The sequence below is a fragment of the Pieris napi genome, chromosome 12 (genome assembly GCF_905475465.1).
Source record: "Pieris napi chromosome 12, ilPieNapi1.2, whole genome shotgun sequence".
NCBI classification, from domain to species: Eukaryota; Metazoa; Arthropoda; class Insecta; order Lepidoptera; family Pieridae; genus Pieris; species Pieris napi.
The window spans coordinates 12,920,005-12,991,630 of NC_062245.1; the positions used below are offsets into that span (position 1 = coordinate 12,920,005).

General features: G+C 45.2%; 1 protein-coding gene across 5 annotated transcripts; it reads right to left on the reverse strand.

Annotated features, from left to right (window-relative positions):
• Positions 1-610: 610 nt before the first annotated feature.
• Positions 611-11,381, reverse strand: LOC125054799 (G-protein coupled receptor dmsr-1-like). 5 transcript variants are annotated; one of them, XR_007117771.1, is made up of 6 exons: positions 11,209-11,381; positions 5,718-6,577; positions 5,220-5,403; positions 2,884-3,050; positions 1,078-1,157; positions 611-1,010 (listed from the first exon to the last, which is right to left on the reverse strand). XR_007117771.1 is itself a non-coding variant. In XM_047656904.1 (5 exons), the coding sequence occupies exons 2-5, from the start codon at positions 6,477-6,479 to the stop codon at positions 1,146-1,148; spliced, it is 1,125 nt and encodes a 374-aa protein (XP_047512860.1). In that variant the 5' UTR covers positions 6,480-6,577; positions 11,209-11,381; the 3' UTR covers positions 611-1,145. The 5 variants fall into 5 exon arrangements, 1 of the variants encoding a protein (XP_047512860.1); XR_007117769.1 differs by adding an exon at positions 1,649-1,723 and having other exon boundaries at positions 611-1,157; XR_007117770.1 differs by adding an exon at positions 1,649-1,723 and having other exon boundaries at positions 611-1,157; positions 11,149-11,381.
• Positions 11,382-71,626: the final 60,245 nt, after the last annotated feature.

A 71,626-nucleotide genomic window follows, 5' to 3' on the forward strand; every position in this document is an offset into this window, starting at 1 on the left:
TAATACGTGATACGGGTTTGGCTAATTACATTAACATTTCGTTAAAATTAATTAATGACACAAGACGGCTGCGACCGCCATTTAACTGATTCATTGTGACTTGGGACTCACTAAGAGATTTAAGTAATGTACATTGGTGATGTTATGCAAATGAAAAGTTACTTAGGGGAACAGGGGTCATGCGTTTAACACTAGTTCCCTCGTCTTCCTGAATTTGTTAATCAGTTAATATAGTTATTCAACAGGTTTTATCACTCCGCACATAATTTAAAAAGGTGGAAACGGTGCTGACAACTATCCAATTATTTCTAGATATTTCCCACGGGATGACCGCCACCCCAATATTATCGGCTTTGTCGGATAATTTAGGAAAAGCTTTATGTATTTCTTGTGGTAATCAATGATATCAAAATACGAGCTATCTTTACTTTATCAAAACTTTCAAGTTTCACAATACCGTTTCGGCATAACCGCTGGGCCCGGCGATTGCTTATGTCACGGTGGTCACGTTTCTATAAAGGGTATATTTTAGACGCATAAGATATCACGGTTTCCACTCATAAATCTTTAAAGTTTAAGTTCTATAATATACCTATAAATAAAACATTACTTTTATAAAATTTTAATTTATTGTATTGTACCACCTTAAAATATATTAAACAATTTGTTATAACTCTATCGATACAAAAATGCGTATGCGTATAAATAATAGCGTAAGTAATTTACAAACGTTAACTCTGGAAATATTTACGGCTATGGTTATACAATTGATACAACAAAATAGAACATTTATTTATTCCAATTGACCTCTCTCTGATTAAATATTACAATTGAAATGTATACACAAAACTTATCGTAAATATAATAGATTTGGACCCTACTTAATATTGTTACCACTTCTACTTTTCTATTACTAAATTTCAGTTTAAGCGTCATGGCTCAGGAGACGCAAGAACTAGACTCTCGTACAATCTGCCTTAAGCATTCTTGCGATCTCGACACGCATTCAACTAAAATTATAAACACTTATATAATTGATAAATGTCTATTAGACGCGTAATTTAAATTCACTCTTACCCTAGTTACGCAGAAAAATGCTTAATTGCGAAATAGAGAAATGTGCCAAGTGACCCGTCACGAAATTGCTACGTGAACACCTGAAAAGAAAAATAAAAATATTACAGATACGCAACATTTTATTATAATAATTTAATTTCTCCAAAGAGAACCGAGAGGTTTGAAAATATTTTAAACAATTTCTTTTGTTAAATGCGATGCTTATCAATCGATTTAATTAACTTTTTTCTTTCAAAGGAAATAAGCATCAGTTTCATTTGCACTGTTTTGCAAGCTGAGTGGAGTGCGGCGATGATTAGTAAAGTGGAGAGACACGGCCGTCATTTGTCTTTTATTTAATTGCTCTCTGAAGCTTATTGTAAAGGGTTTTGCGTTACGCAAAGCGCGATCAAGTGACTGACTTAAATTGGTTTTCATTCTTTCTTATTTATTTGCTTGTTAATTAAAAACCCTTTTGAAGTATCAAAGTATCTAATTATATACGTACACAGATTTACATATTTTTAAGAACGTCTGTATAAATCGGAGCGAAACCCGCCTGAATCAACAAATTAATATTTCTAAAACAAACCTGTACAACTTATACAGTACTCTCCTCCACCACCCTGCCGAGGGCGGGGATTTGTCGCTAAAGAGGTCCGGTTACCTACAACAAATGGCATATTTTTCACAATTCTGACTTTTAAAATATGTGTTATGCAACGAATATGTACTCGTATTCACGTTATTTTAAATATGTATTACAAAATCTTTTTCCAACATTTCCCATATGATTATTTTACACTCGATTAGACCAAACCTTGGCTGTTTACGTGAAATAGCTTTAAATATCCCAAATTTTTCAAGCAGGGATTGTGAGGTCCAGCCATAAAGGCTGCCTAAAAGGGTAAACTGTGAAAGTTGACTAAATGTTCGGAAAGGGAGGATCGCGTTGCTTTTGTCTGAAAGACCGAATCCCTGATTCCTGTATAAGGAGTTGCTCAGGAGACAAAGGAGTTCATCACCAATGGAGCTTAATGTCAGATTATAGTTCGTCCACTATAAGGGCAATTTCAAAAGCAGTAAATACGTCGACTGTATTTAGAATGCAACAAACACTGTTTTTGTAGTATGTGTGTGTAATGTGTATGTGTACTTCGGTATAAAGTAAATATTATATTTCCGCATTTAATTTGAATCTACGGGTGGAATATTCATAAAACGCCCAAAAAGCCTTTTTGAACAGACGTTTCCTCTTGAAAATCAATTATTTTCAAAGATATTCAAGAAACGTAGGTAGGTACTCAATATTTATAATTTTGGAAACATATCGTGGGTTAGTTAAGCCGCGAGTTAACTGATCTTATAATGGATTAATTTGAAAATAACTACAACAGAAAACAATTAAATTCTAGCTAATTGAAATAAGTTGATATGGGTTTTGTATCAAAGACGCGCACTCCATCATTTCGTTTTATTCGCCCGACGTAGCCACTTGAGCTCGCTGTTATAACTCCTCTTACAGTTTAATCTTACAAGATGAAGAATGCTAAAACACGACAGTAGACAGTTACTTAATTGAGTATTTATCACTAAAGCTTTATATAAATAAAGTCATAACAAAATACAACAATCGCGAATTATTTAATGAACTTTTTTTGAAAATTATTTGTAACCTTGTAATAAACATATCTATATTTCTTAAAAAATCTAAAATTCATGTGTTCTCATTCGCATCTCCAAGTCTTAATGCAATGATTACTTCTAGGGTTTCGGTGATGCGCCAAGTTAACCACTAAACTACATAAATATATAAAAAGTGTATACCTGTGTAGTTGCTTCTTGTTTAACAGCTAGCTTCGGGGAGTCTGCAGCGGTTGACAATATACGTCGCACGAGTCTTGCGAAGGTACACCTGAACTGGCGACTCATGCTGCAGTACAGAACAAAGTTCACAGATGATGTGAACAGTGCGAGGACGTCCATTAGATCACCTAATTAAGAAAAATATTCGTCAGTGAAATAAGCATACACTGAACAAATAAGTTGGTTTAAATTATTTGTATTTGTAATCCTGACGAAATAGAATTTCTATTACAATTAATGTCGACTATTTATTTTTAATTCATAAAGGCTTGGGCACGAAGTCGATTAATATATTATGTTAAACGGTTGTCTTTAAGGTAGGAATTACAAAATGTAAGTATAAAATTACACCTACGGCAGAGGTATATGAGAAAAACAATCCATTCCGCGTGAACAAAAAGTGAACGGTAATACAGTCGAGTTGAAAATTCGCGCAATCCTCTAAAAAAATGCAGAAAATTCTCGACTAAATTAATTGAATTTATTGGCGGAACTTTCACCCGCTTTCAGAGCGTTTTAGTCGGTTCCAGTGCTGCGTTAACGAGCGGCTCGGAGTGTATTTTTAAAGTTGCTGGCATTTGGTAATAATTATTTTCGTAACCTTCCTATCTGCCATAGGTGTAAAATGAAGTAGATCAATTTGATCATGATCGATTTCTTGGCACAGCTTTTTGCATTGTTTATTGTTAAAAGAATTCAGTAAAACGCGCTAAAAGCAAAGATTCTTTTCAATTTTCGAAGAATACATAAACACGTCAAATTGATTAACGGAAAAGGCGTCTCCGTTGGAATTAACCACAACTTGTGGAAAAAAAATATTTATAATACGACTTTAATTTAACGGTTCATTCTTCAAATGTATTTTGTATTTTCTCGTCGAGTGGCTCCAGACGAGTAAAGATGACTTTTAATGGCTTTCTTTGTTTTTAACAGGCGTAAGCGGTAAGAGGAAATCATTTTTAATAATAATAAACATATTTAACCGGAATAAAAACTAATTTATCCCGATATTATGAAAACTACTGTTCCCGTTTCCTATAATAACATGATAAACTCTACGCAATGTAACAAAAACTGAATGTAATACATAAAAGATATTTTAGAACAATGTGCCACAATAATCTTGAACACGTACTATTGTAGTCCCGTAATCCACATGCGCTACATTGGATTCGTCTATAGATGTGTCTATCGGACGTCGGCAGAGTAAATGAGCCGAGGGATTAGGCCTTCGGATTAAAGTAACTACACGTTGTCCTCAATCTTAACATTTCTCCTAAAAATGCGTTCTTCCCTTAGGGCTCTTTCTCGGTGCCGTATTTGGTTTAATGGCACAGTCAGACGGAATAGAAACTGCAAAGTTGCCGAATAATTAACAATATTTTTAGTACGTTTATTAAATAATGTCTGAAAGTAATTTTATAACGATTTATATCTGCAGACAGGAAAATAATAAACACGGTGATAAATCCACCTAAACCGAATCATCCTACAGCGAGTCAATACTAAAAGAATAATCTTGTAAAAGCTGTGACGTAATTCACGTAAACTGTATGTTAATGCGCACTTTGTACCTACTTCAGATGGTTATAAATATAATAACATCTTAATAAATTTTAAGGAAGAGCTTAAAAACCTTGAATTTCAAATCCCGATATAAATTTGACAAGAAACGTATTTTTGTTTATGCAAGTGATGTCTTGACGATTACTCAAATTTATTCCTCTTATACTCTATTTAGCATTGAAATTTGGCGTTTTGACTCTTACGGACATTATTGAGACAAAATTCACAGAAATTAAAAGGGTAATCTTATTTGTATTGACAAAAATTACAAATTTATACGACGACAAACTTGAATATTGAAATATGTAAGACTAATCAAACATTTTGCATAAATTTGTGAAATCGAAACGAGTGACGGAAAGTATATTGCCAGCTCTTCTCATCGGAAAAAAAACCTTAGATTTTAGAACCATAATCCTAATTGAGGAATATATATTTCCTAACACATATAATAATTATGATTGAATCGCACTACTTGAGACAAAATATATTAATAATGAGTTTGACAAATCGCAAAACTTTTACAGTCTTCGTCGTTATCGTGCCTGTACTTACTTTTGAGCAAACATAAATCAAATGTTTAGCAGAATTTCTCTTACACAACTTGAAAGTATAATTAAGAAAAAGTAGACAATCGTAGTGGAACCCTTCTTTAGGAATGAGTTTTAACTAATTTTGATTTGGAATTTATTGAGCTAAATATATTAAAATTTGTAAAAAAATGCCCTTACCGAACATGCTATAACAACTTTTAAAGAAGTCAGGCGCTAAAGCACTGACTAGCCCTAATAAGCCCTGCGGCACTTCCGTTGAGAGAAACAGCCCTAGGACCGCCAACAGCATTCTAGTCGTTCTGTCTGTTCGACTCGAACACCGCCCTGCACTTGACTCTTCTGCTAAACATTGTTTTTCAGCCTGTAAAGACAATTATTATGGTAATTGTTCTGTTCCGTATTCCGTTTCCGTTCGGCAAATACCGTCTCTCTATGACAGACACATTCTTTCATTACAATTTCTTTAGCAAGCTAAACTGATATCTTAAAAGATATTAACAGTCTATAAATAGTATGAGTATATACATTTATGAAAAATAAGTTAAGTTTTCTAATTTGGCAAGATTATCCAACTCAAACAAGGCCCCTTAAACAATTGAAAAGTTGTAGAAGTTGAAGTTGAACATCAAATCGATGCTCCTTTTTAAGTTTATTTAGCTTTAAATGAATACTTGCCTCGTTGGGCCCTACGCTCGAGCGCTTCAGTAGTTTCTGTCTCCTTCTGTCTGTGGTCGTTAATTTCGATATCAGACACGAACTCAGTATCGATAACGCTATACAGGGAACGAGTTTAAGTATGACACTGTAAATCCACATAATGGCCGTCACCAGTTCTTTATTCTTAGACATTTCTAACACGTAAACGGTCCGGTTTTGCGGTAACGACAAATCCTCCGCGAACTGGGAATTGTTTTTCGCGGTCACTTCGCTCGACACTATATTCATTGCGAAATAAATAGGTAGACACAGAAAGGGGCAGATCACATAGGCACTCACGATGGCGATGGAAGTATTTCGCTTACTGCACCACGATCTATTCCTGTGGGGATACGCGATCGCTATATATCGCCACACGGCCAGAGTGACGGCCAGCCAGATGGATATCGTGTGAAAAGTCTGACTGAATATGGAATGAAAGTAAACAAAAACGGTCCACGCATAAGTATTCTTATTCACTTGCGGTCCGATTTTGATATTCATATGCAACACATACGGTATGTATTCGAGCATCACCAAGAGGTCTGCCACGGCTAGTCCAGTGAGGATGGAGTTGGTGGGGCTGGACATCTCCCGTCGGCTCAAAACAGTGATGTTTATAGAGTTGGTCGCAGAACCGACTATGCATATTACGATGGCGATGTAGCCGTGGAGACGGCTGTACACTTTGTTGAAACTTGTCGCTCCCGGCACACAATACAGGTCGGTCTCATTAGCCATTATCTAGCCTCGTCGACTTCTTTGTCTTCAGTCATTGATTTTATTGGACCTTCCCGCGCCTAAACGCGACGGTGCCTCTTTGAAAAACATTGTTGTCCCTGAAAGAGAATATTATAAGAATTATTTGGACTAATGTAACCAGAGGAAGATACTAACGAAGGGATATTGTCAATATAGTGCCAATTAGGTCAAAGCCGTTATATAAAAAAAACATCTTAAATAGCTAAGTTAATAATAGACGCACGTTTGCATCATAATCAAAATTGGTCCATTTATACGAGTCAGGTCTTTGTTGAACTCTTAATTCCGAAATTTAATTAAAGGAGATCCGTCCCATCCCTTCATTTCGAATTTATTATCCGAAAGGAGGCGACAGAAGAAGTACATCGGCAAGCCGCAAAATTCTCGCTCGTATCGATCCGACTTCATCCCAATAAAGGGCTTAGCAACGTTTAAAATTATCGATTTTAAAACGCCTAAATATACCTTTTTGCACAACGTAATGATGACTCCAATTGAGTGTAGTCGATTTAGAAGATCGCAATTTCAATCAATTCAATTATTATTTTTCCTCAGTAATTGTATCTATCAGCTAGGTATATAATAATGCTCAAAATTGTTAAGACACATTTAACCGAGATTTAATGACGGTGTTTTGTTTGTTGATTTACACTTATTTTATTTTGTATCCGAATATTTATGTTTGTTTTATTTATTTATCATCTAACAAGTATTTTACAAAAGCTAAGAAACGCGCAGAACGCTCAAACGTGACAGCTAGTAGGTACTCGTACTTCTTTTTGTTCTTTATATTAATTAATTATTAGTTAAATCAACGTTATTGGCAAAACCTAGTGCCTGCAATAAGCCTATCCGGCTAGCTTTTGTGTGACAACGCGTGTAAGTGTTTTTCTGTAAGAAAAGAGTTTATTTTATTTACTTGAACGATGGTTAAGGGAAAATTTAACCTGAGTATTTGATGACGTCACAATAAGTTGAAATCGTATGAAGCCTTAATGTTAGTGTAGGTATATAATTAACATTGTCTTATACTGTTATTTGTATTGTCTTATGGCTGGCAATCAATTATCTTTGTCTAGCCATTAGGATGATAAAATTTTTTTATCTTAGTTTAAAGTATAGAATAAAATATGTAGGCATTTTAACGTTTTTACTGCGTTATCATATATTTTACAGTTATATGATTACATTCATAGAAAGAAGCACACCGTTAAGACACAAAACAAAATACTTTAGGTGCGTACCGCACATTTAATTTAATGTTAAGTATTATGCTACACATATTTCAAATAATCTGATGGAACTAAGTAGATGAAACGGCGAAACGTTCGATGACACTTCGAGAGATGCGAACGAAAACAAGGTCTGATACGTCATCATCTTCATGAAAAACCAACGGGTAAGTACACGGGTGTGCGAAATGCGTTCATAACAATAACAATATTTTGTCGGCACAGGCACGAATTGCAGTTTGCCTTTATATTATGTTGATGACAGCTTCGAGAAGGAAGCTAGTAAACGTAGAATAAATGCCAAATATTTATAGTTAGTCTTTACATATAGTTCATAATAAATTCGACAAGAGTGTTTAGCGTAAACGTGATTGGTAGAAGGATTAGTTAACCACCTATTTAAAAATAAAATTGGGTTTTAATAAAGCCTGCTAGCATAATATATTTCTACATATACTTTCCTAAAAAAGATATAAATCAATTTGCCTAAAAGGAGTCGAAAGCCAGATAAAGACGAGGTCCGACTTAAAAGAGATTTAACAAAACATTTCCTTAGGATTACAGGCTCGAGGATTTAAAGCTTAAGTACTCATTTTTATCACAGTTAAGTCGATTATATTTTTTTTAAATTTAAAACTTAAGTATACGACCTTATACTAAAATCTTGTTGGTCGATGAAGGTCTCATCGTTGCCAAAAGAACAACAAAAGCAATCAACACTTTGATACCACATCAACGATTCGATAATGATCTGGTTTCTTTTAGCAACCTAATACGTAGTTATGTACAAATAATAATAATTCTTACGTTCTTATTATGTAGAATAATTAGAACTAGATATGATTTTAGATAATTATTATTGATAATATGTAACTTAAGCATCTTATTCAAAACCAGGATAACTGATTTAATAACAAATACTTAAGCATTGAAGGTCACTACTTACCGATATAAAAGAAATAATAAGCATTTAAAAGTTACACATTTACAAAGTTACAAGATCAACCACATATTTTGGGCATTAACAAATTGCGCAATGCCAAGGACGGCGAGCAGTTGATAGCTACTTTAGTTGTTTATGTACCCGAATGAATATCATGTATTATTATAGATTTAGTAATTAGTACGTGGGTAACACTGAAAATGTTTAGAACTGGCCAGTTAGAAACATTGCTAATGAAAACTTTTTTGAGTTTAATTTTTTGAACTCTTTGGTAAACTAATGTAGTAGGTATATTGCATTCATTTGACATTTGTTTTTGTGAATTGGCGGCAAATCTAAAACTCTTGTTACACGTGAAAATGAACCTAACGCGAGAATTTTTCGGTCAATGATTTATTATGACTTTCGTTGTGTGCTTACTCAACAACAAAGCTTTGATAGGCTGCGATTAGCATTTCTTAATGAAGCCCCATCTCGTGCGACTATTTACTATTGGTTTATCGAGTTTAAGTCGTAGGGACGTCAGTCAGTGATGATCCGCGTGAGGGACGTCCTTTAACAGCGACTGCTGATGATAACATTAGTTCTGTGCGACGCATGGTTTGCCGTACCAGATGGATTCCCCATACTTTAACCGAGGACCAGAAACACCTTCGCATGGACTGGTATCGCCAAATGTTAGATAAGTTCAACGGCGGTGACTCAAATGCTGTATTTGACATTATCACAGAAACCCAAAACTAAAGATAAAATGATTAAGAGCCCTGAAGATGCGGTGAAATCGTACGAAAATGCCATAGAGGAGACCCTTTAGGAAGAATGGGCCCACTGCTTTTCTCAGTGATTTCATGGAATGGATTATGGAACGATGTGTAGAGAGGAATCTCCGATTACATCGAAAAATAATAAAAGTCGTGGAAACTTTCTACACTTAGCCGTTTTTCATTTTCTAAATATTTTCAGTGTTACCTAGGTATAATATATTTTTACCTAATCGCGCAATGACCCAATGTTTTCAATTTTGTATAAGCGCATAGTTTTAAGCAGTAGCGCGAATTGTGTTTGTATTTTGAATCAGCGGCGATAATTTATAAAATTGACACAAAACAATTTGAATGAATAATATTGATATAAAGCTCCCCGAGGGTGAGAGTCAGTAATAAAGTTATCAGTGATCGGAGCTTCGAAGACAAGGGGAACATCGAAATATCAATGAGGGTAAAAGAGAACCTTTTCATGCTCATTACACCTCAATAAAGAAACATTTGAAACACGCAGACGCCGATCTAGCAACTTTTTGCAATGGAGGTTTCCATTATTTTATATAAACTACTATGTAATAATTATTGTCAGGCATATTTACAGATACTGCTGGTCGATTTTCTCCATAACTTGGCAATGACAATTTACCAATTCTTTAACTTCTTCATCTTCACAAAATGTTTCAACACCTGGTCACCGTCTCTCTCAAAACAACGTAGCAAATCGGATAAATATAAAACAATAAAAATGTTTTTTGTGAAGAGCCAATCCATCTTAATATTTAAATAGTAGTTAGTGCTAAAGCATAATATTCAAGTGAGCTGGGAACGCGTAATCGAGATTGTGAAATCAGTCTTGACAGTTCCCATATGCAGGTACAAATCTATCCGAAATGATTGTTTCATACATATTAATGAAATGGGTTATTGTATGGGTATTGTGCTCCTTTTACACCTGAATATCTCTCGTTGATATAATTGTTAGGTGTGTTCATTACAGTTCCATTTTAATACAAATAATCGTTTTGTTCTGCCTCTTGACACGACACAATATGATATAATTGATTATTTATTTATGCTTAAGTCACCGAATGTTCCAAAATTCTAAGTAGACTCATTTTATTAACAAAACACTGCATGTTATCATGATTCAATACGACCACTGTCAGTTTATTGCTTATGCCTCGCAATATTTTCCTTCTCAACGAAGAATATTGATTACTTTTGAATTGGTGCCAAAAGATAAAACAAACCTATTTCAATAACTTCTTCGTCGTATTTCATAAAGGCGACTTTGTTTGATGATGTGGTTATTGACAGGGATTGATTCACCAAGATCAACATACTTTTTACTTGAAAAGAGTGTGTGTGGTGTGTGTGTTGTGCACGTAATAGGTAAATAGTTTTCGCAGAAAGTAAAACCTAATAAAATTATTATAGTTCTTCACAAAAACAAAAAATGTATATTTGTCTATAGTACTTTAAAGTGTTGTAAAATTAGAGCGCAGTAGTGCAGGTTGCAGCTAGACCTTGATTTTTAAATAGGTTAATTCATCAATTTATCAATAATTAGTGTGAAAACGCTTACAAATCTTGTTTTTTAGTAAATAAAGCAAGGGATGAAGGTTTTAAACATTAATAAGATTAATGATATTTTCACATGCGTAGATAAAGTCAACACAAGACATAAATCATTTTGCATCAAAATATACCTTTTGTTTTAACTGTACAATGACAGAAACCACTTTAAAACTGTTAGAGCCGCGACTCACCTCTCGTAGAATGGGTAACGTGTTATTCCACTTTCATTGCTTCCTTTTAACAGGACAGCATTAGATTTCCGTTTCAATATAGGACGTTAATTAAAAGTACATAACTTTAAGGCAATACTTAAAAGCGCGACTGAAAAATTCGTACAGAAGCGTGCGATACGAGCCACGACAGAGGTCGCACTGCTACACAGTACAGGCTACGCGTCTCACGCAGTAGCAGCTTCGCGTGGGTTACGCTGTGTACTTTTCTTTCGGTTCACGAATCTTTTATGTCATAGCATTTGATAACTTCTCATACTAATATTGAATATCATTAATATTACATCTGTTTTAATATACTGAACATATTAATATCGTAAGTAATTGAAACCCACCTTTACTAAGTAAAGATTCGTAAGAAGCTCGACAAGCACAATTAGCCCGAGGCTATTTGCATGTTAACGTAACTTCAAAGAATGTTAGAGTAGCTTTTCAAATCGCGTTACACTCTCCCCAGAATACCAATTTGAAAATAAGATAATACCATGATATCATTTGGATAAAATATTAGACAATGTTTAAAAATGTAGAGAGCTTATCTTGAAATTAATCGTGAGAAACATAATTCCTAAACGAAATGATGATTAAGTTTCTAAAGACACAAAGCAGCTGCTTTTACCCGCACTAAGAACCATGGAATAAACCGGGTTTATAATACGTGACGGGAGAAACATAAAAAGTTGACGGCGTAGTAGGTTCTGTAATGACATAAGCAGTAAGACACGGGTTATTTGAGCATTCCGCTTCCGTGATTAGGGTGATAAACACTAATGTAAGTGGATTGCTTCTGTGCACTTTAGTTGTGCTATAGTTTATGGATGATACTCCAAATGTAGTTCAGTGACCCTGACGACAAAAGAGGAAACTTTCTACTTACAATAATCATGTTTAGGTGTTTGCCCAGTTCTCTTTCATTTATGTTTTGGCTTTGCTTAGGTATTGTTTATTTATTTACTACCTAAATTTTATATTTCACAACTCTATTTCACGGCTCTGGTGTAAATTATGTTATAAAAATCAAATGTAATTATAGAAATATATGCTTAGATAGGACCAGAGGCTTACCTAGTATTTTCTCGAACAATAATCTTGCTCTCAAAGGAAAAGGTACGTTAAATTACGTTCAAATATCACCGAACGCGTTGTTCCATTACGATACCTCGCAAATGCCTTCCAGCCATTCAGTTATAAGGAGAATATTATCAGATCACGTGTGGGTCAGACTTCAACGGTTTATTCAAATTATAGATTTTTTAAATGAAAAGATTGCATTACAACTAAGGACTTTGTAAAGTAGTATCTTTGTGCCCAATCCTAATCAGTTTATTATTTTCCTTTACTGGACGTAGCTGATCTGAATATGTCCCCTAATATTATATATATAGTCAACTGAAGCTTCAGTACGGCATGACATGACGAAATGACATACATTTATATTGAACTTCGCAATATCAACATTTGGAGAACACTCGTCGCTTTAATTAAAAAGATTAATATAGTTTCGCTAAATGAGTTTATTAATTTTTTTGTGGAATGCAACGAAGTAGGCATGTTAGCATCACTCAGATTTTTGTTAGTAAAAATAATTTAGAGCTGGGAAAATCATAAAATAAACATTATAGTGCAGGTAAAAGCGCTAAATCACGTCAAACAATTTATTGGTTATATTTTATTATGTGCCAACAAAAATACTTTGGGAATTATTGTTATGCTTTGGTTCGCCTTTGTAAGGCGTGCACTAATCCCTTCGTGTGCTCTTAGGGGATCGATATTTTGGGCATAAGCGCTATTATTTATACCGCTTCCTTAATTTCAAATAGGTCTTCATTCTTTAGGGAATGAGTGGGCCAGTAAATAAACTTCTTGTAAAAGTTGTATTATTCCTTATATGACCTTTCACTGGTCACGTACAATTACAAGTGGTGGCGCACGTTCGCGTCGCCCCACCGTACAATAATAATTTAAGTTGCGCCTGATATAAAACTTGCGCAATAACGCAACAATTATCGTATATCCAAAACATTTTGTATAGAGAGTTTATTGTACCGGTTTAAGTGTTAAGAAATCCAAAAACTAGTTTCAAGGTTTCTATAAATGTCAACTGTTAAAAAGTTAATATGTAATAAATATTCGTTTTATTCGACGTCATGGCTGTCCCAAACCTACGATGATCATGAACAGTTGTCAGTGGGACATCAAGCATTGGCGGTAATTAAAATGTTAAATAAATGTTTTATAATTCACACTTCATCTTCATAATAACTACAAAACGGAACCACGCGTGAGATCGCTTCTGTGGTTCGTCGTCGACTCAATAGTAACTCAATTATCGCCAAGATATTGGGAAGGTTAAGTAACAAACTTGGAAAAGATGACTATATTCTATTTGTGGAGATAGTTATCGATAAGAAAGTTTTTAGTGCATTCGTTTTTGTAAATGTCACTATATCCTATCTTGGCCAGCGCGCAGTCACAGGGTCTTGGTATAGCTGTATTACAAATTTTAACTGAACAAAGTAAAGAAGTAACTAGATAAATTCTTGGGAGCTACAGCCTACGCTTTTCCGAAAAATAAATCCTAAATCTCATAACATAACATTTCTTGGCAAATATTTTCAGGTGTGCGGAGAGGCTATGGAATTCACTTGTGGATAGCGGACATATCAAGTTTGCTTCACTTTCTTCCTTTAGATCTCTACTGTTCAAGCATTACCTTTTCACATCGCATCCCTAACTACTACTACCGTACTACTAGCTCCTACTAACCGAATAAGCTTTTAATAAGGAAATTAAGCTAATTCATGTAAAAGGGCATATGCCCTAAATATGTTATAATTATTGCTTTGTTTTGTCCATCCTTTGTTGTTTAAGTAATTGTATATGTTGTGTAGTTTTGCACTTCTTAGATCATTATTTTTTCCCTTACGGTGGCTGCCTGGAAGTGATCGCTCGAAAGCGATAAATCCGCCCGTTACCCTCCTTATTATTTAATTAAGTATATTAATTGTATATATTATGTATTTCTTGTATTGTATTTCTTGCAACCACTAGTAAATAAATAAATAATATTAACATATATATATAAAGATCCCAGTTTGTCACTTTAGAAATTAATACCAAATATTTCTTTTCGTATACATAATGACAACTGTCTATAACGACAGTAAATGCGCGTCCCTTAATCGTCGCTTATAGTTAGCATTGTAGTGATTTATTAAGATACATCTCCTATGTAAAAGAAACAATAAAAATACATCGATAACAAAATAAATTAAACATAACTAAAACTAAAGATACATAAAATACTATAACGGTCAAGAAATTAAATTAAATTACAGTAATTAAAAAAACTATGTATTACGACAGTCGAGGACTGTGACGCATCGCGCGTGGTTTCCACTTTTTTAACCTTTGACTCGTTCTACGTTTGACTCGGCAGCTCACGTCAAGACTTTTAGAAAACATTAGTGTAAAATACTGACAGCGAATATAATGTGTTAAAATAACTACCGATCCCGACGTTTAGGCACACCAAATATCTATGCAAAAAGCAAGTTTTTAATACTTACACATAATATATAAATATGTTAAAAAGATTCATCGATTTTATAATCATAAAAAATTACATAAGTACCTACATGAGTTAAATTTGGAATATCAAAAAGGCTTTCTCTTCCATATCTTATAATATAATATGATGTTAACTGTTAAAGCTGCTGTCAAAGCTGCTAAAGTTGTCGAACAAAAGTCAATTTAACTTCAGTGGTCATGTATGCTCATAATATAAAGAATGGCCAAATGTATTACCGGAATTTGAGTACGATTGAAGAAAAAAAACAGTGTATTTTGCCAAAAATTCCATTTTATATACCTACACCGAGGCTTTATATTATATAGTTTTGATTAAAAACAAAAGGATTCGTGTACTGAACTAATCAGGCTATAATATTGTTGTTTGTGTAAGCTTTCCTAACGGTGAAAATGTTTTGCTAAGATGACTAAATCCATAACATATCTACATCCCTTGGTTTATATATGTTATAGCCGTATTATATATACAACATTTTTACATTATAAAATATAAATCAGCTGAGGGATTTCCAACGGTCGGCAAAGCGGCTTACTCTCAATTGCAATACGAACGAGAAATATAAAAATAATTAAGACGAAAAAACTTCACATCTTTCCAAAGAAAATTGTTTTGAATATAAACGTTTTGATACTTCATTATTTATAGCTTTACAATATAGTTTATGACATTTCTAATATTGCTATTAATTCCATTCCAATAACATTAATTCTTTTTTTACCAATTTATGAGAGAAACACGAGTGCTCGATTAAAAGTAGGTACCAAGATACCCTTATGATAGGTATTGTATACTTGCGTTAAATATACTTACCACTTTTTATGTTATTTTAAATACACTTTTATTGGATCTACAATCTAAAACAAAGATTTCCTCGATAGATTCTTAGGGTTCGACGATCTTGAACGATTTGCAAAATTCATCAAATTTGCAGAATCTGACGAGCCATTTATTTAAAAAAACAATGTATGGTTCCCATTATACAATATAATAAAATAAAATAATCGTCATACATTCGACACAAAGTAGATCGACTCGTTATAATAATTATTCCTTGATGTCCTCGTACTTTAATCAATCCGCAAAATCCTTTGATGTCGCCGACAGCCAAAAGCTAGTTGCGCGCCGCTTTCGCTTCGTATTTCGCACATTACATTTAGATGTATAACTAACTACCTTTTGTGTAAAAATCATAATATGCTATGTATGGTACCTATTACAGTAAAATTAATAACATTAGTTGACCTAATTTCATCAAGGCATTAAACGTGAACGAAATTAAAAGATCCATTTTTCTAAGTTAGGTCTTTAAATCTGTTTTTTTCAAAACTTGCCTCAGCATTTTAACGTTGTACACATTAACGCTCAGAGTATTACAGCACATCACACAGATCTGCTTACGTTGGCCTCGAAAGACATCCATGCCATACTTATTTCTAAAACATGGTTCAATCCTTCAATTTATTGTAATTAATATTTCTATCAATTAACGTAAAACCATTAAAAAAAATTGTGTACATAAACGGCATTGCTCAGAAACTACCAAATGGATTTTGATATTGTTTTCACCAATAGATAGTGTAATTTATAAGGAAGGTTTAAACTCAAAATATCTATAAAGATATGATGAATAATCATATTATATAGAATAATAGGTAAACAACTACACTTATGAACGTCAAAAAAGAAGTAAAATTAATTGTAAATTTACATTTACTACCAGTTCGCAAATCAAGTGCGTAGAGCGGGCAAGAAGAACTGGCGGAGAAAGTAGTAGTCACTATCTTAATCCGCTCGATTATGATTTATTTGTTGTATTTATTTGTACCCGATGCATTTTAATAAAAATTACACCACAAGATAGCATTTTATATGGAACGTTTTGATGTAAACTTCATAATGTTTTTATGATAATAGACTGAAATATGTACATATACGTAATTTTCTCAAAACTACATAACGGATTTTGATTAAAATTACACCACAAGATAGCGCATTTTATAAGGTTTTGATGTATACTTCGGTTAGGTTAGGTTAGGTTCCTACCCGCGGATCGGATGGATTTACCCGCGGCTCCTAGGCTTGTCGAGCCGGGGGGGGCCAGTATCTGGAGCAGTGCCGTCGCAAAGAGGAAGCAAATAAGGAGGTTAAACAGGCTGGCCTTTATTTTGGAGGCCGGTCTCTGGAGAGGGCATCAGCGCCCAGCGGAAACGAGTCCGCTAGTCCCTGACAAGCTGGAATGATCTCAAAGGTGAAACTGAGGGACCTTTGCTTTGTGCGGGGGGTGACTAGGGAGGAGGGACCCTTTTTTTTACGAAGAAGGATTACTATTGCAATGACTGTGGAATTTTAGACAAAAGAAAAGAATTTGATGCGGATGCAAATTACCGGAGTTGAGTGGTAAAAACTAAAAATATAAATTTTTAACTTTTTATCGCAAGATTTTACTTTCTAGTCGGACAACCAAATTGTATTAAATGAACTATTTAGAGGATAAAATAAAATAGAAAAAATATTAAAATACCTAGCGCGAAATTTTGACGAAGATTTTAATTTAGGGACTAGCGTAATTCTTTGTTGTTGCTAATGACGATAGGATTAGAATAAGTGGAATTTTAGACAAAAGAAAAGAATTTCTTTATTATAGGTGCAAATTTCGATAGTTTGTAAGGGTGTGATAAAAATATATAATTTTTATTAACTTTTTGCCTCTGGATGATTGTGTGTGTATTAAACTGTAGCTAACCGTGGGTTTAAGGACAATAAAAAAAAAAGTTTGTACCGTTAAAATTAATGATGGCATGGCTGGCCGGGCGGTTTTTTTTTTTTTTTTTTTTTTTTTTTCAATAATTTAATAATTTAATAATTGGATAATAAGTCCTACTGGGTTTTGTTTCATAGGAGAGAGAGAGTGATCTTGTATGTAGGTTTCGTTTTTATCAAGTATACTAGATGGCGCTAGATGTTAAGTAAAACGCGATAACGTTGAATGGGAAACACATCATAAGAAGTCTATGCTTGTATATTACGTCTTCGACGAGGTTAGGTTAGGTTAGGTTAGGTTAGGTTAGGTTAGGTTAGGTTAGGTTAGGTTAGGTTAGGTTAGGTTAGGTTAGGTTAGGTTAGGTTAGGTTAGGTTAGGTTAGGTTAGGTTAGGTTAGGTTAGGTTAGGTTAGGTTAGGTTAGGTTAGGTTAGGTTAGGTTAGGTTAGGTTAGGTTAGGTTAGGTTAGGTTTTTTTTTTTTTTTTTTTTTTTTTTTTTTTTTCCTTTTAATTGTTAGTAGGCCTACCATCCCCGGCGACTAACGCCCCGGGGCCGAGGAAGCTAAGCTAAATACTGCTTGAAGTCTTTATTAAAGTAAAACAAATATATACAGTGGTTGTGGATTAGGTGGTTGAGGGTTGGTTTTGCTATTTGATACAATTCTTTTCCCTCAACCACCTGAACAGAGTCCACGTCTTAAAACTAGTAATTATATAAAAAAAGTGAAAGTGAAATATTAACAGGTTATTTTGTGCTTAAATAAGTAGGTTGATACAATAAAATTTTTAACAACAAAGTAGTAGATAAAAGTGGTTATATAATTATTAAAGTAACAGTTGTGTTTATTATTATATAGGTATTAGGAATTAAACGCGGGTAGGTTGTTGAGGGTCGGTTCTGCTATTAGATACAATAACCTTCCCTCAGCCGCCCAATTTAAGTCCGCTTCCTAATACCTACATTAAACATAACACAAACAAAATTTAGAACTAAAGTAAAATAAAAATGTAAAAATACACACTGGAATGAATAAGACAGTTGTTATAAAATTAAGTTTAAACAGATAGGCTTTAATAATGAGCCTGTAAATGACTGTACTGGTGTTTAGGAGTTGGACACGGGTAGGTTGTTGAGGGTCGGTTCTGCTATTAGATACAATAACCTTCCCTCAGTCGCCCAATTTAAGTCCGCTTCCTAACACCAATATTAAACATATCACAGACAAAATTTAGAATTAAAGTAAAAAATAAAAATGTAAAAATACACAATGGAATGGAATAAAACAGTTGTTATAAGATTAAGTTTAAACAGATAGGCTTTAATAATGTGCCTGTAAATGACCATGATGGTGTTTGGAGTTGGACACGGGTAGGTTGTTGAGGGTCGGTTCTGCTATTAGATACAATAACCTTCCCTCAGCCGCCCAATTTAAGTCCGCTTCCTAACACCAACACTAAACATAACACAAGCAAAATTTGGAGTTAAAGTAAAATAAAAATGTAAAAATACACAATGGAATGGAATAAAACAGTTGTTATAAAATTGAGTTTAAACTGATAGGCTTTAATAATGTGCCTGTAAATGACTGTGCTGGTGTTTGGAGTTGGACACGGGTAGGTTGTTGAGGGTCGGTTCTGCTATTAGATACAATAACCTTCCCTCAGCCGCCCAATTTAAGTCCGCTTCCTAACACCAACATTAAACATAACACAAACAAAATTTGGAGTTAAAGAAAAATAAAAATGAAAAAATATACAGTGGAATGGAATAAAACAGTTGTTATAAAATTAAGTTTAAACAGATAGGCTTTAATAATGTGCCTGTAAATGACTATGTTGGTGTTTGGAGTTGGACACGGGTAGGTTGTTGAGGGTCGGCTCTGCTATTAGATACAATAACCGACCCTCAGCCGTCCGGTTTAAGCCCGCTTCTTAACACCAACACAATATAATATAATATTACAAAGAAAAATTTTTCAATATTAAACATAGAAAAGTTTAGCATTTACTTATGCAGTTAATATAACGCTAAATTTAAACAAGGGTGAGCCGTGATTAATTGTGCTTATAATTATGCAGGCGTTTAGAGTTGGACACGGGTGGGTTGTTGAGGGTCGGCTCTGCTATTTGATACAATAACCGACCCTCAGCCGTCCGGTTTAAGCCCGCTTCTTAACACCAACACAATATAATGTTACAAAGAAAAAATTTACAATATTAAACATAGAAAGTTTTACATTTACACATACAGTTGATACAAGGTTAAACTCAAACAGGGATAATCTATAGTGAATTGTGTTTGTATATATTAAACCTAGTAATAGGATAATCCGTAACTAGTTACACAAACGAGATTACAAATGAAGTGAAGTAGAGCTAAAATTATAGTTAAACAAGAATACACAATGAAATGGTATTAAACTTATAGTATATAAAAAAAAAGATATATAGAAATGGGATCAATATAATTAATTATGTTTAGTACAGATGATATTTACACAGTAAAGTGGGATTAGAATTTCCTATTTAATGAAAAATAGTAGGAATAAATTTGTGATTAAAGTTTAACATCAGTTAGTGGTAGTTAGTAATTGAATCGAAGTTAAGTTAAATATTAAATGTTGGGTATTATAATTGTAAAAAGAGTAAAAGGTAATATATGAATAGAAGTAACTTTATACATTTTGTACGGGTGAGGGTGGATTACTTGCAGATTAATTATTAAGTGTGAGTATAAGATATGAAATATCTTTGTTAGCTTTGATAGAGCACACGAGGTTTGGGAAGGGTTGTGTTGTTTAATAAGGGGTAGGGATTGTGGTTGTTTTCGTGTTTTAGTGTAGGTAACCTAGAGGAGGTGCAGCGTGTAAAGGTCGTTGAAAATTTTGTCGTTTTCGATTTTAAAGGAGGTTTTGTATAGGTAGACAAATGCTCCAGTGCGAGTGCTGCGCGTTGAGGTCGCAATTAATGTGAGTGTTTAATTCAGTGTGTAATTGTGTTGTTTAATGTGAAATTAGTGTTTTGTGCATGTTTTAAATGTAGTTAATTTTTGCCTCAACGCGGGCACGCATAGCTGTAACTTTGGGGCATTTGTCTGAGTCGGCGCGGTGTAGAGTGCCGGTGTTGGTGTTAAATTGTTTGTTATGTTCTGCGCAATTGGTGCAGTTGTGTACTTCGGCCTTGCACTCCGCTGTAGGATGGTGAGCGGAGCACTTGGCGCATGTGGGTGTGGTGTTGGGGCAGCGGCTCTTTGTGTGTCCGAAATTTAGGCAGTTTTGACACTGCCTAAATGGTGAGAAGTTGTCACTATGGACCCGCTGCATCCCTATGTTAACTCTGCCTAGGTCGGCGAACGCCTTCCAGGCAGAGGGTGTTGTGTTTAGAACCGCGTTGTACAGTGTAGTGTTTCTGTTGTTAGCAATGAATTTTATAGTAAATGTGTGATTAGCTAGTGTGATGTTTTGGTCTTTTATTGTTTTAGTAAGTTCGAATTCGGGAATTGTTTTCTTTATGCCTTTTAGTATAATCATTGGGTCTAAGCGCTTTTCCTCTTGAGTGTTTATTTTTGTGTTATTTTGTAGTCGTGTAAGTGTGTGTAGTTTGTGCTCTTCTCTTTCGAAAACGAGTTTAATTTTGTGTTTTGAAAGCGGGGTGACCTTTAAAGGGGCGTATCCGCCCTCTCTGAAATTAACGGTTCTACTGATTTGTGTCAGTATCTGTTCTGTTGTGTCGAGACCCTCTCCGGACACGATGATGGAAGGCCCTGCAGGGGGTTTGGGCGTGGCGGCGGCCTTAGCGTAGGATTGATGAGTCTTATGCGGGTCCGCCGACACTGGTTGTATCTCCGGCGGCGCGGGTTTAGGGGATGCCTTAATAACCCTGGTGTGTTCCTGCAAGGCCTTATTCGATTCATCGAGTAACCGAGAGTGGGCCTCGAGTTTGTCTAACAGTTGTTGTTGTGTGGTGTCTTTTGTTGGTGTAACTGTTGTATTGGTGGCCTGTGTCGTGAGGGGTTTGGGAGGGGAGGGGGTGGAGGGGTCGAGCATGGCGATGACTCCAAAGAGGCCGTTTATTGCCTCTGTGATCGAGGTTTTGAGATCACCCTTTAGGTTGCGGGAGGCTACTACTGCGTCCAAGCCTTTCTTTCTATAGTCTCTCGCCATCTCTATGTATGTAGACTCCGCAGGGGGAGCTGAACGGGCGAAGGACGGGCTCAGGGTGTCCACTAGGGACCGCCTGGCAGCTGCTGTGGTCGTGTGAGGTGACAGAATGTCGGATTTGGATGATTTGGGAGGGGTTCTGGGTAACATGTCTGCGAAGGGGGGTGAGGGGGGGCTGAAATATGGACAGGTGTGTTCACCTCTTCGAGCTGAGTCGTTTGATACCCAACTCGAGGGGGTGGGGGTGGGGGGGGAGATTTTGTCGCGGTGGGGGGTAAAAACCTATATTGTGGGGTGGAGGGGGGTTTGTGAGAGGAACAATGTGCACTATCAAATAGAACTCGCCGAGCCGGTTTAAATAAGCCCAAGCTCGACGGGTTTAAGATAAAAATTTGAAAATGTTAAAAATTTATAATTATGGGGCTGGTAATCCACCCTACCTTGTGTTAAGGACCAGGATTGCTCGCCAGCTGTTGCTCGTAATGTAGTGGTGATAGGTGTTTTCTGGCTGCCCCCGGAGAGGACAAGTTGTTGGTGTTGGAGCAGGAGCTGTTCCAGCTGGTCGCCTGATGACTTGGTGTCCAGTTGGGCAGGTGAAAAAGTGTGATGTGCGGTTTGGAACTAATCCGATGGAATCTTGTGCGGGCTATAAGATGGTGGTAGATTCCGATTTTTCGGAGGTGTGGATCCCCTGGAAACCCTGGATTCCAAGCTATTCCTGGTCGTGGTTCCTGAATTACTGGGCGAATATTGATGATATTGGTGTCAGTCGGTAGGTTATTTTCTGTACTTTGTCCTTATCGTAATTTGGATTTGGTGTTCTGATGTTTGGGGGTGGTTAACCCCAAAAAACGGTTTTCCCTTGGTCCGAGAGGATATTTCTGGTCCGATTTTGTAGTGAGATATGTCAAAAGATACCTTTCCGTCTAGCGCATCTTATAGATATATTAACTTAATTGTGTGTTGTGGGGCCGCTTGCTGGTGGGGAAAATCCTTATTTTTGGTGTTTTTTGCCTCTAGAAAAATATTCCTTGGGTCCAAAATTATAAACTGGGTATCAGGCGATAGCCCTCAATTAGGACTATCGTTTTAAGCTATAATAAGTAACTGTCACAGATCTAAATAAAAAGTTGTTAACCTTTTTCTGCGGTTTTGTCCGTGAAATCCTCAGTTATGGACCCTTATCGACCAAATTTGGGTCGAAATGTCCGTCTTAATGCACTCTATTCAACTACACCACAAAAACAATTTTTTAATAACTGAAACTATTTTTAAAAGTCAAAAAACCGAAAAATTTACTGTTTTTTGTGAAAATTAAATGTAAAACTAAAACTTTTAAAACTGAATTTACCACTATTGGATAGATCGCAGAAGCGCGCATCTATTGATATGTAACACTTTACTCAACACTTAAGAAAAACCACTGTTATTATTTTTGCAAACTTTTTTGAGGCGCGGAGCGACGTGAGTTCGACCGTTTCGGGTGGCGTTTGGACGCGGACTCGGTTAGGTTAGGTTAGGTTAGGTTAGGTTAGGTTAGGTTAGGTTAGGTTAGGTTAGGTTAGGTTAGGTTAGGTTAGGTTAGGTTAGGTTAGGTTAGGTTAGGTTAGGTTAGGTTAGGTTAGGTTAGGTTAGGTTAGGTTAGGTTAGGTTAGGTTAGGTTAGGTTAGGTTAGGTTAGGTTAGGTTAGGTTAGGTTAGGTTAGGTTAGGTTAGGTTAGGTTAGGTTAGGTTAGGTTAGGTTAGGTTAGGTTAGGTTAGGTTAGGTTAGGTTAGGTTAGGTTAGGTTAGGTTAGGTTAGGTTAGGTTAGGTTAGGTTAGGTTAGGTTAGGTTAGGTTAGGTTAGGTTAGGTTAGGTTAGGTTAGGTTAGGTTAGGTTAAGGGCCTCATAGCCAAGCGGCTTTGTATGTGACCGTGGTGGGTGTGAGGTTCCGGGTTCGATTCCCGGTCCGAGTGTAAATTTATATTTATTCTCGGCCTTTGGTAGGGCTGTACGGTGCCGGGCGAGTGTTTAAACCGTACATAGTGGGCACAGTTGAGATTCTATAGTGTGCAGTGGGCACCCAACTATATCGATACTCCTGTGTAGGCTTAGAACGTAGCAATACGCTCTAGGCCGAGGGTGGCAATTACAAGTGGTTAAGTAATTGGACATTTTAGAGTACGCGTCGAGCTGTCGTAGCGGCAACTGCGTTTTCGTTCGCTCCGCGGCTATAAAAATCCTATGTGGGATTTTTGTGTCTGATAATTTTGTGAATGGTTTCATAAGATTCAGGAATTAATACTGATCATTTTGATGTGTGTGTGAACCTTGTAAGTTATAAACATTAATAACTACAAGGCATAAGTGAGTGGGAAATTGACCCGGTGTGTTTGTGTTGTTTTTGTCGTGACGACGTATAAGTTTTTAGAACTTATTCTATGTGTTGGATTGCAGTGACTATGTGAGTACTTTTATTTTTAAAATCGGCTCACAGAGTTGGCTAAAAAATTACTTTTAGTTTTGAGGTGGTTTTTAAACCATATTATTTCGGAGGGTGGTCTGATGACCTAGAAGAGATAACCATCGCCTTCGTCTCAATAAGGCGGTTTGATTGGTATCAACATAGTCTGGTTTGGAGCAGGGAGGGCTGAGATATTGATGTTAGCATCATTCATCATTTATGTTACAATATACGACGCCATCTTGTCGTAAATTTGGTGTCAAGTGAGGCGCTGTGACGCGTCGGTGTTGGCGGACGTCTCTCACACCGCAGTGAGTGAACGTGGAAGATTTACACCGAAGTGGATTAAGACATTATATTTAATTTTAAGTCTAATTTTAATTTTAATTTTAATTTTAATTTTGATTTTAATTTTAAGTTAGAGTTAATCTTTATTTAATTTAGTTTTGTGTGGTGTATTATATTATTTATATTATTTCATTGTATTCATCCATTTCATACATGCATCTTCATTGATGAGGAGGATTATGGGGAGGTTTCCGTCGTCGTCCGATAGTGACGACGATGTGCCTATTGGCACTTGTTTTAGAAAGCGGGGTCATGCTAAGAGCCCAGGGCGGGATGGGAAGGGAAGTTCTTCTCCATCTTCTCCACCTGCCAAGGGTAAGCCACCAAAAAAGGCGGCTTCTCATGTGGTGGGTTTGGAGGTGGCGCAGAGTGAGTTGCGGGATCTTGAGGCCTGGCCTCTCCCTGGAGAGGAAAAGCGTGGTGCTGGGGGCCATTTACAGGATGGGGCCTCAGCAAGCTCAGTGAAGGCTCCGGACGGGCCCCTCTCATCATGGGAGGATTACGAGGACGCAGTGGTTCTCTTGGGGGTTCCTGAGATCAAGGAGAAGTCGGCTGCCCGGGTTCACCAAATCATAGAGATTGCGGTGAAGTCGGGCAACCTTAAAGGTAAGTTTGTGCGCGACCTAAAGGTTGCGGCGAAAGATATGGGCGAGATGGTGGAGGATCTCGCCGACAGATGCCTCAGGGGGGATGAGGATAGGCGTCTCCAAAGAGACAATGTTCGCCTGAGGGCCCAGGTAAAAGACCTGGGTCTGGAGCTTGCGGCCCTTAGGAGGGATTTTAATGAACGCACTGCGCACTTTGCGCAGGCAAAGGGACACTCCGTGTCGGTGGAGGGTCCCTCCACTCCAGATGCCCTCCGTCAAATGATGGAGGGGCTTTTGGACGGGGTGAGGGAGAATCTTATGGGGGATGTGATGCGGGCTGTTGGGGGCATGTTGGATGCCAAGCTTGCGGGGATTGGGGACAGGCTCCTCCCTGAGCCTGTGCTGCGTCCTCCGCTGGCGGCATCGGCCCGTAGTCAGAACCCCGAGCGTTTTGTAGAGAGGGGGGGCCCGGGGGCCCCGAATTTAACGGGGCCCCAGGGCTCAAGGACCCGTGAGGGTTCATTGGGGGGTCGGGGCACGGTGGCTCCGAATGTGGTGGGGACCCAGGGCCCCGAAGTTTTTGAGGGGAGCAGAGTCCCGGAGGCCCCAGGTCTTTTGGGGCCCCAGGGCTCTGGGGGTCCTGGTGACGGAAGCTGGGCGACCGTCACCAAAAAAAAGAAGAAGGGAAAAGGAAAGGGGAAGAAGAGTGGTTCTCCCGCTGCGCCGGTCCTTCCCCCTGTGAGTGGGGGAAGTGGCCGTGTGGGCCAGGCACAGGACCATGGAGTGGGTCACGGCGCAGGGCCCTCGGCTGGGCGGTCTGTCAGGGTGCAGCCTTCGCTCACTCCGCCGAAAACTTCCGCAGTGGTCATCACATTGCGGAGGGAGGCGGTGGAGCGGGGGGTGACGTATGCCGACGTGTTAACCAAGGCCAGAAATGGTATTAGCCTGGCTGAGATTGGTATCGCAAGTATCAGCATCCGGCTAACAGCAACGGGAGCTCGGATGCTGGAGGTGCCGGGGGTTGACAGGGAGGAGAAGGCTGATGCCCTGGCGGCTAGGCTTCGTGTGGTGCTGTCGGAGGAAGCCTTGGTGGGGAGGCCCGTCAAATGTGCGGACCTCCTTATTCGGGACCTCGACGACAGCATCACTGAGAGGGATGTGACGGAGGCGGTGGCTGCCATGGGTGGGTGCCTGGCTGAAGCGATCAAGCCAGGTAAGATTTGGAGGCGTGGGATACGGGGCTTGGGGGAGATGTTCCTCCTGTGTCCGGTCGCCGCCGCCGAGAAAGTGTGCCAAGGAAAGCTCCTCATTGGGTGGAGCTCCTGTCGGGTTGAAATCCGAGAGGATCGCCCTTTGAGGTGCTTTAAGTGCCAGGAGTTTGGTCACGTGCGGGTCACCTGTACCTCGGCGGTGGACATGGCGGAGGCGTGCTTTAGATGTGGGGTTGTAGGTCACAAGGCCCATGAGTGCAGCTCGAAAGAGCTGCATTGTGTGGTCTGCTCAGCGGCTGGGAAGCCGGCAGACCACAAAATGGGGGGTAGGGCCTGCAACCCTCCAAGGCGGAGGGGGGCCCCGTATGCCCCTGTAGCGTCCAGCACGGTGGTGGGGAATGCTCCCATGGAGGTTGGTGTAGAGCTGTCAAACAAATAAAATGTCTGACAGCCTTACTAGCCTCCTTCAGGGGAATTTAAGGCGCTCCGCTGCGGCTCAGGACTTGTTCCTGCAGTCGATGGCGGAGTGGGGGGTGATGGCGGCCGTTGTTACTGAGCCCTACTATGTGTCGCGACAGAGCTCATGGGTGGGGGACCTTCGAGGTGATGCGGCTGTGATTGCTCGGCCGCATGGACCTCCTCTCTCTCTAAGAGAGAGAGGTTCTGGGTTTGTTCTGGCTGATTGGGGGGAATGGACGTTCGTCGGAGCGTATTTTTCCCCCAATGAGCGTCTGAGCCATTTCGAGGGTTTCCTTGATGCCATGGGCCTGGCCATACGGGGGGCTCTTCCGCGGCCCCTTATCCTCATGGGAGACCTTAATGCGAGGTCTCCCACCTGGGGTGACAGGGTGTCGTGTCGGAGGGGCCCGGTTCTGGAGGAGTGGGCGGCGGAGTTGGGCCTCGTATTCTTAAACGAGGGAACGGAGCCCACCTGTGTCCGCCCACAGGGCAGTTCAAGGGTGGATGTGACCCTTGCTTCTGCGGCGGCGGCCCGGGTAACAACGGCATGGACTGTGCTGGACGGAGTGGAGACCCTATCGGATCATCGTTATATCCAGATGTGGGTCTCCACTTCGATGAGGTGGGATGTGCGGGGGCAGACTCGGATGAGATTTCCTCGCTGGTCCATAGGCCGACTGGACCGTCAGATTGCGCAGGAGGTGGCAATTGTCGAGGGGTGGTGTGCGCCCACTGGTGTTCTGGATGTAGATGAAGGAGCTGGCAGACTGAGCCTAAGTCTCCGAAGGGTGTCGGATGCGGCAATGCCCAAATGGAGGCCGCCGAAGGGGAGGAGAGCGGTCTACTGGTGGACATCGGAGATTGGCAATCTCCGAGGCGCATGTGGTGAGGCCAGAAGGGCCTACTACAGGAGCCGCCGGAGGAGGGGAGATAGCCCCAATGTCACGGAGGGCCTTCGGTTGATCTATAATGATCGCAAGAAGGCTCTCCAGGGGGCTATCTGTGAGGCAAAGGAAAGGACTCATCAGGAGATGCTTCGGGGGTTGAATGATGATCCATGGGGGCGCCCCTACCGATCGGCTCGTAAGAGGCTGAAAGGTACGGGGATGCCTCTCGTGGAGAGTCTGGAACCGACCTTCCTGAAGCGGGTGGTGGCGGATCTGTTTCCTTTGCCTTCTGACACTATCCCTCTGAATATGGCGGCGTCTGTGGGGGATGTGGCGGGCGGAGAGGAAGGGATAGCTCCGGAAGTCTCTGATATAGAGATGGAGGCTATCCTTACCCGTCTCAAAGCCCGCAAGAAAGCACCTGGCCCGGATGGTGTGCATGCGCGTGTCCTGGCAGTAGTCCTCCCTCATATGGAGGTCTCCGTCCGGGAGTTGTACACTGCGTGTTTGCGCGGTGGACGGTTCCCGGTGGCTTGGAAGACGGGACGACTGTGTCTCGTGCGGAAGGAGGACCGCCCGGCGGACAGTTCGGCGGCTTACCGCCCTATTGTCCTTTTGGACGAGGCGGGCAAGGCGCTGGAGTGGGTCGTGGCGTCTCGGTTGTGCCGGCACCTCTCTGTTGAGGGGCCGGATCTGAGCGAGGCACAGTACGGCTTTCGGGCGGGTCGGTCGACGCTAGATGCTCTTCGGGACCTGAGGTCTCACACCGGTGGGGTGGTTAGCGAGGGTGGAAGGGCATTGGCAGTATCATTAGATATTGCCAATGCCTTCAATAGTCTCCCTTTTGGCGTGGTTGGAGAGGCCCTTGAATTTTTTGAGGTCCCTCTGTATCTGCGCCGGATAGTGGGGGACTATTTTGCGGAGAGACGGATCGTGTACTCCAATAGAGAGGGCACGGTCTGTTACCACCCTGTGCGGTGTGGGGTACCTCAAGGCTCGGTCCTAGGGCCACTCCTGTGGGACATGGCCTACGATTGGGTATTGCGGGGCGCGCTTCTGCCAGGATTGCGCGTCTTCTGCTATGCAGACGATACCCTCGTAGTGGCCAGTGGGGCAAGCTATGGGGAGGTGGCTCGACTTGCAACGGTTGGCACCTCCCTTACTGTTAGACGGATAGGGGCCCTGGGACTTAGGGTGTCTCTCGATAAGACGGACGCCCTATTGTTCCATGGCCCTAGGAATGGTCCACCTCCTGGGGCGGTCCTGATGGTGGAAGGAGTAAGGGTTCCGGTGTCGTCCAAGATGAAATACCTTGGTCTCGTCTTGGACGGTCGCTGGAACTTTGAGGCCCACTTTAAGGCTCTCGGGGGGAAGTTAGTGGGGGCAGCGGGGGCGCTAGCAAGGCTTCTGCCTAATATTGGGGGCCCTCAGCAGAGTGTACGGAGGCTGTACTGCGGTGTCATACGCAGTATGGCCTTGTATGGGGCCCCAATATGGGATGATAGGCTGGGGGCGAAGAACCGCGCCCTGCTCAGGAGGCCGCAGCGAGTGATGGCGGTTCGGGCAGCTCGCTGCTATCGGACTGTCTCATTCGGGGCGGCGTGCCTGTTGGCGGGGACTCCGCCCTGGGAGTTCGAGGCGGTGGCCCTAAGTGGCCTGTATCGTCTCAAGTGTGAGACGAGAGCAGATGGCCGATGGGCCGAATTGGTCGGACCAGCGAGGAGGCAAGCCAGGGAGGACACCTTTAATAGGTGGGCCCATGATCTGGCTATGCCAAGGGCGGGTTTAAGAACAGTGGAGGCGATTCGCCCATTTTTACGGGAATGGGTGAATCGTCCGGGTGGGGCTGTGTCCTTTCGGATGGCGCAGATGCTGTCCGGGCATGGGTGCTTCGGACGGTTTCTGCACAAGGTGGCGGGACGGGAAATCCATCCCATCTGCCACCATTGTGGCGCCCCGGAGGACACGGCGGAGCACACCCTGGCTGAATGTGCCACTTGGTCGAGGCAACGCCACGACCTAGTGTCGGTCATCGGGACGGACCTCTCGCTACCGAGCGTTGTTGCAGCAATGCTTGGTAGCCAAGAGGCATGGCGAGCGGTAGCTTTCTTCTGTGAGCGCGTTTTGCTGCAGAAGGAGGCTGCTGAGCGTCAGCGGGAGGTGTGTGGCGATGGCCGGAGGGGTTGTGCTCGGCGAAGGCGTGGCGTGGGCGCGGGGGCTGGACGCGAAGAGCGTACGCCCAACAGCGTTCAGCTGCGCCGTCGTTGAGCCCTTATGCGGACATATTCGCCTGAATTCCCTGGGTTGAATGCCTTGTGCGACCCCCGGGGAATTCAATGCGGTGCCAGATGTCATTCATTCAGAATGGATGTGTCTGGCACTGCAGGTGATATGGAGGGCCTAGGAGGAATTTTTAGTGGGTCGGGTTTCTCCCCTCTGGTTAGCAGAGGGATAAGAGATAACCATCCCCACAGTCCCCGCGGTAGCGACTGCATACGCCCGCGGGCCTGCAATTGTGCATTTTAACCTCCTTCATAAAAAAAAAAAAAAAAAAAAAAAGGTTAGGTTAGGTTAGGTTAGGTTAGGTTAGGTTAGGTTAGGTTAGGTTAGGTTAGGTTAGGTTAGGTTAGGTTAGGTTAGGTTAGGTTAGGTTAGGTTAGGTTAGGTTAGGTTAGGTTAGGTTAGGTTAGGTTAGGTTAGGTTAGGTTAGGTTAGGTTAGGTTAGGTTAGGTTAGGTTAGGTTAGGTTAGGTTAGGTTAGGTTAGGTTAGGTTAGGTTAGGTTAGGTTAGGTTAGGTTAGGTTAGGTTAGGTTAGGTTAGGTTAGGTTAGGTTAGGTTAGGTTAGGTTAGGTTAGGTTAGGTTAGGTTAGGTTAGGTTAGGTTAGGTTAGGTTAGGTTAGGTAGGTTAGGTTAGGTTAGGTTAGGTTAGGTTAGGTTAGGTTAGGTTAGGTTAGGTTAGGTTAGGTTAGGTTTGTGAGTGGGGGAAGTGGCCGTGTGGGCCGGGCACAGGACCATGGAGTGGGTCACGGCGCAGGGCCCTCGGCTGGGCGGTCTGTCAGGGTGCAGCCTTCGCTCACTCCGCCGAAAACTTCCGCAGTGGTCATCACATTGCGGAGGGAGGCGGTGGAGCGGGGGGTGACGTATGCCGACGTGTTAACCAAGGCCAGAAATGGTATTAGCCTGGCTGAGATTGGTATCGCAAGTATCAGCATCCGGCTAACGGCAACGGGAGCTCGGATGCTGGAGGTGCCGGGGGTTGACAGGGAGGAGAAGGCTGATGCCCTGGCGGCTAGGCTTCGTGTGGTGCTGTCGGAGGAAGCCTTGGTGGGGAGGCCCGTCAAATGTGCGGACCTCCTTATTCGGGACCTCGACGACAGCATCACTGAGAGGGATGTGACGGAGGCGGTGGCTGCCATGGGTGGGTGCCTGGCTGAAGCGATCAAGCCAGGTAAGATTTGGAGGCGTGGGATACGGGGCTTGGGGGAGATGTTCCTCCTGTGTCCGGTCGCCGCCGCCGAGAAAGTGTGCCAAGGAAAGCTCCTCATTGGGTGGAGCTCCTGTCGGGTTGAAATCCGAGAGGATCGCCCTTTGAGGTGCTTTAAGTGCCAGGAGTTTGGTCACGTGCGGGTCACCTGTACCTCGGCGGTGGACATGGCGGAGGCGTGCTTTAGATGTGGGGTTGTAGGTCACAAGGCCCATGAGTGCAGCTCGAAAGAGCTGCATTGTGTGGTCTGCTCAGCGGCTGGGAAGCCGGCAGACCACAAAATGGGGGGTAGGGCCTGCAACCCTCCAAGGCGGAGGGGGGCCCCGTATGCCCCTGTAGCGTCCAGCACGGTGGTGGGGAATGCTCCCATGGAGGTTGGTGTAGAGCTGTCAAACAAATAAAATGTCTGACAGCTTTACTAGCCTCCTTCAGGGGAATTTAAGGCGCTCCGCTGCGGCTCAGGACTTGTTCCTGCAGTCGATGGCGGAGTGGGGGGTGATGGCGGCCGTTGTTACTGAGCCCTACTATGTGTCGCGACAGAGCTCATGGGTGGGGGACCTTCGAGGTGATGCGGCTGTGATTGCTCGGCCGCATGGACCTCCTCTCTCTCTAAGAGAGAGAGGTTCTGGGTTTGTTCTGGCTGATTGGGGGGAATGGACGTTCGTCGGAGCGTATTTTTCCCCCAATGAGCGTCTGAGCCATTTCGAGGGTTTCCTTGATGCCATGGGCCTGGCCATACGGGGGGCTCTTCCGCGGCCCCTTATCCTCATGGGAGACCTTAATGCGAGGTCTCCCACCTGGGGTGACAGGGTGTCGTGTCGGAGGGGCCCGGTTCTGGAGGAGTGGGCGGCGGAGTTGGGCCTCGTATTCTTAAACGAGGGAACGGAGCCCACCTGTGTCCGCCCACAGGGCAGTTCAAGGGTGGATGTGACCCTTGCTTCTGCGGCGGCGGCCCGGGTAACGACGGCATGGACTGTGCTGGACGGAGTGGAGACCCTATCGGATCATCGTTATATCCAGATGTGGGTCTCCACTTCGATGAGGTGGGATGTGCGGGGGCAGACTCGGATGAGATTTCCTCGCTGGTCCATAGGCCGACTGGACCGTCAGATTGCGCAGGAGGTGGCAATTGTCGAGGGGTGGTGTGCGCCCACTGGTGTTCTGGATGTAGATGAAGGAGCTGGCAGACTGAGCCTAAGTCTCCGAAGGGTGTCGGATGCGGCAATGCCCAAATGGAGGCCGCCGAAGGGGAGGAGAGCGGTCTACTGGTGGACATCGGAGATTGGCAATCTCCGAGGCGCATGTGGTGAGGCCAGAAGGGCCTACTACAGGAGCCGCCGGAGGAGGGGAGATAGCCCCAATGTCACGGAGGGCCTTCGGTTGATCTATAATGATCGCAAGAAGGCTCTCCAGGGGGCTATCTGTGAGGCAAAGGAAAGGACTCATCAGGAGATGCTTCGGGGGTTGAATGATGATCCATGGGGGCGCCCCTACCGATCGGCTCGTAAGAGGCTGAAAGGTACGGGGATGCCTCTCGTGGAGAGTCTGGAACCGACCTTCCTGAAGCGGGTGGTGGCGGATCTGTTTCCTTTGCCTTCTGACACTATCCCTCTGAATATGGCGGCGTCTGTGGGGGATGTGGCGGGCGGAGAGGAAGGGATAGCTCCGGAAGTCTCTGATATAGAGATGGAGGCTATCCTTACCCGTCTCAAAGCCCGCAAGAAAGCACCTGGCCCGGATGGTGTGCATGCGCGTGTCCTGGCAGTAGTCCTCCCTCATATGGAGGTCTCCGTCCGGGAGTTGTACACCGCGTGTTTGCGCGGTGGACGGTTCCCGGTGGCTTGGAAGACGGGACGACTGTGTCTCGTGCGGAAGGAGGACCGCCCGGCGGACAGTTCGGCGGCTTACCGCCCTATTGTCCTTTTGGACGAGGCGGGCAAGGCGCTGGAGTGGGTCGTGGCGTCTCGGTTGTGCCGGCACCTCTCTGTTGAGGGGCCGGATCTGAGCGAGGCACAGTACGGCTTTCGGGCGGGTCGGTCGACGCTAGATGCTCTTCGGGACCTGAGGTCTCACACCGGTGGGGTGGTTAGCGAGGGTGGAAGGGCATTGGCAGTATCATTAGATATTGCCAATGCCTTCAATAGTCTCCCTTTTGGCGTGGTTGGAGAGGCCCTTGAATTTTTTGAGGTCCCTCTGTATCTGCGCCGGATAGTGGGGGACTATTTTGCGGAGAGACGGATCGTGTACTCCAATAGAGAGGGCACGGTCTGTTACCACCCTGTGCGGTGTGGGGTACCTCAAGGCTCGGTCCTAGGGCCACTCCTGTGGGACATGGCCTACGATTGGGTATTGCGGGGCGCGCTTCTGCCAGGATTGCGCGTCTTCTGCTATGCAGACGATACCCTCGTAGTGGCCAGTGGGGCAAGCTATGGGGAGGTGGCTCGACTTGCAACGGTTGGCACCTCCCTTACTGTTAGACGGATAGGGGCCCTGGGACTTAGGGTGTCTCTCGATAAGACGGACGCCCTATTGTTCCATGGCCCTAGGAATGGTCCACCTCCTGGGGCGGTCCTGATGGTGGAAGGAGTAAGGGTTCCGGTGTCGTCCAAGATGAAATACCTTGGTCTCGTCTTGGACGGTCGCTGGAACTTTGAGGCCCACTTTAAGGCTCTCGGGGGGAAGTTAGTGGGGGCAGCGGGGGCGCTAGCAAGGCTTCTGCCTAATATTGGGGGCCCTCAGCAGAGTGTACGGAGGCTGTACTGCGGTGTCATACGCAGTATGGCCTTGTATGGGGCCCCAATATGGGATGATAGGCTGGGGGCGAAGAACCGCGCCCTGCTCAGGAGGCCGCAGCGAGTGATGGCGGTTCGGGCAGCTCGCTGCTATCGGACTGTCTCATTCGAGGCGGCGTGCCTGTTGGCGGGGACTCCGCCCTGGGAGTTCGAGGCGGTGGCCCTAAGTGGCCTGTATCGTCTCAAGTGTGAGACGAGAGCAGATGGCCGATGGGCCGAATTGGTCGGACCAGCGAGGAGGCAAGCCAGGGAGGACACCTTTAATAGGTGGGCCCATGATCTGGCTATGCCAAGGGCGGGTTTAAGAACAGTGGAGGCGATTCGCCCATTTTTACGGGAATGGGTGAATCGTCCGGGTGGGGCTGTGTCCTTTCGGATGGCGCAGATGCTGTCCGGGCATGGGTGCTTCGGACGGTTTCTGCACAAGGTAGCGGGACGGGAAATCCATCCCATCTGCCACCATTGTGCCGCCCCGGAGGACACGGCGGAGCACACCCTGGCTGAATGTGCCACTTGGTCGAGGCAACGCCACGACCTAGTGTCGGTCATCGGGACGGACCTCTCGCTACCGAGCGTTGTTGCAGCAATGCTTGGTAGCCAAGAGGCATGGCGAGCGGTAGCTTTCTTCTGTGAGCGCGTTTTGCTGCAGAAGGAGGCTGCTGAGCGTCAGCGGGAGGTGTGTGGCGATGGCCGGAGGGGTTGTGCTCGGCGAAGGCGTGGCGTGGGCGCGGGGGCTGGACGCGAAGAGCGTACGCCCAACAGCGTTCAGCTGCGCCGTCGTTGAGCCCTTATGCGGACATATTCGCCTGAATTCCCTGGGTTGAATGCCTTGTGCGACCCCCGGGGAATTCAATGCGGTGCCAGATGTCATTCATTCAGAATGGATGTGTCTGGCACTGCAGGTGATATGGAGGGCCTAGGAGGAATTTTTAGTGGGTCGGGTTTCTCCCCTCTGGTTAGCAGAGGGATAAGAGATAACCATCCCCACAGTCCCCGCGGTAGCGACTGCATACGCCCGCGGGCCTGCAATTGTGCATTTTAACCTCCTTCATAAAAAAAAAAAAAAAAAGGTTAGGTTAGGTTAGGTTAGGTTAGGTTAGTAAAGAGGAAAAGCAGGAAAGTATAGAGAAGACGAGAAAGCTGCGAGTTGTTCTGGATCGACTGCCGATCCCAGACACATCTACAGCAATTGAGGAAAGCGCAACCGCGCGGATATCTGAGCCGGATGTCGAGTCGATGGTTAGTGTGTCGTCCACGCCATCGGCGAGCCGAGTCGGGTCACTGGACCGGGAGTCATTTGGCCGTTTCTGGAGCTGCAGATCAGCTCCCAAGAGAGGTAGAGAAGAGAGTGAGGGTAGTTCCACAGACACTCCCGGCTCCAAGGACCGGAAAAAGAAAGGACGAGTCAAGCCACCCACAACGGGAGAATACGTCGGCCTCGCTGCTGAAGAAGCCTACCGTAAGGCGCAGCGAGAAGAGAAGAGAACCCGCGCTGAGGCCGAGATTCTGGACTCAGTTGCGCAGGCTCGCAAGACCCGATCGACATTGTCGCTATCGGAGAATGAAGAGTGTACCCTCTATGGAGGAGACAGATCGGACACGACAGCCACCGTCTTAAAACGGATGGAGGCCAGTCTCGAAGTGGTAACAAAAGTTGCCACTAAATCGAGCAACCTAAAAGGCGGCTTCGTTCAAGCCCTGAAACAAGCTGTACTTGACATAAGAAAGGATGCAGCTGCGCTCGCACAGAAAACGATTTCAGAAGAGACGCGTGCGCTACGCGCGGACAATGAGCGCCTCCATCGTGAAATAGAGGAGCTCAAGAAGCGAATGGAGACGCAGATGCCGGGCCTCGAAGAGATGGAAGCCCGTATCTACCGAAATCTCGGGGAAAGGCTCAATGCACGCCTTGAGGACCTGGAGCCAAGGCTCAATCCCGCGCAACGAGTCCGTCCCCCGCTCGCGGCAGATATAGCCACAAAAGGCAGAGTCGAAGCAGTTGCTTCAATCCCAGCTACTGCCCGACAGGCCTCAGAAATGAAGAAAAATAGGAAGAAGAAGAAAGCCAAAGCATCTGGCGAGAGCAGTAAGAGTGTGCCCATACCAGAAGTGCCCTCTACGTCCGCCACCGTTGCGCTCCCTACAAACCTAGGCGTTAAGAGCCGAGATGGCGAGAGCGCATGGGTTGTAGTTGGCAAACGAGGTAAGGATGTCAATGACCTGCCGACTTCGCCGAGAGTGCGCCAGGCACGCGCTAGTTCGAAGACTAGCCCGAAGAAGAAGGCTTCACCAAAGCTCCGGGTGACACGTTCTGCAGCCGTGAGCATTACATTAGCAAAAGAGGCCGAGCAGAAGGGGCTCACCTACGCCGACATTATAAAGGAAGCGAGGCAGAAGATCGACCTCAACGGCCTCGGCTTAGAGGCGGTCAAGTTCCGCCGTGGAGTGACCGGGGCCGCCATACTACTAATTCCCGGTACTGGGAAGGACGGCGTCGCAAACTCTCTCGCGGACAAATTAAAGGAGGTACTGCCCGCAGAAAGCGTAAAAGTGGCTAGACCTCAAAAAGTTACGAGCGTCCGCATATCCGGACTAGATGACTCAGTCACAGCCGAGGAAATCCGTCTTGCGGTATCGGCAAAAGGAGAGTGCCCCACAGATCAAATTCGGGTGAGTGGAGTCCGCCCGGACAGAAGTGGGCTCTCCGCGGCGTGGGTGACGTGCCCGATCACAGCTGCAAAGAAGCTGACCGAAGGAAGGTTGCTCGTCGGATGGGTGGCGGCGCGTGTTGCCGTCCATATGCCCAGAGAGCTACGCTGCTACAGGTGCCTGGAGAAGGGACACGTAGCGGGCCGATGCACGGCGGAAGACCGCAGCCTACAGTGCTACAGATGCGGAATAGCCGGCCATAAAGCGGCAGAATGCACGGGAAAGGTCCAGTGCACTATTTGTGTGGCATCCGGTAGGAAGGCCGATCATCGTTTGGGAGGTCTCTCATGCTCGGCCCCCAAAAAGAGGATGCCTAGGAGAGTGCCCTCATCGAAGGCACCCCATCCCAACCCGAGCGGGGATAACAGTATGGAGACGGACGGGGCTGTAGTCAACTGATATGGTCTTTAATTTCCTACAGGCGAACATTAACCACTGCGCCGCCGCTCAGAATTTGCTGGTTCAGAGCGTGGCGGAGTGGTCCATAGACGTAGGCGTCATTAGCGAACCGTACGCAGCACCTGATCGCCCAAATTGGGTCTCGGATCGCTGTGGTCTGGTCTCTATCGTTGCTGCCAGCAATTCAGAGTGCCACCTCAGGAACGTTTCGAAAGGAGACGGCTGGGTAGCAGCCAACTTGGGCCAGCAGAAAGTTGTAGCGGTTTATTTCTCTCCAAATAAACCAATCAGTGAATTCGAGTCCTTCCTGGCTAGCATGGATAGTATTGTAAGGCAAGGCGCGCCTGGCGGGGTCTTGGTTGCCGGAGACCTGAACGCGAAGTCTGCGGCGTGGGGTTCCCCAGTTAGAAATTGCCGCGGGGACGTGCTAGTAGAATGGTTGGCATCCTGCAACCTCGTCGTACTGAATGTCGGCTCGGAATGGACGTGTTGCAGAGAATCGGGAGCTTCAGTGGTGGATGTGACCTTTGCCACCCCCGCCCTTGCGTGTCGTGTACGGGATTGGAGAGTGGAGACGGGGGTGGAAACGCTCTCCGACCATCGATATATACGTTTCAGCGTTCACCCCCCCTCGTCGTCGGTGCCTCCCGTCCGGGAGGGAGCTCCGCGTGAGATAGGCCCTAGATGGGCTTTAAAAGCTTTAAACAGAGAAGACTTGGTGGTAGCAACTGTGGTGAGCTCCTGGTGTCCTGCCGCTGGAGCTCGGAGTATTGACGAGAAAGTGATCTCGCTGGAAGGGGCTTGGAAAGAGATATCGGATGCCTCGATGCCTAGATCTCAGCGTCCTACTGTTCGAAAGTATGTTTATTGGTGGAGCGCAGGTCTGAGCAGACTCCGCAAGGCATGCACTGAGGCGCGAAGACGCCTGCGAAGGTACAGAAGGAGAAGTGGAGCCATTCTCGGTGGCGACGAAGAAGCGAGGCTTCGTGCGGACTTGCAGCAAGCGAAGAGGACACTGAAGAAGGAGATCAGTGAGGCCAAGGAGCGGGCTTGGGAGGAATTCCTGTCCATTCTGGACCTCGACCCCTGGGGCCGGCCGTATAAGACGGTTATGGCAAAAATGCGTCCATGGACCCCGCCAATCACCGAGGGAATGGAGCCGTCTCTCCTGGCTAAGGTCGTAGAAACGCTTTTCCCACCGGCATCGGCAATGTCGGACACAATGAGACCCTATGCTACCAGAGACATAGAGGAGGAGGACGACGAAGCGTCGGAGGTTACAGAGGAGGAGCTGGTTGCTGCGGCGGAACGAGCTGCGCTCAAAAAGACGGCGCCAGGCCCGGACGGGGTACACGGAAAGGTCTTGGCTCTCTCCCTCCGCCACGGGCTTCTGGAAAGGTTCCGATCTCTTTTGACTGACTGTATAAAAAGAGGGTCCTTTCCACAAATATGGAAAGATGGACGCTTGGTCCTCTTAAGGAAAATCGACAAACCGGCCGACTCGCCCTCAGGCTACAGGCCGATCGTACTCTTGAACGAGGCGGGCAAAATTTTCGAGCGCATAATTTCCGTGCGCATAGGGCGCCACCTGACATCGGTTGGACCCGATCTGTCGGACTGTCAATTTGGCTTCCGGTCGAGAAGGTCCACCATGGACGCCATTGCTCGCCTCCGAGAAATCACGGAAGAAATAACATTAAAAGGTGGCGTTGCGATCGCGGTGTCGCTCGACATCGCCAACGCGTTCAATACCATACCTTGGGAGGCGATCACTAATGGTCTCCGATACCATGGGGTGCCCATTTATTTGAGGACACTGGTCGCCGAGTACCTGCAAGGAAGGAAAATCATATATCCCGGTAGGGATGGCTGGAGGAGACATCAGGTGCGATGCGGTGTTCCACAGGGGTCGGTGTTAGGGCCACTGTTGTGGAACATCGGATATGACAGGGTCTTGAGGGGGGTGCTGATTCGTGGTGTGCAAGTTTTATGCTACGCGGACGACACACTCGTCGTGGCTTCCGGCGACTCTTTTAGGGAGGCTTCCCTCAGAGCGACAGCAGGCGTTGCGCAGATAGTGGGTCGCATTCGTAGTTTGGGCTTGCGTGTCGCCCTTAAAAAATCAGAGGCCATTGCCTTCTACGGCCCCCGGAGATCTCGCCCCCCGGACGCCCAAATCGTCGTTGGAGGGGTCCCGATTGATATAGGAATGCGGCTTAAATACCTGGGCCTATTGCTTGACCCCAAATGGTCGTTCAAGAATCATTTCATAGAATTGACGCCGAAACTGGAAGCGACAGCCATGGCGCTGAGTCGCATCATGCCCAACATTGGCGGGCCGCGTGAATCGTGCCGAAAGTTATTCGCCGGTATCGTCAGAGCGAAAGCCCTATACGGCTGCCCAATATGGGCGAATGCAACGGGCCTTAACACGCAGAATAAGGCGCTGATCAGACGGACGCAACGCACGATTTCATTGCGTGTGGCAAGAGCATACCGCACCGTTTCCTTTGACGCAGTTTGTGTGATAGCAGGAACATGCCCTTGGTACCACGATGCGGTAGCACTAGCCGATGTTTACTGGAGGAGAAACCACTGGCGGGGGCGCGGAGAAGAGCCGCCCTTCGAGGTAACTAAGCAGTGGCGAACTGAATCGCACGAAGTCGCGATACGAAACTGGAGTGCCGATCTGACAAATGCAAGCGCGGGCCTGTGGACCCTCGAGGCCATACGGCCCGTCCTCAAAGAATGGCTTGACAGACGATGGGGGTCACTGAGATACCACCTGGTCCAGCTACTAACTGGACACGGATGCTTTGGCAAATACCTTTGCCAGGTGGCTCGCCGAGAGGCAAACCCCCTTTGCCACCACTGCGGGTGTCAAAATGACACGCCGCAGCATACTCTGGAGGAGTGTCCAGCGTGGGAGTCCGAGAGGAGCGCTCTGCTCTCCTCAATAAATGTGACCGACTTGACACTCCCAAATTTAGTGTCCGTCATGGTAAGGGATAGACGAGCCTGGCAGGCGGTCGAAGCCTTCGCCGAGGCTGTCCTGCAGGCGAAAGAAACCAGCGAGCGAGCCCGGGAGGCTGACCCTACGGCGCCGCCTTTAAGGAAGAAACGTACCGCGCGTAGCCGTCGCGACTTTCTGCGTCGCTGACGTCATACAGAGATATATAGGGCTTTTTATTAGGAGTGCTGCGCGCTAATTGGCGCCACGCAGCATGCGCAAGCTGGAAAGTGGGTTCAGGCCTGAAAAGGCTATTACCACGACCCAGCTACAGACACGCTACGGATTGGGCCCTGGTGGTTTTAGTGGGTATGGGGTCATCGCTTTTTATGACCTTGACCCCCACACTCCCCGCGCCACTCACACTTTGCCCAGGCGCGGGGGCCCGTAAGCGGGTTTCCCCAGGTAAAAAAAAAAAAAAAAAAAAAAAAAAAAAAAAAAAAAGGTTAGGTTAGGTTAGGTTAGGTTAGGTTAGGTTTTTTTTTTTTTTTTTTTTTTTTTTTTTTTTTTTTTTTTTTTTTTGCACCTAATAGGCCTACCTTCCCCGGCTACTTTATCGCACAGGGTCGTTGTCTAAGCTAATCATCCATCTTTTCTCATATCCTTCCTCTAAATAATTGACAACACAGCTTTATTTTTTATTAGGGTTTTACACATATCAGTATCACAGTTTCAGTTACATTTTTTATTATCCTATTTTTATCTTTTTCTTTACTCTATCTATTTATCTTTACATTTATCACAGTCAGTCTCTTATTTTCCTACTTTTATCTATATCCTTACATTAACTATTTTCAACACATTCCTATCCAGAGACGGGGCCCGCGACGCGGGCGGCTTTTACTTTTCCGTGAGTATTCTTATAATACTCATTGGCAAGTGGGCGCCGGCCGCCTCGCGGTCCCCGCCTTGGCCTTACTCTCATTGAACTTAGCTGTTCTTTTGGTAATTTTTTGGCAAAAATCCTCCAGGTGCGATCTGTTACAGACTAGCATGTCGGGCAGTCCCTGAAGACTAAGCGACATGCCTGTCATCTGTTCCAGGTCGCATCTGGAGGAGGCAAAAATGGGGCACTCCAAAAGTAGGTGTGGGATGGATTGTTCCACCCCACTCTCACATTCGCAGTCCGGTTTTTCTTTCAGCCTGAAACGGCACAGGTACTCGGCAAAGGGCCCATGACCTGTAAGGACTTGTGTCATCTCCGGACTAAATCTTTTCTCCCTTATTAGTTTCTGTGCCGCTGTGACGTTTGTAAGGAACAGTTTTGTGGTTCCTCCTGTCATTCCTTCTTTGTACCGCCGGTCCCATTCCTCAATTGTCTTCCTTCTAATCTCTTTCCTTATGTATGATAGCGGGTACTCTACGTGAGCTGCTCTGACCTTCGAGGTCTCCGCCGCGGCTCTCGCAAGTTCGTCCGCCCTCTCATTCCCCTCCGTGCCGACGTGCGCTTTCACCCAGTGGAGTCTTATGTTTTGGCCCTTTTTTCGGCTCTCCACCAGGTGTCTGCGGATCTCGACTACTCGGGGGTTTCGAGAGCGTCCGCCCGCAATCGCCTCGAGTGAAGACCGCGAGTCGCTGCAGATATTCACGTCAGTACCCGCTGTCATCGCCTCCCTTACTGCACCAACGAGAGCTGCCAGCTCTGCTTGGTATACGGTGCAGTAAGGGGCCATCTTTATCTTCTTCCATTTCTTTTCACTTCCACTCTCCCATTTGGACCAGGCGGCACCTACTCCTTTCTTTGTCTTGCTCCCGTCCGTGTAGATTGCCGTTTTGTTGTCATTTTCTATTTGGCCAGGGTCATTGGTGATGGCGAAGCTAATATCCGGTTTTTCCGCGGGATGGGGTTGTTCTAACGCAGGTACGGCTCGCTCAATCCGGTCTCCTTCGCGTATGAACGGAGACGACCCCCTTCTGGCCTCAAACATCGCGGCGGCTTCTTCCACCCTGAGGTCGAGGGGCAGTATCCCCGCCAATAGCGTCGCGGAATTTAGCGATGCCGTCCTGTAGGTCTTTGCTATTTTCTGTGCAAAAGCCCTCTGCACCGTCTCCAGTTTTTTCTTCGTGCACAGTTTCTTTACTGTCGGTGCCCAGGCTGCCGACGCGTACGTAACTATCGGCTCTATGACGGCTTGGTATACCTGGTGTACCATGTCTCCCGTCATTCCCCATTCCAGCTTCGCCATTCTAGCTACTTTTTTATGAATATCCGCCGCTTTTCTTGTGACATTTTGCACATGCTTGTTAAACGTTAGCCCTTCGTCTATAGTCAGCCCCAATAATTTAATTTCCTTCTCTAATGCTATGTCCTGTCCATTCATTCTTATTCTTGGGGTATCGAACTTCAATCTTCGCGTCAGGACCATTGCTTTGGTTTTTTGTGGCGCGAAGTTGAGCTTGTTCTCGATACCCCACTTCCTCACATACTCGAGGGCAACGTTCGCTCGGTTTTCGATGGAGTGCGTGTCCGTTCCGCTGAACATCAGCACAACATCGTCTGCGAAAGCCTGTGCATATGTCCCATCTTCTTCAAGTTCGACCAGTAGTGGGTCGAGCAAGATGTTCCAGAAGGTGGGGCCGCTAATCGAGCCCTGAATGCATCCCTTTTCAGGTCGCCTCACATGCTCTCTGTTTGCGTAGCGGACCACCACCCTCCTGCCTTTAAAGTAGTCTTCCACTACCAGCCTTAGTTGCTTGGGACAGTCTTTCTTTGCTAGTTGGTACTTGATCGCTGGCCACCATGCGTTGTCGAAAGCCCCCTCGATATCTAGCGACACCATCAGCACTATTTGCTTGTTATTTATGTGGCTCCTCGCTTTTGTCAAGATATCGTAGAGGGCATCCTCCGTGCTTTTCCCTGGCATGAATCCATACTGCCTCCTGCTCATCCTGGGGAGTAGGCTGTGTCTAATCCTGTTAATAATAACCTTTTCTAGTATCTTCCCCATGACTGGCAAGAGGCCTATCGGACGGTAGGATTTGGCGGCCGCGTAATCCTCCTTTCCTGGCTTCCTCAGTACCACTATTGTGCATTCCTTCCATAGATCAGGGAAGCATCCCACTTCGAGGCATTTATTGAAGATGGCCAAGGGAACCTCCGGGTTCGCCGTGATAGCTGCGCAGCAGATATCCGCAGTGAGTCCGTCGGATCCCGGGGCCTTCCTCGGGTTGAAGCTTCTAGCAGTATTGATGAGCTCCGCCATTGTGATTGGCACTTCATTAGCACTACTTCCCTGCAAGCTGCTGGTCATTTCCTCAACCGTTTTTCTCATTCTTTGATGGATGTCATCATCCATCTCACAATTATCAGGCGGGAAGAATTTCCGTGCCAGCAGCTGCACCGATTCTTCGGAGTTCAACGAAATGCCCTTCTCTATTAGCGTGGTGTCTTCCCTGATCCCTTCCGCCTTTCTTATTATTTTATATATCCTGTCCCATAAGCTTTCCCCTTCTTGCTTCGTACAGAGTTTTTTCCACCCTTCCTTTTGAGCCCTTTCGATCTCTTCTTCATAGGTCTTTTTTGCCTCCAGGTAGGCGTTTACTACGCACTCTCTCCTCCTGGGAGCTGCGTATGAGATCCTTTTCTTTTTTCTTGTCATATCCTTTTTTAGGGCCTCTATTTCCTTGTTCCACCAGGGTGGATCGAAGCTTTTCTTCCTTTGTTTTACTTTGGGGATATGTTTCTCAGCGGCTTTTATTATTAATTTCGTGTAATCCTTTACTATGTTATTGACCCCGGCCTTTGTGTCCTGTCCTTTTATTGTTTCTATGTCCAGTCCTAGATGTGTCAATTCCATGTTTATCTTGTCTCTAAATTCCTCCCAGTCTGCGTTTTTCGTATTGAATTTGCGGGTTGTCTTCGGTAGGTTGTGCGTTTGGGGTTTTTGAAGGGCTGTAGTCATAAAAATTGTGTTGTGGTCAGAGCTAGTGATGGAAGTATCAACCCACCATCTCGTTACCTTACTGAGGAGGGCCGTTGTGCATACTGTGATGTCCACTGCACTCGTGTATCTACGGCCTCCTCTCACGGTGTCGAAGGTGGGTGTGTTGCCACAATTTAGGATGTTCAGCCCTTCCTCTTCAAGGAACCCTCGCAGTTCCTTTCCTCGTGTGTCTTCGTTTCGGCTCCCCCACCATTCACTCCATGCATTCACGTCCCCTCCAATTAGTACCATCTTGGTTTTTAGTCTCTTCGTGAAGCTTCCTAGTTGTACGAGGTATGGTTCGATGGGTTCATCGCCTTCGAAGTACACTGAAATTATCCCTATCTCCCACTGGTCCGTTCTCAGGACGGCAGCCACTATGTTTTCCGTTATAAGATTTTTGTCTTGTAGGACCTCGATGTGCTCGTCGAAAACAAGTATCGCCGCCTTCACCGGTTTCTCCCCAGTGGGTACGCACTGCACTACTCTGTACATAGGGCTTTCTGCCATCTGTTTACTGGCCCCTATGTACGGTTCCTGGAGTAGTGCTATTTTCACGTTTCTACCGCCCGCTTCTTTTATAAACTCCTGGATCGCGATTCTCTTTTTTCTAAGGTTCGCTTGTGCCAGGAGAAAGCCGGTAATATTGTTGGTGCCCTCGGCTTTTTTAACAATACGCGTAGCTTAGCCTCGCCGCCTTGTCCCACCCCTGCCGGGTTGGACAGCTCTGGCTGAAGGCCCCGTGCTCCGCGTTTCTTCCCTTCGTGTCTTTGCAGTTTATGCAGCTGGGAGGCTTTCCATCCTTGTGGATCTGGCAATCCGCCCTCATATGGGCTCCTCCACAGTGGCTGCACACCTCGGTCTCCTTTTTACAGTGTCTTCGGGTATGTCCGTACCCCAGACACATGGTACATTGGACCAGAGGGGATTGGTCCTCTACCCAAACCCTCTGCAGGTCCACGTGTATCCTGCCAGCCAATGTTAGAGCTTGCCAGAGTTTAGGCGTGACCTGTAGGACCACGTGGCTCTCCAGAGGGTTTCTCGCCTTTCTTCTATATTTTTCTATAATTGTTAGGTCCCGTTCCTCCAGGTGTGCAGTCACATTTTTGTTTTGGTTTTTGATGGCCCGGGTAATGTCTTCTGTCGTGTTGCAGGACAGGAGATTTTTAATTTTGATTAATGGGTTTTTATTTAAGGTGTCCTTCACCGTCATTTCTTCCCCTAATTTTTCTTTGATTTTATTCCTTTCGTCCTCCGTCCTGCATCCCACTACGACCTTTCCGTCCCTGGCTCTTCTTATTTTTGCTACTTGCCAGCCTTCTTCTTTTGCATTTAACAGATGCCGGATGTTCTGCATCGTGTCCTCTGCCGTGTCTGTCGCACTCTTAGGCGCCACAACGACAGAGTGCAGCGTAGGTTTCTGTCCTCCCGGGCCTTCTTTTCGGTTTTGGCCCTGACCGAGATTTTCCTTCGTCGCTTCTGCATACGACCTCATTTTCCTTTCCCAGTTGTTATGCCTTTCTATTTCTCTCTTTTCTTTTTCCTCCAACTCTTTCCTAATCTCGGTCAGGATGCTTTCATTTTTCTGTTTTGCCAGATCCTCCATATCTTTCCTAATTTTTTCTAATTTCTTGTTCTCCATTTCCATTCTCTCTATTTGTTTGTGTAGCTTTTCGTTTATATCTGTTTTTACTTCATTTTTCTGTTTTGGTGTTTGTTGTTGTGGGTTCTTCTGTATCTCCTCTTCGGCCTCTTTGACTATCTGGTACAGCCGCTTTACAGCTGACTGTACCCCTGTTTTAATGTCCGTTTTTATGTTCCTGGACTCCGCCAGGTGCGCCATTGCCTTTAGATAACAGTTTTTGGCTTCTTTTTCCCTGGCCTGAGCGGGAGCAGGAGACTTACCTCCTCCACCCGCTCCAGTCAGGGAAGCCTCTTTTGCCATCTTTGGGGCCTGGCTGGAGGCCTCCTCCCACTTATCGATGCTGCGCCTGATGGCAGGCGCCGATGTCTGACTTTTGGGTGGAGTACGTAGACCCAGCATTTTGCCTATTAGGAATAGTCAATAGTAAAATTTAAAGATCGTTCAATTTAAGTACTTAGTCTAAGGTCTACCCCCAATAGGGTGGTAGCCGTGTCAATAGTATATTATTTAAATACAATAATTTAAAATATCCAATAAAGATTATTTTAGGGTCTACTCCCAATAGGGTAGTAGCCGTGTCAATATAATATTATTATTATACAATATTTGAAATATACAATAAAACTTATTCTAGGGTCTACTCCCAATAGGGTAGTAGCCGTGTCAGTAAATATTATTTATATACAATAATTTATATAATAACAGTTCCCAATAGGGGGATGTTATGTCAGTTTTTTTAAAACTTAACCTACTTCCTTATCTAACTTAAAACTAGTGTCTTTTCCCAAAAGGGAAAAGGCAGTCAATAATTTAGTTAAAATGGTCTATTCTAATTGGGTAGTTGCTGTCAATATTTTGATAAAATTTTTTGTTACAATTAGATTAATAATTATTTTCTATCATTATTTATGACTAGTACTTTGTTTAGCTTATCTCTTATTAACTATCCCAATATAAATCGCAGTCAGGTACTTGAAGGGCGATTTGTTTCAGGTCCTCGGGAAGGGCTGGTATAATTAGAAATAAATAAATAAATAAATACGCGCGCTGGACCGTCCGCCCTAGTCGACGAGGATGTGTGTGTGTGTGTGTATAAGTGTGGTGGTTGTCAGGTGACTCCCCTCTTTGAGTGGAGTCAAATGAGCCGTCACACTTAGTGTTTATGGTGTTTTGTGTGTGTGTGTGTGTGTGTCATTCACTTGTGTGTGTGTGTAGTTAGGTGCGGTAGCTATAAAAAGACTCCCCTCTTTGAGTGGAGTCGTTTGAGCCGTCGCACCTGTATGTTGTTATTTTGATGGGTGGTCAGGCGGACGTGTCCGTGGGTTAGGTGCGTTTTTTATATATTTATATTCCCCTAATTTGTCCAAACTTGCTAAGTATACGTATACTACGTATACAAGTCCGCTGCCAAAATTGCCGAAAAACGCACCGTTTTCGAGTTATTAACTGCCAAAAGATTTTAATATTTCAAAAGTTTTAGAAATTTTTAATAAATTTAATAAATTTTGAAAATATGGAATTTAAAAATTTTGAATTTCGATCCTGGTAGGGGCGGGCCAGGCGGACAAATCCAATATATTAATATATATTAATATATTGATCTGCCCTTAAAAACGCGAAAAAACCAACCGTTCCCGAGATATTTGTGTTTTCTTCCTGATTTCTTCCCGTCGCTGCAGCTCCGCTCGGGTTGGTCCGATCTTCTGGTTCGAACCGTCGTTAAGTTCAGCTCGCAGAGGGCTATCCAACGACGTATCGCACTTTTCCGGAAAGTTCGGATTTCGCCGACCACGTGCCACGTGGTTTTTGGGTTTTTATGTCGTAACTTTTTTATTTTTGATGGGAAAAATCCTTGCGACCCTTCAGCAGACGCGTCTTCGTGAGTTCTATCGAATGACGTTATTTAATTTGGGGGTCACCGCTTTACTTTTTATGTTTTTGAGCTTTAAGTTGTTTTTTATTAGGTTATTTTTGGTTTTTTAGTTATATAAATTTTTCCACAAGGCATATAGTTTAGACAGATATGTCAATCGACTCGTCTTTTTGAGCCGCGTCTTTTGATGTATAGCACTTGTGGGGGACGGCTCTAATTCTCCGACCAGTGGTCACGCCCCTTTTTTATTTTATTTAATTTTCTCAAAAACCTTTAGGTGTAAAAATCCAAGATTGGTGTCAAAAGATGCGGCTTAGCAAGGCGCATCCAGCGATGCGAAGAACGGCACAGGTCACCGATCAAATCTGCGCGTCGCATTCACTTTTGTCACTGTTTTTCACTTTTTTGTTGTTTTTCGAACTTTTTAGTCACTTATCTTCACTTTTTGTTAGACAATATTTATATATTTAGATTCGCCGTCGCGAGACGCACAAAATGATGTATCGCACTGTTTATTTCGCGACAAAAATCCTATTTTTGTGATTTTTAGTTTGCGGAGCTAAACGGTTTTGCTGCTTACGCGACGGCGGTTCGACTGCGACTGGTTAGGTTAGGTTAGGTTAGGTTAGGTTAGGTTAGGTTAGGTTAGGTTAGGTTAGGTTAGGTTAGGTTAGGTTAGGTTAGGTTAGGTTAGGTTAGGTTAGGTTAGGTTAGGTTAGGTTAGGTTAGGTTAGGTTAGGTTAGGTTAGGTTAGGTTAGGTTAGGTTAGGTTAGGTTAGGTTAGGTTAGGTTAGGTTAGGTTAGGTTAGGTTAAGGGCCTCATAGCCAAGCGGCTTTGTATGTGACCGTGGTGGGTGTGAGGTTCCGGGTTCGATTCCCGGTCCGAGTGTAAATTTATATTTATTCTCGGCCTTTGGTAGGGCTGTACGGTGCCGGGCGAGTGTTTAAACCGTACATAGTGGGCACAGTTGAGATTCTATAGTGTGCAGTGGGCACCCAACTATATCGATACTCCTGTGTAGGCTTAGAACGTAGCAATACGCTCTAGGCCGAGGGTGGCAATTACAAGTGGTTAAGTAATTGGACATTCCTTTTTTTAAGGGCCTCATAGCCAAGCGGCTTTGTATGTGACCGTGGTGGGTGTGAGGTTCCGGGTTCGATTCCCGGTCCGAGTGTAAATTTATATTTATTCTCGGCCTTTGGTAGGGCTGTACGGTGCCGGGCGAGTGTTTAAACCGTACATAGTGGGCACAGTTGAGATTCTATAGTGTGCAGTGGGCACCCAACTATATCGATACTCCTGTGTAGGCTTAGAACGTAGCAATACGCTCTAGGCCGAGGGTGGCAATTACAAGTGGTTAAGTAATTGGACATTCCTTTTTGAGTACGCGTCGAGCTGTCGTAGCGGCAACTGCGTTTTCGTTCGCTCCGCGGCTATAAAAATCCTATGTGGGATTTTTGTGTCTGATAATTTTGTGAATGGTTTCATAAGATTCAGGAATTAATACTGATCATTTTGATGTGTGTGTGAACCTTGTAAGTTATAAACATTAATAACTACAAGGCATAAGTGAGTGGGAAATTGACCCGGTGTGTTTGTGTTGTTTTTGTCGTGACGACGTATAAGCTTTTAGAACTTATTCTATGTGTTGGATTGCAGTGACTATGTGAGTACTTTTATTTTTAAAATCGGCTCACAGAGTTGGCTAAAAAATTACTTTTAGTTTTGAGGTGGTTTTTAAACCATATTATTTCGGAGGGTGGTCTGATGACATAGAAGAGATAACCATCGCCTTCGTCTCAATAAGGCGGTTTGATTGGTATCAACATAGTCTGGTTTGGAGCAGGGAGGGCTGAGATATTGATGTTAGCATCATTCATCATTTATGTTACAATATACGACGCCATCTTGTCGTAAATTTGGTGTCAAGTGAGGCGCTGTGACGCGTCGGTGTTGGCGGACGTCTCTCACACCGCAGTGAGTGAACGTGGAAGATTTACACCGAAGTGGATTAAGACATTATATTTAATTTTAAGTCTAATTTTAATTTTAATTTTAATTTTAATTTTGATTTTAATTTTAAGTTAGAGTTAATCTTAATTTAATTTAGTTTTGTGTGGTGTATTATATTATTTATATTATTTCATTGTATTCATCCATTTCATACATGCATCTTCATTGATGAGGAGGATTATGGGGAGGTTTCCGTCGTCGTCCGATAGTGACGACGATGTGCCTATTGGCACTTGTTTTAGAAAGCGGGGTCATGCTAAGAGCCCAGGGCGGGATGGGAAGGGAAGTTCTTCTCCATCTTCTCCACCTGCCAAGGGTAAGCCACCAAAAAAGGCGGCTTCTCATGTGGTGGGTTTGGAGGTGGCGCAGAGTGAGTTGCGGGATCTTGAGGCCTGCCCTCTCCCTGGAGAGGAAAAGCGTGGTGCTGGGGGCCATTTACAGGATGGGGCCTCAGCAAGCTCAGTGAAGGCTCCGGACGGGCCCCTCTCATCATGGGAGGATTACGAGGACGCAGTGGTTCTCTTGGGGGTTCCTGAGATCAAGGAGAAGTCGGCTGCCCGGGTTCACCAAATCATAGAGATTGCGGTGAAGTCGGGCAACCTTAAAGGTAAGTTTGTGCGCGACCTAAAGGTTGCGGCGAAAGATATGGGCGAGATGGTGGAGGATCTCGCCGACAGATGCCTCAGGGGGGATGAGGATAGGCGTCTCCAAAGAGACAATGTTCGCCTGAGGGCCCAGGTAAAAGACTTGGGTCTGGAGCTTGCGGCCCTTAGGAGGGATTTTAATGAACGCACTGCGCACTTTGCGCAGGCAAAGGGACACTCCGTGTCGGTGGAGGGTCCCTCCACTCCAGATGCCCTCCGTCAAATGATGGAGGGGCTTTTGGACGGGGTGAGGGAGAATCTTATGGGGGATGTGATGCGGGCTGTTGGGGGCATGTTGGATGCCAAGCTTGCGGGGATTGGGGACAGGCTCCTCCCTGAGCCTGTGCTGCGTCCTCCGCTGGCGGCATCGGCCCGTAGTCAGAACCCCGAGCGTTTTGTAGAGAGGGGGGGCCCGGGGGCCCCGAATTTAACGGGGCCCCAGGGCTCAAGGACCCGTGAGGGTTCATTGGGGGGTCGGGGCACGGTGGCTCCGAATGTGGTGGGGACCCAGGGCCCCGAAGTTTTTGAGGGGAGCAGAGTCCCGGAGGCCCCAAGTCTTTTGGGGCCCCAGGGCTCTGGGGGTCCTGGTGACGGAAGCTGGGCGACCGTCACCAAAAAAAAGAAGAAGGGAAAAGGAAAGGGGAAGAAGAGTGGTTCTCCCGCTGCGCCGGTCCTTCCCCCTGTGAGTGGGGGAAGTGGCCGTGTGGGCCAGGCACAGGACCATGGAGTGGGTCACGGCGCAGGGCCCTCGGCTGGGCGGTCTGTCAGGGTGCAGCCTTCGCTCACTCCGCCGAAAACTTCCGCAGTGGTCATCACATTGCGGAGGGAGGCGGTGGAGCGGGGGGTGACGTATGCCGACGTGTTAACCAAGGCCAGAAATGGTATTAGCCTGGCTGAGATTGGTATCGCAAGTATCAGCATCCGGCTAACAGCAACGGGAGCTCGGATGCTGGAGGTGCCGGGGGTTGACAGGGAGGAGAAGGCTGATGCCCTGGCGGCTAGGCTTCGTGTGGTGCTGTCGGAGGAAGCCTTGGTGGGGAGGCCCGTCAAATGTGCGGACCTCCTTATTCGGGACCTCGACGACAGCATCACTGAGAGGGATGTGACGGAGGCGGTGGCTGCCATGGGTGGGTGCCTGGCTGAAGCGATCAAGCCAGGTAAGATTTGGAGGCGTGGGATACGGGGCTTGGGGGAGATGTTCCTCCTGTGTCCGGTCGCCGCCGCCGAGAAAGTGTGCCAAGGAAAGCTCCTCATTGGGTGGAGCTCCTGTCGGGTTGAAATCCGAGAGGATCGCCCTTTGAGGTGCTTTAAGTGCCAGGAGTTTGGTCACGTGCGGGTCACCTGTACCTCGGCGGTGGACATGGCGGAGGCGTGCTTTAGATGTGGGGTTGTAGGTCACAAGGCCCATGAGTGCAGCTCGAAAGAGCTGCATTGTGTGGTCTGCTCAGCGGCTGGGAAGCCGGCAGACCACAAAATGGGGGGTAGGGCCTGCAACCCTCCAAGGCGGAGGGGGGCCCCGTATGCCCCTGTAGCGTCCAGCACGGTGGTGGGGAATGCTCCCATGGAGGTTGGTGTAGAGCTGTCAAACAAATAAAATGTCTGACAGCCTTACTAGCCTCCTTCAGGGGAATTTAAGGCGCTCCGCTGCGGCTCAGGACTTGTTCCTGCAGTCGATGGCGGAGTGGGGGGTGATGGCGGCCGTTGTTACTGAGCCCTACTATGTGTCGCGACAGAGCTCATGGGTGGGGGACCTTCGAGGTGATGCGGCTGTGATTGCTCGGCCGCATGGACCTCCTCTCTCTCTAAGAGAGAGAGGTTCTGGGTTTGTTCTGGCTGATTGGGGGGAATGGACGTTCGTTGGAGCGTATTTTTCCCCCAATGAGCGTCTGAGCCATTTCGAGGGTTACCTTGATGCCATGGGCCTGGCCATACGGGGGGCTCTTCCGCGGCCCCTTATCCTCATGGGAGACCTTAATGCGAGGTCTCCCACCTGGGGTGACAGGGTGTCGTGTCGGAGGGGCCCGGTTCTGGAGGAGTGGGCGGCGGAGTTGGGCCTCGTATTCTTAAACGAGGGAACGGAGCCCACCTGTGTCCGCCCACAGGGCAGTTCAAGGGTGGATGTGACCCTTGCTTCTGCGGCGGCGGCCCGGGTAACGACGGCATGGACTGTGCTGGACGGAGTGGAGACCCTATCGGATCATCGTTATATCCAGATGTGGGTCTCCACTTCGATGAGGTGGGATGTGCGGGGGCAGACTCGGATGAGATTTCCTCGCTGGTCCATAGGCCGACTGGACCGTCAGATTGCGCAGGAGGTGGCAATTGTCGAGGGGTGGTGTGCGCCCACTGGTGTTCTGGATGTAGATGAAGGAGCTGGCAGACTGAGCTTAAGTCTCCGAAGGGTGTCGGATGCGGCAATGCCCAAATGGAGGCCGCCGAAGGGGAGGAGAGCGGTCTACTGGTGGACATCGGAGATTGGCAATCTCCGAGGCGCATGTGGTGAGGCCAGAAGGGCCTACTACAGAAGCCGCCGGAGGAGGGGAGATAGCCCCAATGTCACGGAGGGCCTTCGGTTGATCTATAATGATCGCAAGAAGGCTCTCCAGGGGGCTATCTGTGAGGCAAAGGAAAGGACTCATCAGGAGATGCTTCGGGGGTTGAATGATGATCCATGGGGGCGCCCCTACCGATCGGCTCGTAAGAGGCTGAAAGGTACGGGGATGCCTCTCGTGGAGAGTCTGGAACCGACCTTCCTGAAGCGGGTGGTGGCGGATCTGTTTCCTTTGCCTTCTGACACTATCCCTCTGAATATGGCGGCGTCTGTGGGGGATGTGGCGGGCGGAGAGGAAGGGATAGCTCCGGAAGTCTCTGATATAGAGATGGAGGCTATCCTTACCCGTCTCAAAGCCCGCAAGAAAGCACCTGGCCCGGATGGTGTGCATGCGCGTGTCCTGGCAGTAGTCCTTCCTCATATGGAGGTCTCCGTCCGGGAGTTGTACACCGCGTGTTTGCGCGGTGGACGGTTCCCGGTGGCTTGGAAGACGGGACGACTGTGTCTCGTGCGGAAGGAGGACCGCCCGGCGGACAGTTCGGCGGCTTACCGCCCTATTGTCCTTTTGGACGAGGCGGGCAAGGCGCTGGAGTGGGTCGTGGCGTCTCGGTTGTGCCGGCACCTCTCTGTTGAGGGGCCGGATCTGAGCGAGGCACAGTACGGCTTTCGGGCGGGTCGGTCGACGCTAGATGCTCTTCGGGACCTGAGGTCTCACACCGGTGGGGTTGTTAGCGGGGGTGGAAGGGCATTGGCAGTATCATTAGATATTGCCAATGCCTTCAATAGTCTCCCTTTTGGCGTGGTTGGAGAGGCCCTTGAATTTTTTGAGGTCCCTCTGTATCTGCGCCGGATAGTGGGGGACTATTTTGCGGAGAGACGGATCGTGTACTCCAATAGAGAGGGCACGGTCTGTTACCACCCTGTGCGGTGTGGGGTACCTCAAGGCTCGGTCCTAGGGCCACTCCTGTGGGACATGGCCTACGATTGGGTATTGCGGGGCGCGCTTCTGCCAGGATTGCGCGTCTTCTGCTATGCAGACGATACCCTCGTAGTGGCCAGTGGGGCAAGCTATGGGGAGGTGGCTCGACTTGCAACGGTTGGCACCTCCCTTACTGTTAGACGGATAGGGGCCCTGGGACTTAGGGTGTCTCTCGATAAGACGGACGCCCTATTGTTCCATGGCCCTAGGAATGGTCCACCTCCTGGGGCGGTCCTGATGGTGGAAGGAGTAAGGGTTCCGGTGTCGTCCAAGATGAAATACCTTGGTCTCGTCTTGGACGGTCGCTGGAACTTTGAGGCCCACTTTAAGGCTCTCGGGGGGAAGTTAGTGGGGGCAGCGGGGGCGCTAGCAAGGCTTCTGCCTAATATTGGGGGCCCTCAGCAGAGTGTACGGAGGCTGTACTGCGGTGTCATACGCAGTATGGCCTTGTATGGGGCCCCAATATGGGATGATAGGCTGGGGGCGAAGAACCGCGCCCTGCTCAGGAGGCCGCAGCGAGTGATGGCGGTTCGGGCAGCTCGCTGCTATCGGACTGTCTCATTCGAGGCGGCGTGCCTGTTGGCGGGGACTCCGCCCTGGGAGTTCGAGGCGGTGGCCCTAAGTGGCCTGTATCGTCTCAAGTGTGAGACGAGAGCAGATGGCCGATGGGCCGAATTGGTCGGACCAGCGAGGAGGCAAGCCAGGGAGGACACCTTTAATAGGTGGGCCCATGATCTGGCTATGCCAAGGGCGGGTTTAAGAACAGTGGAGGCGATTCGCCCATTTTTACGGGAATGGGTGAATCGTCCGGGTGGGGCTGTGTCCTTTCGGATGGCGCAGATGCTGTCCGGGCATGGGTGCTTCGGACGGTTTCTGCACAGGGTGGCGGGACGGGAAATCCATCCCATCTGCCACCATTGTGGCGCCCCGGAGGACACGGCGGAGCACACCCTGGCTGAATGTGCCACTTGGTCGAGGCAACGCCACGACCTAGTGTCGGTCATCGGGACGGACCTCTCGCTACCGAGCGTTGTTGCAGCAATGCTTGGTAGCCAAGAGGCATGGCGAGCGGTAGCTTTCTTCTGTGAGCGCGTGTGGCGATGGCCGGAGGGGTTGTGCTCGGCGAAGGCGTGGCGTGGGCGCGGGGGCTGGACGCGAAGAGCGTACGCCCAACAGCGTTCAGCTGCGCCGTCGTTGAGCCCTTATGCGGACATATTCGCCTGAATTCCCTGGGTTGAATGCCTTGTGCGACCCCCGGGGAATTCAATGCGGTGCCAGATGTCATTCATTCAGAATGGATGTGTCTGGCACTGCAGGTGATATGGAGGGCCTAGGAGGAATTTTTAGTGGGTCGGGTTTCTCCCCTCTGGTTAGCAGAGGGATAAGAGATAACCATCCCCACAGTCCCCGCGGTAGCGACTGCATACGCCCGCGGGCCTGCAATTGTGCATTTTAACCTCCTTCATAAAAAAAAAAAAAAAAAAGGTTAGGTTAGGTTAGGTTAGGTTTTTTTTTTTTTTTTTTTTTTTTTTTTTTTTAAATCCTAATAGCCTACCCCCGGACGTTGGGCAACTCCGGGCCGTGGAATGTCTGATATAATTTGTTAGTGGCTTCTTTATTTGGTTATTCAAAGTTCAATTACATTTCAATTACGTTACTACATTATCTATTTTACAATTTTACAATTTCACTTATTTCTATTAATTACTACATTTCTTCTTCTATACAATATTTTATTATAATATCTCATTTTTCTTTATCGGCTATTTTTAACGCTATGTTCGATTTATCTATTTTCCTATATTATCTTTCTTACTGTTTCATTTATTTCTATTATTTACTAACATTCCTACTTCTATACAGTATTTTATTATAATGTCTCGTTTTTCCTTATTGGCTATTTCTAACGCTATGTTCGATTTATCTATTCTTTCTACATTTATTTGTTTTTCTAACTTCATTCTATTGTAGAGGTGGACGGGGCAGTCAAAAAGGATGTGTGGGACGTCTTCCTCTGCGTGTCCGCATACGCACCCCGGGCTCTCTTTTAGTTTAAACCTATGCAAATAGGCAGAAAACCCCCCGTGCCCTGTAAGTATCTGGGTGAGCGCACTGCTAAGTTTTATACTTCTGGTGATCTTGTGTGCAGCGATGGCATCCGGGAGGAACATTTTTGTGATTTTCCCTGTCGGTTCATTTTTGTATCTTGTAGCCCACTTTTGCAGTGTTCCCGCTCTTATGAGGCGCTTTAAATGCGACAGCGGGCAGCGATCGTAGGTCGGTCTGTTCTTATGGTTCCTTGTCGCTTCTTTCGCCAGCTCGTCCGCTCTCTCATTTCCCTCCCTGCCCGCGTGGGCTTTCACCCAGAAAAGTTTTATTTCCTTCTCCGGGTGTTTTCCGAGCTCTTCGCGTATTTCAGTAACGAGGGGATTGAGGGAGCGACTGCGCGATACTGCGTCAAGTGCTGACCTAGAGTCGCTATAGATGTTGAAGCCGACCTCCTTTCGCCGCACCGCCAAGTGCACTGCTTTTTTCAAGGCCAATAATTCGGCTTGGTAAACACTGCAAAAGCCGGCCAGGGTTAATTTATGTTTTGGGATCTCACGATTGTTTCTCCAGAATGTCACCGCCGCACCCACGCCCTCGCTTGTTTTACTGCCATCTGTGTAGACGTGTATTTTGTCTTCATTATTCACCTCTTCATTTGCTAAAACTCGGTAACTAATTTGGGGGATTTTCGCAGGGTGTGGAGTGTTTTTGTAGGGCGTTTTTAGTTCTATCTCCACATCTTTTAGCACTTCCAAGGTGTCGTGTCCTTTTTTAATTTTAAAAAGTGTTGCCTCCTCTACAACTCTTAGGTCGAGGGGTAGCAGCCCGGCGAGCACTCTAACTGAATTAAGCGACGCGGTTTTATGGGCTTTACATATTTTTGCCGCAAAGCCTCGTTGGACTGAGTCCAACCTTTTCTTTATATATAATTTACTAACGGATGGGGACCAAGCGCTTGCTGCGTATAGGATTACTGGTTCAACCACCGCTGTATATATCGTTCGGATTATGTCCGGATTTAATCCCCAGCTCACTTTTGCTGTTTTGGCTAACTGCTTGTAAATGTTTATTGCCTTTTTTGCCACCACTGCTGTATGTTCGCCAAAAGTCATTTTGTTGTCTATTGTTAGGCCCAGTATCTTTATACTTTTAAAAGTTTCGATGTCCACACCAGCCATGGTGAGTCTCGGGACATCGTATTTAGTCCGATTAGTTATCACCATAGACTTTGTTTTGTGTGGTGCGAACTTTAGTTTGTTGCGCTGTCCCCACCTTTGGACATGTGTTAGTGCTTGGTTGGCACTTTTTTCCGTTTCCAGCGCGGTATCATTTGTGAAGACCAACACAATGTCGTCAGCGAAGGCTTGTACGTATACATTTTGATGTTCTAGCTCTTTCAGCAGGGGGTCCACCAGTAAATTCCAAAGTGTCGGTCCGCTGATGGAACCTTGAACACACCCTTTGCTTGTGGTTTTTTCCCAGGCTGTACCTCCATATATAACTCTGATCTTCCTGTCCCTAAGGTAGCTGTCGATAATCCTCCCGGCACCGAGGGGGCAGTCTTCTTCGGCTAGTCTAGTTTTAATTGCCGGCCACCAAGCGTTGTCGAAAGCCCCCTCGATATCGAGAGACACTACCGTCACCACCTTTTTTGCCCTCAGACCTTCCCTGATATGTTTTGTTAGCGTGTACAGCGCGTCCTCTGTGCCCTTTTGTGGGACGAAGCCATATTGCCTCTCCGACATTCTTGGTATCAGATGCCAGTTCAGCCTCTTGACTATCATCTTTTCCATAATCTTGCCTAGTACAGGAAGCAGCCCTATGGGGCGATATGCCTTGGGCTGGTCATATGCTTCCCTGTCCGGTTTCCTCAGTATAATAACTGTGGCTTTTTTCCATCGGGCAGGAAAGTATCCGAGGGTTAGGCATTTATTTGCCAATGTTAGATAGATGGATGGATTTGCTGATATCGCATGTCCGCATATATCCGCAGTGAACCCATCTTCCCCGGGTGCCTTTTTTGGGTTAAAGCTGGCAACACTTTCGGTTAGTTCCGTGTGAGTAAACAGTGGATCATAGTTGGCATTATGTTCCACATTTTTTATCTTTTCGGCTCTGCTCCTTATGTCTGAGTGTTCCCTGCTTTCTCCCATTTTCGTGTCCTCTGGGAAGAGGGTCTCCGCCAGATATTGTGCTGACTCTTCGGGCGTCAGAACCCTTCCATCTTTCTTCAGCATTTGATCTTTCTTCCTTTCGTTGGTTCTTTTTATGACTCTATATATGCCATCCCAAAGGCTCTCCCGGTCTTGCTTGTTGCAAAAGGACTTCCAACTATTTATTACTGCTTTTTCTATTTCTTCTTTGTAATTGTGTTTTGCTTTCAGGTATTCTTCGATGACAACGGTTCGCCGGGCTGGAGCTGCGCATCTTATTCTTCGCTTCTTTGTGGCTACGTCTTTCTTCATTTGGTAGAGCGTTTCGGACCACCAGGGGGGGGAGGTGAGTATTTTGCGTTTTTTAATTTTTGGTATATGTGTGTCGCATGCTTCTGTGATGATGTTTGTGTAGTGTGTGAGTGTGTTTTCTAATTCTTGTGTTGAGTGTATACTGTTTATGTGTTCTGTTGAGAGATTACGTTCGGAGAGCAACTGGCTGATTTTCTCACGAAAATGGGTCCAGTTCGCCTTCCTCACGTTATATACCCTAGTTGTGCTGTCAACGCGTTCTTGTGGTGAAAGCTCTAATTTAATAGTAAATGTAAGGGCGTTGTGATCGGAACCTGTCACATCATGGTCCACTCTCCACTTTTCAATAAGTCCGAGAAGGTCATGAGTGACGGCAGTGATGTCAACACAACTAGTGTACCTTGTGTTTCCTCTGATAGTGTCAAAAGTGTATTCCCCGCCCTGGTTCACGATTTCCATGCTCATGCTGTCCAGAGTCGCCTCCACCTCCTCGCCTCTGTCGTTTGTGACGCTGCTGCCCCACCATGGGCTGCTGGCGTTGACATCTCCTCCTATTATTGTTTTCTCACGGAGTGTTTTTATTACTTTCTCTAATTCCAGAAGAAACGGTCTTATTGGTTTTGGCTTCGGTTCAATGTAGAAGGATACCAGGTGTATCACGCCTTTGGCTGTTTTAAGACCGATAGGTACCACGTTTCTAGTTGTGAGTTCAGGGTATTGCAGTACTTCGATTGTATCATCTAGTACTGCAATAGCCGCTTTGTTGGTGCCTCCTACCGTGTCTATATTTTGATACACACTGGTACCCTTGTACTCCCTCATCTTGCCTTCTGACCCGACATACGGCTCCTGGATTAGGGCCACCGCGATTCGCCGTTTTTGCGCTTCCATGAACAATTCATCAGTGGCTATTTTGGCTCTTTGTAGATTGGCTTGTATTACTTTGATTGATTTATTCACAACTCTGGCGTTAACAATAGGCCACTGGGCTGCGGGCTAACATGTCCCACCTTTTCCGAACTGGGCACTCGATATTAAAGGCGTTGTGTGCATTCGGGCCAGTATTTGCCTTCCGGCAGTTTACGCACACTGGTGGTACTCCCGCTGTGTGGTCTGGGCAGTCGACTTTCAGGTGGGATCCTCCACAGTGCGAGCAGGTTGGGTCGGCTTCTTTGCAATATTTTCGCCCGTGGCCGTAACCCAGACACCTCGAGCACTGTATTAGTGGTGTTTGATCCTGCACCGATACTCGTTGTAGATCTATGTGCGCCTTTTTTGCTTCTGTGAGCATTTTCCACACACGCGGAGAGACCTGGAGAATTATATTCTCAGTGTGCGGATTTCTTGCCCGCCTTCGGTATTTTACCGCTGCTCTTATATCCTCCTCCTGCAGGTCTTTGAAGAGGTTCCGATTTTGATTTTTAAGTGCACTCACCACATCCTCATCCGTGTGGGCTTTTATCACGTCTCTGAGGACGACCAGCGGGTCCTTTGTGATTGCTTTTTCCACTGTGAGGGATGGGTCGGTCCTTAATCGGTCCGTGATTTTTTCGAGCCGCTCCGTGGTTGTGCATCCTATGACCATTTTCTGATCCTTTACTTTCCTTATTTTGTCAACGTTGAGCCCGGTGTTTTTGGCGTCCAACGTGTCTCGGATACGCTCTAGCAATTTTCCGCTCGTTTCCGTGCCCGTCGATCCTATTATAATCGAGTGCATGCGCCTTTGTATATTTGGAGTTGTACTCGATTTGTCTTCATTAGTTTCAATGTTACTTCGTTTGATTGCTGCCGCTTCTGCGTATGTCATTATCTTTCCTTCTATCCTTTTTTCCCATTCCTCCTCCTCGCGTCTGTATTCTCTTAGTTCTTTTCTCATTTCTTCTACCATATTGTTTCCTTGTCCTGTACCAAGGGCTTTTATGTCCTCTTTTAGTTGTTTTCTGGTTTTTTCCATCCTGTCATTTTCTATTTCCAGACGTTTTATTTGTTGTTCTAGTTTGTCTGTATATGTTTTACTATCGTCTCCTTCTTTTTCTACCACTTCCTTACTTCCCCTTTCCTTTTCCTTCTTTCTGTCCCCTCCTTCCTTTGTTTGAGCTTCGACCTCTTTCACTAGCTCGTAAAGTCTCCTTACTGCCGAGGTAACCGCTGCTTTTATTTCACCTTTTAAGTTTCGGGCGGCGTCAAGCTGCACAAGAGCGCTCTGCTGCACTGCCGCGGCTTCCGTGAGTCTGTTTTTGTAGGACTTTTGCTTTTTTGGCCCTTCTACACTCCGAGCTATAGCCGCTTCCAGTTCTCCGATACTTTTCCGCACCGCTGGAGTTGAGGTCGGGGTTAGTGGCTGTACAGAGGCCGGTCCTTCCCTTTCCTCCTTTCCAGTAGCGTAGTGTGGTGGGGCGGTTACCTTAGTTGGAGTGCGTATTCCGAACATTTTTTATGTTTTTATTTCGCGCGTGGGTAGGCTAAGGTGTGTCAATCGTTAAAATCGTAATATATCAGGTGAGAGTAATTTGTCAATAGTAATATAAAGTAAAATATGTAACTTAAACTAGGGCTTACTCCCAATAGGGTAGTATCCGTGTCAGTTCACAGTAATAAATTATTATTTACAATTATATTAGAATATTAACTTAATATTAGGGTCTGTCCCCAAAAGGGTGGCAGCCGTCAATTTGTCAAAAATTGTTTGAAACTTATCCTAAGGTCTGTCCCCAATAGGGTGGCAGCCGTCAAAATGTCAAATTTCTAAACTTAACCTAAGGTCTGTCCCCAATAGGGTGGCAGCCGTCAACTTATTCTAATTTTGAGCCGGTTGTCACAGATAAAGACTAGTGTCTTTTCCCAAAAGGGAAAAGGCAGTCGATAAGGCTATTTGTTTCAAGTCCTCGGGAAGGGCTGGTATAATTTAGAAATAAATAACTTCGCGCGCTGGACCGTCCGCCCTAGTCGAGAGGATGTGTGTGTGTGTGTATAAGTGTGGTGGTTGTCAGGTGACTCCCCTCTTTGAGTGGAGTCAAATGAGCCGTCACACTTAGTGTTTATGGTGTTTTGTGTGTGTGTGTGTGTGTGTAAGTCACTTGTGTGTGAGTGTAGTTAGGTGCGCTAGCTATAAAATGACTCCCCTCTTTGAGTGGAGTCGTTTGAGCCGTCGCACCTGTATGTTGTGATTTTGATGGGTGGTCAGGCGGACGTGTCCGTGGGTTAGGTGCGTTTTTTATATATTTATATTCCCCTAATTCGTCCAAACTTGCTAAGTATACGTATACTACGTATACAAGTCCGCTGCCAAAATTGCCGAAAAACGCACCGTTTTCGAGTTATTAACTGCCAAAAGATTTTAATATTTCAAAAGTTTTAGAAATTTTTAATAAATTTAATAAATTTTGAAAATTTGGAATTTAAAAATTTTGAATTTCGATCCTGGTAGGGGCGGGCCAGGCGGACAAATCCAATATATTAATATATTAATATATTGATCTGCCCTTAAAAACGCGAAAAAACCAACCGTTCCCGAGATATTTGTGTTTTCTTCCTGGTTTCTTCCCGTCGCTGCAGCTCCGCTCGGGTTGGTCCGATCTTCTGGTTCGAACCGTCGTTAAGTTCAGCTCGCAGAGGGCTATCCAACGACGTATCGCACCTTTCCAGAAAATTCGGATTTCGCCGACCACGTGCCACGTGGTTTTTGGGTTTTTATGTCGTAACTTTTTTATTTTTGATGGTACAAATCCTTGCGACCCTTCAGCAGACGCGTCTTTGTGAGTTCTATCGAGTGACGTTATTTAAATTGGGGGTCACCGCTTTAGTTTTTAAGTTTTTGAGCTTTAAGTTGTTTTTTATTAGGTTATTTTTGGTTTTTCAGTTATATAATTTTTTCCCCAAGGCATATATTTTAGAAAATTATGTCAATCGACTCGTCTTTTTGAGCCGCGTCTTTTGGTGTATTGCACTTGTGGGGGACGGCTCTAATTCTCCGACCAGTGGTCACGCCCCTTTTTTATTTTATTTAAATTTCTCAAAAACCTTTATCCGTAAAAATCCAAGATTGGTGTCAAAAGATGCGGCTTAGCAAGGCGCATCCAGCGATGCGAAGAAAAGCACAGGTCACCGATCAAATACGTGCGTCGCACTCACTTTTGTCACTGTTTTTTCACTTTTTTGTTGTTTTTTGAACTTTTTAGTCACTTATATTCACAAAATGATGTATCGCGATGTTTATTTCGCGACAAAAATCCTATTTTTGGGATTTTTAGTTTGCGGAGCTAAACGGTTTTGCTGCTTACGCGACGGCGGTTCGACTGCGACTGGTTAGGTTAGGTTAGGTTAGGTTAGGTTAGGTTAGGTTAGGTTAGGTTAGGTTAGGTTAGGTTAGGTTAGGTTAGGTTAGGTTAGGTTAGGTTAGGTTAGGTTAGGTTAGGTTAGGTTAGGTTAGGTTAGGTTAGGTTAAGGGCCTCATAGCCAAACGGCTTTGTATGTGACCGTGGTGGGTGTGAGGTTCCGGGTTCGATTCCCGGTCCGAGTGTAAATTTATATTTATTCTCGGCCTTTGGTAGGGCTGTACGGTGCCGGGCGAGTGTTTAAACCGTACATAGTGGGCACAGTTGAGATTCTATAGTGTGCAGTGGGCACCCAACTATATCGATACTCCTGTGTGAGGATGGCAATTACAAGTGGTTAAGTAATTCAACATTCCTTTTAAGGGCCTCATAGCCAAGCGGCTTTGTATGTGACCGTGGTGGGTGTGAGGTTCCGGGTTCGATTCCCGGTCCGAGTGTAAATTTATATTTATTCTCGGCCTTTGGTAGGGCTGTACGGTGCCGGGCGAGTGTTTAAACCGTACATAGTGGGCACAGTTGAGATTCTATAGTGTGCAGTGGGCACCCAACTATATCGATACTCCTGTGTGAGGATGGCAATTACAAGTGGTTAAGTAATTCAACATTCCTTTTCCCTGGGTTGAATGCCCTGTGCGACCCCCGGGGAAATCAATGCGGTGCCAGATGTCATTCATTCAGAATGGATGTGTCTGGCACTGCAGGTGATATGGAGGGCCTAGGAGGAATTTTTAGTGGGTCGGGTTTCTCCCCTCTGGTTAGCAGAGGGATAAGAGATAACCATCCCCACAGTCCCCGCGGTAGCGACTGCATACGCCCGCGGGCCTGCAATTGTGCATTTTAACCTCCTTCATAAAAAAAAAAAAAAAAAAAGGTTAGGTTAGGTTAGGTTAGGTTAGGTTAGGTTAGGTTAGGTTAGGTTAGGTTAGGTTAGGTTAGGTTAGGTTAGGTTAGGTTAGGTTAGGTTAGGTTAGGTTAGGTTAGGTTAGGTTAGGTTAGGTTAGGTTAGGTTAGGTTAGGTTAGGTTAGGTTAGGTTAGGTTTTTTTTTTTTTTTTTTTTTTTTTCCTTTTAATTGTTAGTAGGCCTACCATCCCCGGCGACTAACGCCCCGGGGCCGAGGAAGCTAAGCTAAAGTACAGCTTGAAGTCTTTATTGATGTAAAAACAAATATATACATTGGGCGTGAATTAGGTGGTTGAGGGTTGGTTTTGCTATTTGATACAATTCTTTTCCCTCAACCACCTGAACAGAGTCCGCGTCTTAAAACTAGTAATTATATAAAGTGAAAGTAAACATTTTTATAAATTATTTGTACTTAAGTAAGTAGGTTATTACAAAAAAAATGTTTTACTATTAAACTAAATAAATTGTGTTTATAATTATTCCAGTATTAAGAATTGAACGCGGGTCGGTTGATGAGGGTTGGTTCTGCTATTAGATACAATAACCTTCCCTCAGCCGCCCAATTTAAGTCCGCCTCTTAATACCAGCACATATTGAACAAAGAAAACAGTTTAATCTATACATCATCGTTAGGCAATGCAAAACTTAATTTAAGCAGAGATATGCTTTAGTAATTGCGCTTATAAATAGCTATGCAGGTGTTAGAGTAGGACACGGGTAGGTTGTTGAGGGTCGGTTCTGCTATTAGATACAATAACCGACCCTCAGCCGCCCGGTTTAAGCCCGCTACTTAACACCAACATTTAGTATTACACAAAGAAAAGTTTAACATTATTAAACATAAAGAATAAAGAAAAAATGAAAAGTTTTACATTTACTTTTACAGTTGATACAAAGCTAAATTTGAACAAAGATGAATTATGATTAATTGCGCTTATAATTATGCAAGCGTTTAGCGTTGGACACGGGAAGGTTGTTGAGGGCCGGATCTGCTATTAGATACAATAACCGACCCTCAGCCGCCCGGTTTAAGCCCGCTACTTAACACCAACATTTAGTATTACACAAAGAAAAGTTTAACATTATTAAACATAAAGAATAAAGAAAAAATGAAAAGTTTTACATTTACTTTTACAGTTGATACAAAGCTAAATTTGAACAAAGATGAATTATGATTAATTGCGCTTATAATTATGCAAGCGTTTAGCGTTGGACACGGGAAGGTTGTTGAGGGCCGGATCTGCTATTAGATACAATAACCGACCCTCAGCCGCCCGGTTTAAGCCCGCTACTTAACACCAACATTTAGTATTACACAAAGAAAAGTTTAACATTATTAAACATAAAGAAAAAAATAAAAAGTTTTACATTTACTTTTACAGTTGATACAAAGCTAAATTTGAACAAAGATGAATTATGATTAATTGCGCTTATAATTATGCAAGTGTTTAGCGTAGGACACGGGAAGGTTGTTGAGGGCCGGATCTGCTATTAGATACAATAACCGACCCTCAGCCGCCCGGTTTAAGCCCGCTACTTAACACCAACATTTAGTATTACACAAAGAAAAGTTTAACATTATTAAACATAAAGAATAAAGAAAAAATAAAAAGTTTTACATTTACTTTTACAGTTGATACAAAGCTAAATTTGAACAAAGATGAATTGTGATTAATTGCGCTTATAATTATGCAAGTGTTTAGCGTTGGACACGGGAAGGTTGTTGAGGGCCGGATCTGCTATTAGATACAATAACCGACCCTCAGCCGCCCGGTTTAAGCCCGCTACTTAACACCAACATTTAGTATTACACAAAGAAAAGTTTAACATTATTAAACATAAAGAAAAAAATAAAAAGTTTTACATTTACTTTTACAGTTGATACAAAGCTAAATTTGAACAAAGATGAATTATGATTAATTGCGCTTATAATTATGCAAGTGTTTAGCGTAGGACACGGGAAGGTTGTTGAGGGCCGGATCTGCTATTAGATACAATAACCGACCCTCAGCCGCCCGGTTTAAGCCCGCTACTTAACACCAACATTTAGTATTACACAAAGAAAAGTTTAACATTATTAAACATAAAGAATAAAGAAAAAATAAAAAGTTTTACATTTACTTTTACAGTTGATACAAAGCTAAATTTGAACAAAGATGAATTGTGATTAATTGCGCTTATAATTATGCAAGTGTTTAGCGTTGGACACGGGAAGGTTGTTGAGGGCCGGATCTGCTATTAGATACAATGACCGACCCTCAGCCGCCCGGTTTAAGTCCGCTACTTATCACCAACATTAATATTACACAGAGAAAAGTTTTATATTTTTAGGCATAAGAAAGTTTTACATTTACCCATACCGTTGATATAATGCTAAATTTAAGCAAGGATGAGCTATAATTAATTGGGCTGATAATTATGCAGGTGTTTAGAGTTGGACACGGGTAGGTTGTTGAGGGTCGATTCTGCTATAGGATACAATAACCGACCCTCAGCCTCCCAGTTTAAGCCCTCTTCTTAACACAAGCCTTTAATATTACACAGAAAAGTTTTACATTATTAAACATAGGAAAGTTTTATATTTACAGTTAATACAAGGTTAAATTTAATCAGAGATAAGCTATAGTGAATTGTGCATGTATATATTAAACCTAGTAGTGAAATAAACCGTAACTAGTTACAGATCGAGACTAAAATGATCTGTAACTAGTTATACAAATGGTATTAGTCGTACAGTGAAATAGAGTTGAGATTATAGTAAGATAAAAATATACAATGAAATAGAATTGAACTTATAGTAAAATTAGAATCGAGTCAATTTGTTTAGTACAAATGGTATTAATGCAGTAAAGTAGGAATTAAATTTATTGTTTAATGAAAAATAAAATGAATAAAATTGAGATTATAGTCTAACATAGGTTAGTAGTAGTTGATAATTGAATCGAAGTTAAATAGTATAGTTAAGATAGTGGGTATTATAGTTGTAAAAAGTGTAAAAGGTGATAGATGAATAGAGGTAACTTTATACATTTTTGTATTTTTGTAGGGGTGAGGGTGGATTATTTGCAAATTAATTATTGATTGAGAATGTAAAATAAAAAATATCATTGTAAGCTTTGATAGAGCACACAAGGTTGGGAAGGGTTGTGTTGTTTAATAAGGGGTAAGGATTGTGGATGTTTTTGTGTTTTTGTGTGGATAGGTGCCCTAGAGGAGGTGCAGCGTGTAAAGGTCGTCGTGAATTTAATCGTTTTTAGTTTGTAAGAGGTTTTGTGTAGGCAGACAAATGCCCCAGTGAAAGTGCTGCGCGTTGAGGTCGCTGTTAATGTAAGTGTTTGATTCAGAGTGTAATTGTGTTGTTTAATGTGAAATTAGTGTTTTGTGTATGTTTTAGATGTAGTTAATTTTTGCCTCAACGCGGGCACGCATGGCTGTAACTTTGGGGCATTTGTCTGAGTCGGCGCGGTGTAGAGTGCCGGTGTTGGTGTTGAATTGTTTGTTATGTTCGGCGCAATTGGTGCAGTTGTGTACTTCAGCCTTGCACTCCGCTGTAGGATGGTGAGCGGAGCACTTGGCGCATGTGGGTGTGGTATTGGGGCAGCGGCTCTTTGTGTGTCCGAAATTTAGGCAGTTTTGACACTGCCTAAATGGTGAGAAGTTGTCACTATGGACCCGCTGCATCCCTATGTTAACTCTGCCTAGGTCGGCGAACGCCTTCCAGGCAGAGGGTGTTGTGTTTAGAACCGCGTTGTACAGTGTAGTGTTTCTGTTGTTAGCAATGAATTTTATAGTGAATGTGTGATTAGCTAGTGTGATGTTTTGGTCTTTTATTGTTTTAGTAAGTTCAAACTCGGGAATTGTTTTCTTTATGCCTTTTAGTATAATCATTGGGTCTAAGCGCTTTTCCTCTTGAGTGTTTATTTTTGTGTTATTTTGTAGTCGTGTAAGTGTGTGTAGTTTGTGCTCTTCTCTTTCGAAAACGAGTTTAATTTTGTGTTTTGAAAGCGGGGTGACCTTTAAAGGGGCGTATCCGCCCTCTCTGAAATTAACGGTTCTACTGATTTGTGTCAGTATCTGTTCTGTTGTGTCGAGACCCTCTCCGGACACGATGATGGAAGGCCCTGCAGGGGGTTTGGGCGTGGCGGCGGCCTTAGCGTAGGATTGATGAGTCTTATGCGGGTCCGCCGACACTGGTTGTATCTCCGGCGGCGCGGGTTTAGGGGATGCCTTAATAACCCTGGTGTGTTCCTGCAAGGCCTTATTCGATTCATCGAGTAACCGAGAGTGGGCCTCGAGTTTGTCTAACAGTTGTTGTTGTGTGGTGTCTTTAGTTGGTGTAACTGTTGTATTGGTGGCCTGTGTCGTGAGGGGTTTGGGAGGGGAGGGGGTGGAGGGGTCGAGCATGGCGATGACTCCAAAGAGGCCGTTTATTGCCTCTGTGATCGAGGTTTTGAGATCACCCTTTAGGTTGCGGGAGGCTGCTACTGCGTCCAAGCCTTTCTTTCTATAGTCTCTCGCCATCTCTATGTATGTAGACTCCGCAGGGGGAGCTGAACGGGCGAAGGACGGGCTCAGGGTGTCCACTAGGGACCGCCTGGCAGCTGCTGTGGTCGTGTGAGGTGACAGAATGTCGGATTTGGATGATTTGGGAGGGGTTCTGGGTAACATGTCTGCGAGGGGGGGTGAGGGGGGGCTGAAATATGGACAGGTGTGTTCACCTCTTCGAGCTGAGTCGTTTGATACCCAACTCGAGGGGATGGGGGTGGGGGGGAAGATTTTGTCGCGGTGGGGGGTAAAAACCTATATTGTGGGGTGGAGGGGGGTTTGTGAGAGGAACAATGTACACTATCAAATAGAACTCGCCGAGCCGGTTTAAATAAGCCCAAGCTCGACGGGTTTAAGATAAAAATTTGAAAATGTTAAAAATTTATAATTATGGGGCTGGTAATCCACCCTACCTTGTGTTAAGGACCAGGATTGCTCGCCAGCTGTTGCTCGTAATGTAGTGGTGATAGGTGTTTTCTGGCTGCCCCCGGAGAGGACAAGTTGTTGGTGTTGGAGCAGGAGCTGTTCCAGCTGGTCGCCTGATGACTTGGTGTCCAGTTGGGCAGGTGAAAAAGTGTGATGTGCGGTTTGGAACTAATCCGATATAATCTTGTGCGGGCTATAAGATGGTGGTAGATTCCGATTTTTCGGAGGTGTGGATCCCCTGGAAACCCTGGATTCCAAGCTATTCCTGGTCGTGGTTCCTGAATTACTGGGCGAATATTGATGATATTGGTGTCAGTCGGTAGGTTATTTTCTGTACTTTGTCCTTATCGTAATTTGGATTTGGTGTTCTGATGTTTGGGGGTGGTTAACCCCAAAAAACGGTTTTCCCTTGGTCCGAGAGGATATTTCTGGTCCGATTTTGTAGTGAGATATGTCAAAAGATACCTTTCCGTCTAGCGCATCTTATAGACGTATTAAATTAATTGTGTGTTGTGGGGCCGCTTGCTGGTGGGGAAAATCCTTTTTTTTGGTGTTTTTTGCCTCTAGAAAATTATTCCTTGGGTCCAAAATTATAAACTGGGTATCAGGCGATAGCCCTCAATTAGGACTATCGTTTTAAGCTATAATAAGTAACTGTCACAGATCTAAATAAAAAGTTGTTAACCTTTTTCTGCGGTTTTGTCCGTGAAATCCTCAGTTATGGACCCTTATCGACCAAATTTGGGTCGAAATGTCCGTCTTAATGCACTCTATTCAACTACACCACAAAAACAATTTTTTAATAACTGAAACTATTTTTAAAAGTCAAAAAACCGAAAAATTTACTGTTTTTTGTGAAAATTAAATGTAAAACTAAAACTTTTAAAACTGAATTTACCACTATTGGATAGATCGCAGAAGCGCGCATCTATTGATATGTAACACTTTACTCAACACTTAAGAAAAACCACTGTTATTATTTTTGCAAACTTTTTTGAGGCGCGGAGCGACGTGAGTTCGACCGTTTCGGGTGGCGTTTGGACGCGGACTTGGTTAGGTTAGGTTAGGTTAGGTTAGGTTAGGTTAGGTTAGGTTAGGTTAGGTTAGGTTAGGTTAGGTTAGGTTAGGTTAGGTTAGGTTAGGTTAGGTTAGGTTAGGTTAGGTTAGGTTAGGTTAGGTTAGGTTAGGTTAGGTTAGGTTAGGTTAGGTTAGGTTAGGTTAGGTTAGGTTAGGTTAGGTTAGGTTAGGTTAGGTTAGGTTAGGTTAGGTTAGGTTAGGTTAGGTTAGGTTAGGTTAGGTTAGGTTAGGTTAGGTTAGGTTAGGTTAGGTTAGGTTAGGTTAGGTTAGGTTAGGTTAGGTTAGGTTAGGTTAGGTTAGGTTAGGTTAGGTTAGGTTAGGTTAGGTTAGGTTAGGTTAGGTTAGGTTAGGTTAGGTTAGGTTAGGTTAGGTTAGGTTAGGTTAGGTTAGGTTAGGTTAGGTTAGGTTAGGTTAGGTTAGGTTAGGTTAGGTTAGGTTAGGTTAGGTTAGGTTAGGTTAGGTTAGGTTAGGTTAGGTTAGGTTAGGTTAGGTTGAGTACGCGTCGAGCTGTCGTAGCGACAACTGTGTTTTCGTTCGCTCCGCGTTTGGAAAATTCCAATGGTGGGTTTTTAGTGGCGGAAAATCCTGTGAGTTGGCATAAAAGATTCAGTAGCAATTACTGCTTCTTTGTATGTTTGTGTGCACTTCGTAGTTATATTCTTAATAACTACAAGGCTAAAGTGAGGGGAAATTGACCCGGTGTTTGTGTTTGTGTTACCTTTTATGTGTCGCGACGACACATAAATTGTATGTGTCTTTATTGTGGGATTACGGTGCAACCGTGAGTGTTACAATTATTTATCTTTGGCCCATTAATTTGGCCAATATAATATAAGTTGCAGCAAGTGAATTGTCGGCCGCCATCTTGTTTGCTAGTTGGGTGCCAAGGTCGGGCAAACTAGTGAAGCGTCGGTCCGCCATCTTGTTGTTTACAAGTTTGGTGCCAAGGTTGGGGTTTTTCCGTGACGCGTTGGACGTCTCTCACACTGAAGTGAGTGGGCGTCCGAAGATTGGACTTCGTCACACCGAAGCGGATTAAGACTTTAAATTTTAGTTTTAATTATTTAGAATTAAGATTTTAGAATTAAGATTTTGGAATTAATATTGTATTTGTGTGGTGTTGCCAGGTCTATATTCATTTATCTATTTATTTATTTATATATTTATTGGGTAGAGGGGTAGAGTTCTGGGCGGAGGTGGAGTCGGGGATAGAGTCGTCGACTCTAATGTTAGTTGGGGGTAGGGTCTAGTGGCACCTTGATATGAGGCGAGCTAAAGGGTTGGTGATTTCGTCGTCCTCGGATAGTGACGACGATGTGGGTATCGTGGATTGCTCCGGTGAGAGGAAGCGGGCGCATACAAAAAGCCCGGTTGGGAACAACAAGGAAACTTGCTCCCCACCGGCCAAGGGTAAGCCGAAAAAGGCGGCTTCTCATGTGGTTGGGTTGGAGGAGGCGGAGGGAGAGTTGCGGCGTCAGAACGCTCGCTCTCGCCTTGCAGAGAGGTTAGAAGGTGCGGGGAATGTCTCCGATTATGGGGCTCCCGCCAGTGTGGATATCAGGTTAGTGAGGTCATCCGGGGAGGAGGATTTCGACGATGTCATCCTCCTTGGCATTGCTGAGATGAAGGAGCGGACGGCTGTGCGGGTTCGTCGCATTTTCGAAATTGCGACGAAGTCGGGCAACCTCAAGGGTGAGTTTGTCCGCGACCTGAAGGTTGCAGCCAAGGAGGTGGCTGAGATCGTGGAGGATCTCGCGGAGAGATGCCTGGGAGGGGATGAGGGGAGGCGCCTCCTGAGGGACAATGTTCGCCTGAGGGCCCAGGTAAAAGACCTGGGTCTGGAGCTTGCGGCCCTTAGGAGGGAGTTCAATGAGAGCACTGCGCACTTAGCGCAGACAAAGGGACACCCCGTGTCGGTGGAGGGTCCCTCCACTCCGGATGCCCTCCGTCAAATGATGGAGGGGCTTTTGGATGGGGTGAAGGAGAGCCTTATGGGGGAGGTGATGCGGGCTGTTGGGGGCATGCTAGATGCCAAGCTTGCGGGGATTGGGGACAGGCTCCTCCCTGAGCCTGTGCTGCGTCCTCCGCTGGCGGCATCGGCCCGTGGTCCGGG

Bases quoted from the DNA above. Each gene is read 5' to 3' on its own strand.
- LOC125054799 (XM_047656904.1), bottom strand. From the start codon at position 6,479: ATGGCTAATGAGACCGACCTGTATTGTGTGCCGGGAGCGACAAGTTTC. The intron at 5,404-5,717 runs GCAAGTATTCAT...TTGTCTTTACAG, and splicing joins CGAGCGTAGGGCCCAACGAG to GCTGAAAAACAATGTTTAGC. The intron at 3,051-5,219 runs GTAAGGGCATTT...TTTCTTAATTAG, and splicing joins AAGTTGTTATAGCATGTTCG to GTGATCTAATGGACGTCCTC.